Consider the following 69,488-nt stretch of genomic DNA (forward strand, 5'->3'; position numbering starts at 1 on the left):
ATGAGCTGGACTTGGGATTTTCCTGAAGGGAGCCTACAAGAGTGATGGAGAGGGACTATTTACAAGAGCACTCAGTGTAAGGAAAAGTGGGAATGGTTTCAAACTGAAGGAGAGTAGATTTAGATGGGATATTAGGAAAAATCCTTCCCTGTGAGGGTGGGGAGGCCCTGGCACAGGTTGCCCAAAGAAGCTGTGGTTGTCCCTGGATCCCTGGGAGTGTCCAAGGCCAGGTTGGATGGGGCTTGGAGCAACCTGGGCTGGTGGAAGGTGTACCTGCCCATGGCAGGGGCTGCTGGAATGGGATGAGCTTTAAGGTCTTTCCAACCCAAACCATTCTGTGAGTCTGTGGCTTTCCATGGCGTGCCCACTGCTGTTTGCCAGGACCCTGAGGGGACAAGAAAACATGGAAAATGTGTGGGATGCCACAGAACCATCTCATACAGCAGAACTGAAATGGGGAATGATTTAGCTGGACAGGACAAAGAATGGCTGAAACATCTTTCTGCAGCAGCAGGAATCACCAAAGGACACATTAATGCCAGTAAAAACTACAGAGTGTACAGTGGTGTAATCCATTATTATTATTATTGTTATTATTATTATTATCATTATTACAAACACAGCATGGAGCTGGGGACAAGGATTCACTAATCACTAATGGATTGGGCTGGCAAGGCCCTGCAAAGCAATTCCTCCCCAGTCCCTCTCCCCATCACCCCTGGGCAGCTGCACTGACTCCAGCACTGCAGCAGGAAGAGCATCACCACCAATCCATGATCTGTGGAGCACGGAATGTGTTTCCCCAAACATCTTCGAGGCAGCCAAACAACAAATTAACTTGCTGTAATTAAGGCTGATAATGTGATGATTTGAGCACGACCTTTGTAAAAGGGCACAAAGAGTCTCCCATCACTCATTAATGTTAATAAAGCAGGGGAGCTCTTCACTAAACGGGTGTCCATCAAGGCTGCTCTGCCAAATTGCTACACAAGGAGTCTTAATTAGTGTCTAGCAGGGCAGGTCATGCTACATGTGGGATATACAGTGATGAAAAGTTTGGGGTTAGGCATTAAAAATTGTATTGATATCAGAAACAAGATAAGAGTGGTTTCCATCCAGTTTGTCCCTCAAATCCAGATGGAAATGCCTGAGGTAATGCCCAACAAACACCCTCAGAAAAAATCCAGGGGGAAACTGCAGCTCAGAAAGGTGGGAATTAACTGTGGGAGGGAGCAGGGCGAGGTTTTACGGAGGTGGCACCATCCATCCAGTGACCAAACACAGCCAACTCCAACCCTGGGCAAACAGCTGCTCAGATCCTGCAGGAAAAGCCTTTCCAGGAATTCTTTACATGTGCCCTTGAAAAAAAAAACAAAGAGACGGGACTCTGTTTAGATGTGTCACAGAGCATTTTGGAAGAGGACAGAAATCACCTGGACTTCTGCATTTGCCACTCTGGGGAAGGTGCCCTGGCTCTGGTGGAGACCCTTCACTCCGACCAGGGGCTGAGCCACGAGGAGCAGGCAACCAACCATCAACACATTACACCTGTGGGAGTCAGGAGACCACCCAAACATGCTCTGAAACCACTGAAACAATGCCAGCAAAGCAGAACTTCATCCATCACCGGGCTGGGTCCGAGGGCTCCTGCTGCCCTCCTCTGGGCAAGCCCTGGAACACGCTTGTCAGCAGAGCAAGGAGAACAGATGGTGTGAAAAAAGCCCTCTCTGAGGTGCTGTTTCACTGCCCAATTCCTCGGGTTTGGTGCCCAATGGTTTGGCACCACGAGACTGAACTTTCCATTTGCCTGCAGAACCCAACCAAAAACTGTGGATTGCAGAAATCCAGAGCCCACCAAGAGACACTGTGACTGCTTTGATTGATGGCAGGACCTTCTCTCCATTGCTCAGTTCTGTGGGACAAAGAAGTGGCTTCAATGTGTTTCGTGGGTGGATAACTGAGGAGAACTACCAAGTTATTAAAAACCCCTTCTCTGTGCCCAGGAGCCACAGAATTCCAGTCCTGGCCAGCACATCATGCCAGGGAAGCAGGATTGTGTTGTGAGACAGAAAAAAGGAACCCTTTAAATCAGGGCTGTGCTGTGGAGGAGTGCAGAGGGTTCATAAAACCTGATTTCCTCACAGGTAACTTTGGCTGGGTGAGCAGACCCGAGGCAGAGCAGACACTCCCCTGTCAGAGTGATCTAATATTTGTTACTCACCATTGCTCTCGTTTTCCTGTGGCATTTCAGTGCAGGGCCATGGTTATAAACAATAACGGGGCTTTATGGCCAAATGTCAGAGCTCTCTCACCTTCTTACTGCCAACGTTTCTATTTATCCACTGGAGAGGGAAGGAATTGGAGGTGGTGGCATTTCCAGCACAAACACAGCACTAAATTCACCTGAGAACCACCAGGCTGGAGTCAACGAGGGCTTTAAAGTAAGAACGAGGCAACAAGTCTGTTAAAAAAACAAAATGAAATTAATTGTGTTCAGAATGAGAAGAAAGAAGTTCTATGGAAATTAAATAGGTTCATGGCCTGAGGTGGAAAACAAATCCCACTTTTAAAAGAGTGATGCTGCAAGAGATGCTCTGGGAAGGTCTGGAGGCTCCTCTCACCCCAGCCAGGACTTTGTGTGCTCAGAGCTTTTAAAACATGCATCTAAATAATACATTCCTGCAGAAAAGATAGACCTACATAATTATGTGTCCTCTGCACTGCCAGGCAATGTATATTAAACAGTTTGAATGGAGAATTCTGCTGTAAGTCCAGTTTTGAATTATTTTTTACCTCCTGGAAAGCACATAGACCAGAAGTGAATAGAATAACCAATAAAAGATAAAAATTCTCATCTTCTTTCTTTTAAATTGAGGTTTACTTAAGTTACACAAATGCAGCATTTTAGCAGCACCTTTTACACTTCAAAGAGTTTCTATGCTTATATGAAAACCTTGATCAGTGGGATTTATTATTTAACTAGTTCCATTTGCAGGAATGAACCAGAGAGACAGCAGTCTCTATTGGCTGGCTTTTTCTTCATAATATGCTTTGTCTGGAAAGCAGAGGGAGGGAAACCATCAGCCACCAAGCCCTATAGGTCATTTTATCAACCTCAGAGCTTTGACTAAGTGTCAACATCCCACCCTGAGAAATGTAATTGATACAATTATTGATCAATCTACCAATTGTGGAATGGTTTGGGTTGGAAGGGACCTTAAAGCCCATCCAGTGCCACCCCTGCCATGGGCAGGGACACCTTCCACCAGCCCAGGTTGCTCCAAGCCCTGTCCAACCTGGCCTTGGACACTCCCAGGGATGGGGCAGCCACAGTCTGTGCTCTACATTCCCCACTTAGGGAAGCAAGTCCAGCTCACCTGGTTCATGCCCAGCAATCCCACTGCAGGGTTGGGGTTGCAGATGTCACTGGTGGTGCCACAGCCTCCAGCATCCATGGCCAGCACTGGACAGTTTTGCTGTAATTATATATCTGAGACAGTAAACCAAAGTCATAGAGTTGTTCATTATTTATACTAAGCTGTCTTTTGTTTGTTTGTTTGTTTTGTTGGGTTTTTTTTGGTTTTTTGGTATAATGATATAAATCTCTAAAAAAACTAAATCAAAACCTACATAAGCCAGAACTTAACAGGGGTAGGTCAACGAAGCTCAGCTTAGTGCAATGGATCTTACTGCACTTGTCAAGACTTTTATTAACTTTAAAATGGCCTGTTGACCACAACATGACCTGCTAACTCACTTTCTGAAGCAGGTTGTCAAAAATGTCCCAGGGAATGAAGTGCTGAAGTTCCCTGAGTCTCAAGTCACCCCTTTGCTCCCTGTACACAGTGAGGCTCCCCCTGTTCTGGATCCCCCAAGAGTCACTTCTGATGAAACACCAACATTTAGTTGCCCCTGGGTCAGATCTTTCCTCTTGGGAAAGTGTCTCCAGGCAGGATTTGCCCTTGGGAAGGTGGTGCACGTGCAGAAGTCCTTCCCAACACTCCTCAGGAGGTAGCTGGTGCTCATTCCCTTAGTCATGAACAAATGTTTCCCCTGTCCTTGAGATCTTCCCATTGAATACACCCCTGTCTCTTGTAGAAAGCAAGCTTGACCTTTCCCATGGAATTAAGAGCCAATTTATTACATATTTTAAATTTATAATGAGATCAGAAGGGATAATGCTGAGATGACCTGGAGATCAGCCCAAGACACGGGAGATAATTGTTTCCTTAATTGCGACGCCTGAATTAAATTACTTTTGCACTCTGTGTACTCAGATGAGATGTAAAATGGGGTGTCAGAGCCCGTGGTCATTAATACTCCCCTGGCAGCTCCTGCAGGAGCAGGGGAGCTCCCCTGGGGCTGTGGTCAGGTGGTCACATCCCTGTCTGTGCTGCACCTTCTGCTCCCAACGCCTGCTCACGGCACAGCCACGTGTGCCAGGGCCACCAAACCCCAGCCTGGGGCAGCTGCATTCCACACTCCGTTCCTAGGAATGAAATTTTATCCAGACTTTGCTCAGGTGAGGGAAAAAACCTCACACAGGTACAGTGAGAGGTGTTGGGAGAAGGACCAGAGGCTTCACCCATCGCCCACCCTTGCTTAGGAAAGACAAATTTTAATTTAATTTGAGAGTGACACCTGGAGTCATTCATTTTTTCTTGGAAAACACATGGACTTCTTAAAAGCAGCCAACTGTTCTGCATCAGGGAAAACAAGCCCCATTGATTGTGGGGCAAGTTCTTTTCAGCAGCACAAATATCTCCCAGAGAAACCCCTAAATTATTTGGCACCCACGGGCACTCACCTGGCGGAAACCACGTTTGCTTTGTGAAGTCTTGATGAATCCTTGTCTGAGGTTTCAAGGAGTGGGAAATCCAAGGAAACAGGCTGGCTGGGTGGTCATGAATGATGCCAAGGGTCCTGTTGGGGCTCTCCCCACCCTCTGCAGCACGTGGGGCACTTGGTGATGTGTTTATAACACCCATGGACTGTTTATTAAACACATGCACTTCTGTTTTGCAACTCTCCTGTTTACCCAGGGAGAGTTTAATAAACAAGGAGGGAGTAATTTACCACTGGAGAGCAGACAGATCCCGCTGCTGAAACTCCTTCCTGGAAAACAGGACTCCGGGGGTCACAGCCACTGGTTTTCAATTCATCCTTTGAAAGCTGGATCTTGATCTTTGCAGGGATCCTCTTTCCAAACCGTGGTGAAAAACCAGAATTATCACACAGACTTGCAGGTACAAGCAAAGTGGTGTTTTGAACCCATCCCTACCAGGTGATTTGCTGATATTTGTTGGGCCAGCAGTGTCAAAATGAGAGGATTTGGCTCCACGTGGAAATCAACCTCCAATCAATGTGCTTTAGTTCGTGCAATTCTTAACAAGTTCATAAGCACAAGAGTAACTGGTGAGGATTATGGACCTGTACCTGACACCTCACAGCAGTGCTACAGTCACAGAGGTTGAATAACCTTTTAACACCAGCCCACTGCCACTGTCCTGGAAGAGGGAAGGACCTGCAAAGTCCTTACTTTTAACCTGTTATTCCTATGGATCATTTGCACAAGGAACTGTTTGTCCTGGAAGGAACATCCTCTCCTCACCAGGGGCACCAGGACCACAGTCACCCTGGCAGCACTTCCATCACACCACGTGCTCCCCAGAGATTTCTCGTAAATCCCTGGGGATAGGAATTACTTGGCTTCTTCCAAAAACTTGGCTTTCATTGACCAAACATCCTGAAGGTCAAACATCCATCTCTGAGACCTTTGGTTTCTGCTTTGCCTGCAGAGAAACAGCTGGACTGAGCTTCAAACCTGATGAGAACATTTTGGATCTGAGAATCCCAGAATGGTTTGGGTTGGAAGGGACCTGACAGGCAGGAGCTTCACCTTTGCCCACAGCCCCCAGCACATGTTGCCATGAAAAGGTGGGAAACACACTGATATTGCTTGTTACACTGCTTTTTATACATTATTTATCAGTGGCTAAGGAATTGGGACTGTTAGAAACATCAGCAAATGTGGATGACATTAATTTTAAATAGCCCCTAATAGCTATCAGGTGGTTACAGAATTTATTATAAATAACTTACAGATTTGCTGAGTCCTCAGAGCTGCACAAACAATTGATCATTGAATAAAAACATTAATTTGAAGTGCAACTGCAAGTTATTAACCTGCATATGAAAACCTCTTTAAACCTTATAAGAAGGCCCAATTAAAGATAGAGAAGACATAACAGCCTGTCCCTGTAGCTCCAGTGTAGGTGATTCAAGGAATAAAGAATGAGAAGATAACGCTAAAATGAATAATATATTAGCAACCTCTTGCATATGCCAGGTCCCAAGCTCACAGCCAAATTAAATCCACGGAATTGCATCAGTTTACACCTTTGTGAGGGGGTTGGCCCCAGACAGAGGCAAAGAACTTCACACCCGGGCTCCCGAGGCAGTGGGAGTGCTGGGGGGAAGGATAAGGTCAGGCACAGCCTCAGGTGGGAGCTGAAATGCAACTTCCAGGTGGGAAGAGCTCCAGGGGGGTGACAGTTATGGGGGTGACAGTTATGGGGGTGACAGTTATGGGGGTGACAGTTATGGGGGTGACAGCCAGGGGGGTGTAAGTGGCTGTGAGAGGAAGACAAGGACAGTAATGAGGTAAAAGGACCAGTTCATCTTTCCTTATGCAACAGCACCTGGGCAAAGGAATAGGTAGGAAAAGAGCCCTGGAAATACAGCCCTGGAGGCTGCTCTGGAGCAGCACAGTGTCCCCCTCCATGGGCACAGCCTGGGCAGCTGTGGCACCAGGGGGCACAGGGACCCCCCAGCCTGGGCTACACGAGACACACATGGGTTCCCTCCCTCCCTGCTGGGTTCATCCAGCTCAGCTCCTCTTTGGGAGGCAGCTGCAGCCCCCCATGGTCTCTGTTTCCTTGGCAGTGCCACCCAACGACCAGGAATGGGGTGGATCCAGTGGCACAGGAGCAGCCAGCAGGAGCAGGGCTGGAGGAGGAGTGAGACCCGAGGCTGGCATCACTCAGCACCTTTCTGTGGGATCCTACAGGCCAATCCCTGTCACCTCCTGGGTTTCCAGGGCTCCGAAGGTGCCCGTGGCACTGTGTGCACCCACAGCTCCCTCCCACACCTCACACTTCACAGATCCATTGAGCACACACCAAACCACAACCAAAGATCACCTGAACCGCCCTTTTGCAACTCAGAATTGCATTTTTGTTCATCTGCTGTAGGCAAAAGGTTTATTTTTATACACACAGTGGTGGGAGCACCCACAGACCTGCGTGTTCCACACTCCCACCCACGGGAGCTGATGAGAAACCACCCAGATGGAAACAAGATCACATCTTACAGCTAACTGGGTAAATGGTGTGCAAAACATGGAATAACTAACCTGCAAGCTGGCTACAAAGAAGGATTAACAGCAGGTAAATTAAAGGGTTTGTGGGAGGCTGATCAGGGAAAAAAGCACTTGGACAACTACCATCAAAACATCCCCAAAGCCTCGACCTGGAAGTTCAGCTTCAGTAGAGGAAGGGAAATCACAGCAGAAAATAAGGTTGGTGTTGTAAAGAGTGGAGAAATCTGTTATAAATCAGATAAAGATGCTGAGGTCCCCAGGAGATTACTATTTCCTCACTGACCACAGAGAAGAAATAATTGCTTTGGAGGAGGCCAGGGTAGAGCTCTTAAAAACCCACTGAGCAACATAAACCAGATTAAAATGGGCAGGGACACCTTCCACTAGCCCAGGTCGCTCCAAGCCCCATCCAACCTGGCCTTGGACACTTCCAGGGATGGAGCAGCCACAGCTTCTCTGGGCACCCTGTGCCAGGGCCTCACCACCCTCACAGGGGAAAATTCCTTCCCAATATCCCACCTAACCCTGCCCTCTGGCAGCATGAGGCCATTCCCCCTTGTCCTGTCACCCCATCCCTTGTAAAGATGTGAGACTCCAAGTTCTCTCAGGGAGCAGCTTTAGGCACCCACATTTATTGTAACATCATCTAATTTTGGCCCACCTGTATTTGCAATGTCAAGAGAAAAAAATTATCTTTTTTCTAGAGATTTGAGCACTTTTTACCTCAGATATTCCCTTCACCATCAGCTGCTGTCCCTGGGCATTCCCTTTAAACAAGTCTTGTGACTCCATGGAGGAGCAACTCCTGCCAAATCTCCCAAGACACCAACTCCTTCATTGATCTCACTGCATTATAAATAATTTCCATAGAAACTGGAAATATTCCCTAAACCAACAGAGGCTCCCTTATTTCCAGCAATTATCTTAAGGTCTGATTTGCATTTTAAATGTCACCTGTATAAATTAAAACTGTTTACTGCTCACATTGTCATTATTTTGAGTCATCTGGCAACAGCCAGCTACAGACAGTCTTTGTTTCCTCCCGAAAGCTCCACGACAAGAACAGCCCCTGAAACACTCACTGGGGCTGCCTCCTCTGACACAGGTGCCTGGCTCCTTCTCCAGGCAGTTAAACATCCCATTGTCCCCTGAACTCACTAATTCTGCCAAGGAAACTATTCCAGAGCAGCACTCAGGGTGCATTTTGAAGCTGCTGCTGCAGATCCCGCAGCTGTTCTTCTCTCCTGAAGGGATGCCCAGGTAGCAACAGCCTCACTTATTTTCCAGCACTGCTTTGGATTCTCCTACACTCGTTTTTTTTTGAAAACTTCAAGCCATTTTTAGGTTATAAATAACTTTTTGTTTCCTTATACTAAACTTCAATGACAAACAGAACATCTCCCCATTGTTTCAGTAACAACAAAGTCCCTCAAAGACCAGAGAAGCTGGAACTGCAGGTCCTGACCACCTGCAAAGACCTCCTGCTAATTAGTCATTAATCACATCACCTGAGTCTCGTTATGTCATTGGAACAACTCGCAACAATTTTCTTCAATTCTCACGCTGGTTTTTTCCATCCTTCAGACAAATTCTGGCAGTTGACCCCAGCTACACTCGGGACTAGAAACTGGAGAGGAGCTGCTAAAAATCACAACTCCTTCTGGGAAATTAAAAACTGAGAAGAGAAACCCACTTCCCTTAAATATTCACCAACCAAACCTTTCAATTAAAACAAAGCAAAACAAAAAAAAAAGCAGAAAAATTGAAGCTCCAGGGAACCCTCCCACAAGGTCTGAGCCTCAGCACCCACCCTGAGACAAAACATTCCCGTTCCTGTCTCTCAAAAACAGCAGCTCATTTTCCATCCCTCTTCCCAGATGCAGCACACGTGGGCATGGGAGCCCCACAAGGTTACCAGCTGATGTCCTTCAGTATAATTGTCCAGGAAAATTGTTATTCTAAGGAAGTTTATGAAATTATTATTTTGTCCAACTTTCCAGTTCAGCTTCGAGATCAATCTGGGTGAACTAATTTCATCTCCCTAATGATTAAATGCTTCATATTAGTCTAACCCTGAGAAGGAGAGTTCAAGAAGGCTGGGTTTTTTCATTCCCTGCAATAATTAGATCTCGAGAATAATTCTGTACCTCCTTGCCTTTCTCCAAATTTATTGTTTCTTATAAAAGCTTTCCTGCCCCTCCTGTTGCCATCTGTCCTTATGGGCAAAGGCTGAGTTTAACTGTGCCCAGCAAAACCACGTGTGGATTTACAGACTGAATGCACTGGGAAAGCAGTGGAGAGCCAGGTTGGAGCTGGAGTGATTCACAGCAGTGCCCCAGAGCCAGAAATCCTGGAATTTCAGCTCCATCCAAGCTATAACCACAAACGTTTTGACACGAGAGGGTGAAACACATAAAAAGAGAACCTCTGGATTTTTCCAGCATTAAAACCTACAAACTGCTCCTGCAACAATTCCCTGAACTTTTATCACAGTGAATCCCAGTGAAACCCCTGGCCCTGGGCAGAAGGAAGGAAAGGCTCTGGAAACACTCCAAAACCAAAGTTTTATCCTGGAAAACCAAGCAGGTTTATCCCATCCCTCCCATTACACGGGAGGCAGATTCACTTCATCCAGCACGAACCTGTTCCCAACCTGCTGGGACCAAAGGGACCACAAAACATGGACACAGGGAAGGGTTGGATGCATCCAGACTGTGAAAATTCTTCAAAATTGTGGGGTTTTCCTCAGCCCCTTTGGGATTGAGGCAAGTCTTGCCCCCACTGGAGCCTCCAGCTGCCCCAAGCTGGGCTTCCCAGGGTTCTCAGCCCCAGGACTGGAACCAGTTCTTCATCTCCAGGGAGAATTTTTTCCTATGAAAACAGGTATTTGGTGTCTCAGGCTGGACTTTTTTAACAACAATAATACAAAATGCCTGGAACAAATTGATTTTGCTGCTTCTGTATTTATTATGCAGGAAGAGTTGTCCCTAATTAGATAATATTAGATTTCTTGGCTCACATAAAGCAATTCAAAAGAAAGAGATTCATTATTGATGGGACAAACCATACAAAGAAACAGAGCAGGGTTTAATAACGTGGAAAAATATCAAAGGCAGAAAGGGTTTAATTCTTAATAAGTAGATCCATAGGTTTCATTAACCAGCATTCAAGGGGTTTTTTTTTAGGGTCGCCTTTATTACCTAATTAATTAAAGCCTGACCAATAAGATAGATTAATCTAATGGAATCACATCCTGTATTAATAGCAATACTAATTAGTCACTGAGTGAAGCATTCCTCGTGTGCTGAGGAGAAATTTTTTTCCAGTGCAAAGCTGGAGAGAACACTGGGAAAAGGGAGGGAAAGGGTGTTCCATCTCCACATTCCCAGGACGAGGGAGGCTATGGATAAACCAGGACTGCACTGAGACACAGGGCATCCTGGATTATTTTAAAATCTCCAGTCACACACAAACTGCCTGAATTCCAATGAATCCCAGATGTGACATCACACCTCCTCTCCTCCTCCCTACCACACATTCCCAGCTGGGCCAGATGCTGGGACTCCAGGAGGTTTTTAAGGAGAATCACTGGGAGCTGAGCCATTGCCCTCATCAGAGCATCAGGAGCTGCTTCAGAGTCTCTCTGGGCAACCTGGGCCAGGGCTTGAGAAGGAGGAGGAAGGTGGAAAAAGGAGGAGAAAAAAACAGAAGGGGAAGAAGGGGGAGAAAAGAAAAGGGGAAAAAAGAAGGGAGAAAAGGAGGGGGGAAAAGAGGGCGGAATAGGGGAAAAAAGAAGAGGAAAGAGAAGGCAGAGAGAAGGCAAAGAGAGGGCAGGGGAATAAAAGAAGGAAAGAAGGGAGAAAATTAAAAAAAAATAAAAAAAAAAGGAAAAAAAAAGAAAAAACCAACCCCAACTCTTTAGATCTGATGTTCTGTTTTTTCTGTCACCAAATTAAGGGTGAATTATCCTTCCTGCTTCTCAGCAGGTGCCCCCCTGTGCATGGCAGCACCTGGCACTGCCCAAAAGCCCTTTGGTGTGCAGAAAGCTCTGCCATGGTGCATCCACGCACTCAACTGCAGGGATGGAAGCAAAAGGGAAGGTGATGGAACCGTTTGTAAATAAAAATTCAAAAAAGAAAATCTACTGCTGCCACATAATTTGTTTTCTCATTAAGCAGCGTCAGGAGCACGGGGGTATTTGATCTATTAAAAATGCTTATTTAAATACTCCTGCTAGAGTTAATTTTTCCTCCTGAAGGCTGCTTTCAAAAAAAAATCCATCTCCTCTGCAACAGAGGAGGGAAAAGGCAATATTTTTGCAAACCGGAGCTTTGTATTCCAACTGAAGTTAAGGAAAGGCAGCTCTGTGACAAAACCACATTGCTGGCACTGCACCACACCATGGTGATGATGATTCATGGTGCCCTCCAAGAGCTATTAACGTTAGGAATTACTTACTCCACCAAATGAACATCATCAATAATTAATAGTATGCAGATTGCCATTATTGGAAAGCCTCTGGGCCTCACACAGAGAGTCATTTCAATTATTCAAAAGTATTAATAACGTAAAATAGTCTCTTTTTTTTTCTTTTTAATTTTTTAATCTGTTTTTTACATTTTTAAAGCACCTGCCTTGAGTGTGCAAATGCCAAGGGAGTGCTGCCCACGATGCCCAAATGCCAAGGGAGTGCTCCCTGTGATCTCCACTCTCCCCAGGGCAGTGGGGCACTGGAGCTCTCCCAGTCACACCAATTGCTCTTCCCTCGCCCCAGTAAATCCACACCTGATCACTGAGCCTGGCCTGGCTGGTCCCAGCTCTCCCAGTTCACCCAGTCACCACAGCAGCTCCAACACCCAGTGCCACTGGGAGTGTTCCCCACTTCTGCAGGAGGTTGGAGCATCTTCACCAGCTCCAAGCTGGGACATACAGGTGCCTTTTCCCCCTTCTCAGCACTACCTAAATAAAAAAATAACTGTCCAGAAAGCCACAGAGTGACTGTTTTAGAACCAGCCCTGCCACCCCCTCCTGGAAAACGGGGAGCAACTGTCCCTGGGATGCCAAGTTGTGCTGGTGAGGGTGGAGCAGCTCCCCCAAGCTGTCCTACTCCATGGCCATGCCAAATGTAAGGCAACAGAAATCACATTCTCTTGGGGGTAAAAAAAAAAAAAAAAAAAATGCTTTTCAGCAAAATTGCTCCAATCCAATGTTTTTATCATCAGTGTGAGGGACGTGGGGACAAAGGGGGACAAATAAGGCAGAAGGAGAAAAAAGCAGCTCCTAGCAAACACTTGCCTATCTCTTTATGTGTGTGATACAAGTGGTGATTAGTGAAACAAAATTTCTAAGAGCAGCTTTGACCAAGGATGAAGGCAAATAATCTCTAGGAATTAGAAGAGGTGATTTTTCCATGCTGGCAGGAGCACAGCGGGGACCACCCAGCTTTGCCTTCCCCACTCCTGCAGTGACACTTTGTAGCTCCCCCAGGGAATTATAACACTGCATTTTCTCCACGAAGCCGTAACTCTGCGTTTCCCAGCGCTCCACCTTCAAGGTGCTGCAGTTTTCCTGCTGCTGTGCCACAGGCAAAGCTCCAAACCGTGGCACAAGAGTGGTCTCTGGTGGAAGGACATTGGATCTACAGCACTGATCCCAGCTCAAAGCCCTCAGCCCGAGCCACCACAAGGCTCTTCTGCTGGAACACCAGGTCAGCCCCACGCATCATACCCTAAAAAGAGGGTTTTCAGGAACACTTTTGGACTTTAAAACCAAAAATGGAAGAGTGGCTTTTTTTGGGATAATTTTTTAAACGTGGAGAAACTTGGAGAAGCTGTCATCAAAGCACTCAGTCCCACTTCAGAGCTGGAACACACCAACCAGCCCTCTGAGAGCAGATAAGGCAGCAAGAAAAGATCAGGAGTAACAGCAAATAGTAGCTCAGGGCAGTGACACCACTGCAAATGTGCAACCCCTGTGAAAACATGAGAGCTGTGGTTCTTCCCCCAAAGTCAGGGTATCAGAATTGGCACTTGGAAGTCTGAATGCAGCAGAAGTAGCACGAGATGATGGGCAAAAATCTCACCTTCCAAAAATCCAGAGAAACTTTAAAAACACTACAAAAATCCGACCACCAACGTTCCACAGACCTGTCCTTGGAACTCAGAGTTTGATCAAGACAGACACAGCAAAAGTCCTGTCAGCTTCAAGAACCTTTGGACCAGGACTATAAACCAGGAAACAACACAAGAGATAAAGTCAAACAAACAGAGAACAAATGCAGGAGGGAAAAAGAGCCAAAGAAAAGCAGTAAAGTGATGTCAGACAGCTGTTTCCATGGTTCTGTTTGCAAGCACAACGACCTGTGTTCCAGCTGTGTTTATCCATCAACTGGAAAGAGCCCAGCAAAGGTTCTCAGAATTCCCACCTGCAGCAGGTTGTTCATGGACTGGACAAAGCAGCATCAGGAACCACAGGTAGGTCAGGACCTGCTCAGCCTCGATGCTTCCAGAGTTCAGTGCATCCCACAGCAATCCCTGCTCTCAGCTGCCCCTCCAATCCTAATGCAGAGAAAGTGGAAGGGGGCAGGGGGAGAAGGAAGAGGCCTGTTGGAGCCATTCCTTGACCTAACCACATGAAAATCCAGCACACAGAAGGTACAGGGGAATCCCCTGCAAGCACCATGATGGCCTTACAAGAACTACCCTATAAAGACAAACACACATGAAAGTGGTCAAACACACTATTTTTTTAATGCAGATTTGTAAAACCTAGGCCAAGTTTTGAAAATTCAGGACATTTCATGAAAGCATATTTGGTCCTCTCAAAAATCTCCTGTCCTCCATTAAATACTTCATGGATAAACAACAGTTAAGCATACATGGCACTTTTAATTAGGAAAACTTGATATTGCACATGATACCACCAAATACAAAAGCCTGTCTCAGCAAGTCACTCCAGCAGTGTTATCAATTTTGTTTGGATATCATTGACTTACACAAAAGTTTTCATTTTAGTGCATAACATGTGCCCTGCTACAGAGTAAAAACGGACCCAAGCATTTTTAAAACAAAGAGGAAGAAGTGGCTCCTGAAGGAACACAGAGTCTTTTACCACTTAGTCAGCACCAGCCTCGAGGATAAAGACCATTCCTACTGAAAGATGACTGTCACATCACCTGGCAACACGAATTCCAAAGCAATTCCTAATGGGAAGCTGATCATACTTGGCTGAAAGGCTGAAACATCTGCCTGTGCTGCTCCCATTCCACAGCCTCCTTTCACTCTTTCTGGCAATCAAACAAGGGAAAACACGATGGCAGAACAGTTGTGCAACTTTATCACAGTAGTGGAATTCTCTGAGGAAAACTCTGGAACAGATTCTGTGCATAACACTGGGCTGGACCCCTCCCCTGGGTCCTTCAGAAGGCACAAAACACTGAGAGGTGATGGGAAGATGTAACACAGACAGAGCTGAACTGGGAGTCAGGGACAAACCAAGACCTGAAAATGCCACCACCACACCCAGGGCACGTCCATCCTGGCATCTGCTACTCCATGATTTTAGCTGGCTGCTGTGAGATGCTGTGCTGGGCTTCCACACTACCAACACTTCTCATTCCAGAGCTGGATTACAAGTCCTGGTCCTGGAGAGGATTTCAGAGCCCAGACATCTCTGCCTCCTGCCTCCCTAGGTGGGTAGAAGTCCTTCCCTCCCTTTATCCATCCTCTGCACTCCCTTAGCCCTGCACAGACCTGAGCACACAGTGAGCACGGGGCAGGAACCAACACCCTGAGCCTCCCCCAGCACCTCTTGGGATCACAACACCTTCAGTTCATGTGTTCCTTTGAAACAGGCAACTCAGACATTCCAGTGATATGTTTGCAAGTCCAATTCTCCAGGAGCTGGAATTGCCAGCTGCTCAAACATCGAGGTAACCCATTCTACTGCAACGTTTTGGGAAATTTTAACATATTTCCCTCTCCCCCCTCCAACCCTTCACCCCTTAAAACAACACAATAAGACTGAGAAGACTTGATTATTCAATTTTTTTTGCCTGAATGAAAGATTCAATTCTCATGGAATAGAAGATTCAACTCTCATGGAATAGAAGATCCTACAACCAAGTCCCTGAGATATGTCTGTATATTAAAAGATTCCAATAACCTCTCCAGCACAAACTTCATATTTATTAGAAATGTTTTGAATTGCAACACGTGGTTTATGAAAACCAATGCTGTTGTAAGAAGGTGAAAATACAGACCAAGTTTGTCCTTGTATTTAAGCTTCAATTTAAAAAATAATTAACCCAAAAGTAACATTCTGCTACTTCAACTGTAGTCAAAAGTTAAAAACATGTAAGCAACGGGGAACCACTGGAAAAAAACCTCTTATATTCAGAACAAGTTGTTTTGGCCTCAGTTTTTTGCCATCCCTCAATCCCTTAACTGCCTCCTTCCTGAAGGTTCACAGATGATATTTTTCCAGTATCTTGTAATAAAAAAAAGAAAAAGGGGGGGGGAAATCATCTCTTTTTAAGTGGCTTTGGGTTCCTTTGTATCTTGCAACCAGCTCATTAGAAATACTGTATCCATCTTCCTGAGGAAGCTCAGTTTCCCCTGCTAGTGAAGAGAACGTAAGGCACTAACACATCAATGCTGTCAGGAATGTGAAATAGTTTGTTCTTCATGTACTGTTACAGCAGTTCTTAGCAGCAGTCTCCTGAAAAGGCACTAAAACATGGCAAACAAGGAAACTTTGGGAACTTCTGCTCAGCTGAGTGCTCAGCTGCCTGAAAAGCTGAGTGGCTCTGCAATTTCCCCTTCCCTCCCCCCATTCCCTTACAAAAAGGCACCTGGATTTGTTTTCTCACTGGTTTCTATAGCTACAGGCTCTTGCAACACTGCAAGTTCCACACAGCTGTATGAGGGATATCAGACTATACCAAGAGCTTTTTACACCACCACGAGTTATCTTTTCAAGACTAAATGGAGCATTTTTGTTTCAGCAAAACCCAGTGGGCTCCTACCTGAGTAGTACTTAAGGTTGTGTATTGCTAGTCAGAATAATTCTATAATTCAACTTGGTGTAAGAAATTGCACTTTCCCATTCCTTCCCCAACCCCGAGATCACTTCAAATTAAATAGCAGACCCTTCTCCAGAGGGACATTTGTAATACAGCTACAAAGAGGTAGCTAAGTGGCACGTGCCAATTTGCTTTCCTTTTCTTTTAAAACTTATTCAGCCTTCATTTGCAACAACATTTTTCATAGGAAGTCTTATAACAAGAGATCTCTGTTCAGGTGGCCTGTGAGGTTACCACAGTTCAGAAGGTTGAACTCGATCTCCCTTCATGTCTAGAACTGACAACAAGCACAGGGGATACCCAGGAGACTCAGTGGATGCAGGTGAGTAGCTGAAGGGGGAGGAAAGTCTGCAGATAAATCCCACACTCCTCCTGATCAAGGTTTCTCTGGAGAGCCCCTCAGATCAGTCCCACCATCTGATCGATCTGTCTCATGTAGTTGCTCTTCAGTGGCAGCAGGTACCTCCTCTCGTCAGGAACTCTGTTACACTGTTAACAAAACCAGAGTATTCTTAAAAACTCCAATCCAAAACCAGGCAAGCCTGTCCCCTGCTGCAATCCTCTCAGCAGATTTCCTCCCAGTACAGAAAATTGTAGCTCTTTTTGTCCCACCTTCCCCTCACTCTTCTCAAACTTCCATCGCAAACCCCATAAATGAGCAGCAAGTGTCTCCTCAGTGCAGGCTGCAGCTCCCAAACACACAGCACAGCTTGTTGTTCAACTGAGACCTCCTTCACTATGACAACTGTGAATGTTTAAAATAATGCTCTTTTTCTGGAGGACTGGGGGGAGGAGGAAAGGAACTCTCCCAGAACCTACCAGCAGGGATTTAAAAACATTGTTCTGTAACCTGGGCTAGTGGAGGGTGTCCCTGCCCACGGCAAGGGGTTGGACTGGATGATCTTTAAGGTCCCTTCCATCCCAAAACATTCTGTCATTCTACAGTTAAAAACAGATCTGTTTTGGCTGGTGATTGGCACTGGGGCCATAGCTCTGTGCTCAGTTGAGGCCTGGCTAAGAAAGGTCACCTTTACAGGCCTCAAAACCACTCTGAGGAAATAAAAACTTCATTTAAATGACCTTCTGCTTTTCTCCCCAACAGCAACAGTGGAAAATTTTAAGGGCAAAGAAAAGGGGAAGGGAAAAATAACTGGAAATAAATTAACAAAGAAGAAAAAATTGCTGCAAAATATTCCAAAGGGAAAAGGTTTCATCTTCAATATAATCACACACATGATCCCAACCCATTCACTCAGCTGCTGAAAGTGCTTTCCACAAGGGAGTTTCTTAGATATCTAACATTTATAAAGGAAACACTGCAGAGCTCTACACTAAGACTTCCAAATGGCTCTTTTTCTACTGCCTCACCCTTCCCCAGCCCCCCAACAGGACCAGCCTGTGCATTGCTTACATTGGAGCTGAAGTTGGCTGCCTTCAACTCATTGGGCTTGGTTTTCTCTGCGCTGTCCTCTTCCCCAGGGAGGATGTCTTCCCACAGGGAGCTCCGAAAACGTTCATCCACAGACACAATGTGCCCCTCAGTAGTAAACATAAACTTATTTCCAGATTTATGCACTGGATTCTCTTCATCAAACAACTAAACAAGAGATGGGAGAGACAGGTATAGCATGTGTGCAACATCCTTCACATCCCAGAAACAAGTTAAAAACGCACACAAAAATAGGTTTTATTGCTAAATAACATTAGGGCAAATGGAAATAAATAAGTCTCAATGCAAGGGAATGATTTTAGCAGTGAAAAATCAAAGGGGAGCAGAAGAAAAACTTCTCATGCAACTTAAACTGCCCTTATTTTTCTAAGCTGCTCTGTGCAGGCAGTTCTAGGCTGGCATCCACTGTTCCTGCTCAGTCACAGATTTATTTGGTTTTCTGCACTAAAGGAGATTCAGAACAGCTCAGGCAACGTCAGCCCAAATGCTTCCTCCTGTGACTGCCAAAGCCCAGTGGGCAGAAACCAGAGGCTGCTGTGAGGCAGGACAGCTACAAGCAGCCATTTGGCTCAGAGCTGAGCAGCACCTTCCTTCCCTTTGCTCCCTCCTTCCAGCTGCCTCCCACACAACCTGCAGCTTCTCCAGGTTCAGGACACCACACCTGGGCAGCTGCCAACCCTCAGAGACTGGGGTGAGATCAGAGCTAGAGGAGCACACTGATACCCCCCAACAGCTAAACCCCTTCCTTCCCCAGAGCCTAGCAGCTTCTCATTAATGATGCCCTGCCTTGAGCCCAACTGTTTCTAATTAATAGTCAACAACCTCCTTCCTCCTCCCTCTGCCATGATGGTGCACAGCAGCCTGGAAATGAAGAACATACACGTACCAGGTACAGATATTTACAGGTTTCACTGAGAAAAAAGCTCTCCATTCGATCTTCCTTCGTCTTCTCTACCACGTGGTGCAACGTGGCATAGCCACACCTGCAAGATTTAACATTAGGCTGGGTTTAGTTCCCACCTATTCTGGTCTCAAAGTGCTCCCCAGATATTGCTTTACTTCAGACCACTCCAGCTGTCAGGGGTGAAGTTCAAATGAAACAAGTCTCTTGCACTCCCTGATTATTGGTTCTGGTGTTCTGATGGGTCTGTAATCATGTGAACCCCACTTAATTGCAAGGTTTTAATAGTCCAACAGTTAGTACATGTTTGTCTACAAAGTGAGTAAATTAATAATATTGAATTAAAAAAAAAAAATCACTGTCTTCCCTCTGAGTCTAAGCTCAGAAATGGAAGCTGCCTTAGAGGTCATCCCTCCAGTTTTGCTAAATACCATGGGGCCATGAGGTTAGAAATATTCCTGAAGGATCCATGGGAAAAATCCCAGCTACTATTTTCACCAGTTTTTAGCAACTGGTCATCAATAATACATTTTCAAAGGCACTTATAAAATTCTGAATGTAAAAGTTGCCACTGGACCATAATTGCACTTTCAGATGGGAAAGAAATAGTTGCCCAATAAATAAATCATCAGTTGTGGCTTTCATGGAGGGTTGGGTTTTCTGGTTTACCTACATGTGGCAGACTGGATTCTATATAATATTTGTATAATAAAATGTATATATATATATATAGCAGTGAGAGAAGACAAGGAACATTGAAGACTGACTTTGCTTTTGTATATTTTTCCAAACTCTGCAGAATATCCATTCCCACATGAAGGTAAAACGGGTTCTTTGTGGCCTAAATAAGGAAGACAGACAAGAGTTAGAGTCAGCAGTTTTGAAATCTTGTAAAAATAACACTTACAACAAAGGCCTCGTGGTACCAGAGTCTCGTGTATCACTGCAAACTTATCTTTACAGGAACATGACTTGGATTAGTCTGTGCAAGCTTCTCACATTTGCTCTAGTACAAATCCTAGTAAAACCTGTAGTAAATCCAAACTCTTTGATAACTTTCTGGTAGCCAGTTATTGTAGTTTACTGCATCTTCTGCCAGCTGGAGACTGTGCCTGGACAGTATTGCAAGGAATGCTATTACATTTACTCTCACAATTTTGATAAAGAAGTCACAAGTCTCTGCCTTGTAAAACTCTGCCAGCAGCTTTTTGAAAAAGTTGTTTAGTCTCATTTTTGCCTGTCTTATAAAAAAGGCAATTTTTGAGGCAAACAGCACAGCAACTACATTGCTCAACAACCTGGTGCCTGAACAGAGACCTCCACTAACAGGTGGATCCAGAGGCACCAAATTTCATCTGGCTGGAGGTTAAGGGCGGAAAAAGTGCCTTCTAAACAAAACCATTTTTGCCAAAATGTGATCTGTAATGTCAGAGGAGTCAAGTACCTGATAGAGAAGATATGTGGACTCCACCAGCTCGGGCCTCAGAGGGTAGAAGGGGACGTCGGGCGCCTGCAGTTGCCAGTTGTACCTTTCTGGGAGAGCTCCATAACGTTTCCAGATGGCATAATAAAAAGCATGGAGACAAATAGCATCTTCCACATCTCCTATCAACACCTGGGTACAACAACAGCCATAAACATGCCTGTTAAAGCTGCAAGCCAGCAAATCGCTCTCTGCTCTGTATGAGAACGCGGCACAGAATTAAACACTCCCCTCATAAGAGACAAAAAAACCCCAACCCCAAAAAAAAGCACTAATGTATTAATTCCTTTGCAGCAAAAGCTTTAGCAGAGCTCAGCCTCACAGCACAGCATACAAATGCTGAGGTTAAATGAGAGAAGTGTAAAGTATTTCCAATCTAGCAGAGAACAGGCCAGGGCTGCCCACATTGTTATGCTGATGCAAAGGTTGAGCTCAGACTTATCACAGGAGCCAGATGCAAACCCACAGCTGGAAGCTCAGCTCAGAGCTGCTCTTTTCTGACATCCCTCTACCTGGTGTTGAACAGAATGGAAGCTTACCTGCAGCCCAGGAAAAAAGGCTTGCAGAGAGTCAATCCAGGTGTTCATGAGCTGGCCCGTGTACATGTTCACGTTCACGTACAGGGGAGGGTCACCCTCACCTTCATTGCAGGCCTCTCGACTGCCAGGAACAGGAAGGACATGTAAATACTCTCTATTCTAGAAGAACACAGTGCATGTTCCACTTCACAGCTCTGCCACCAGCAAAGACAGAGCTTTGCTGGTGGCAAAGGAGCCAGGGATTTACAGTGCTGGGCTCAAAGTAATTTTAAAAAGAATCAAAACATCAGCCATGCCCTCAGAAAAATTAATTCATAAGGTACGTATATCAAATCCTAAAGTTTTGTCCGAAGAATCTCTATCAGAAAGAGCCAAACCAGCCAATTTAACACATCTCCTTTGCAGTGCCACAGCCTTCTCTCAGCCCAACAGTTAAAACTGGGACAGGAACCAGTTTAACTTCCCTGCACCCACAATGCTGCACAGATCAGCTGAGTAAGGAGTAAAAAGAGCATTAAAATTTATTTCCACTCTGACTACCATGGAAATAAGGTTTTCTTTTTTAAAGAAAAAAAAGAGAACACAGATTTTCTAGGGCATGACACAAAGCATTATATCCAGTCTCTCACATCTTGCTGGAGTATTCACTGCTTAAGGAATGGATGCTGAAATGAAATAACATACCCTCTCCTTAAGTGGTTCTGGATGTTCCGATAGGCATTGTTGAACATCTCCAAGTCTTCCTTTTCTCCAAAGAGGATGTAGGACTTCAGCAGGTACTCATAGAATGAATCTGACCCTGCTCCCAATCCACTTTGCTTTCCAACCCAATGGCCAGTTTGGATATTCACAACATTTCCTTTCAGAAGAGACAAAAAAGTTTAGCCTGCAGTTGCCCAGTACACCAGAGAAAGATCATCATGAGTCAAGACTTGGAAATATTACGTGTTCAGAAAGTATCGAGGAGGAAGGATCAAAGATTAACATCAAATAAAGTGTTACAGTGGATTCAACCAAGGAACATCCACAAGTGCAGTTGTTTTAAGTACTTTTAGTCATCTGCCAATCTAAATTGTATGAATGGGGATACAAATCAGGACCTTCAGTTTCACTACAAATCTATCTTTGAAAACCTGTGCCCTAGGGAGTCATTCAGAGACTACTTTTCTCACTAAGTGCCACTTGATCAACACAAACCACAAATACACAAGGAGAACATGACTGAAAAGCTACAGAGGAAGCAGATGGACAAAGCTGATGATATAGAAGAAACCTGTAGCCTGATGGTACGAGACTGAGGCAGGTTAAACATGGAGCCAGTCAATACAGCATCACCTCAGGGATTACCTAACAGTCCAGTGTTATTGCTCCTGAGGCTCCAGAGGGCCTTGACAGCTCTCCTGGCCACCCATTCAAATGTGGAGTCACCAAGCAGCCTGCTGAGGATCCCAAACTCCACCAGCAAGGACCCAGCTCCTGCTGTGCACGTCTCGTTGTGGCTGTCTGCAGGAACCCCCTTCTTCAGGTTCACCTGTGGGCAGGTACAGAGTGCTGAAGGGAGAAGGCTGGACCTCCTGCAGCTGTGCTCACATCTGCACTCTCAGATTTATTAGAAAGCCTTCTCACTAGTTTCTGCATAATATATAGCATGCAATGTGTACAGAGATAGGAAGGCAACATATTGGTGCTTGTTCAAAAAGGTTTCCTGTAGAATTCCTGAAATCCATCTTCCCACCTTATAACATCATGCTCAAAATGGGAAATCCTAATCTTCCTACTCTTAGACTTGCTAATTCTTCCAGATTTCAGTCCATTTTTTCATCCTTTCCACTAAATATTCAGGTTTTTCAAGGGTGGTGCAAGCACTGCTCCCCCTCAGTTCGTGCTCTTGAAACCAAGGGCTTCCTCACTGAATGCTCCTCCACTTCCCCACAGAACACAGCGTTGAAGGGAAGTTACACTACCCTCAGCTGCTTTACCAGACTTAGAACAGAAGTGAAAATTCATGTTTCTACAGCCTGACAGGTCAGGAGGAAAAGCAGTACTGCTGTCCCCAGGAATTAAAAGCAGTCAGGTAAGTGCTAATTGTAGTTTTACTGTTTAGGGTTGTTCCAGTAGAACTGACATCCCTCTCCTTGCCAACTGCCTCTGCTTAAAACAGGAGGATGCAGCATCCAAGAATACCACAGTGTTGAGTATTCACTGAGCATATTAAATAAAATTACAAATTCCAAGGCCCATATGACAAATATTTATTTATGAGTTTTATTGTAACACAATTGTCTCAGTAGCAAGTCACCAATAAAGTCACATTCCTCCACTCTTTGTCTTTACAGTGTTTCTTTTTAACTTTCTTAATGACAGTATTGTTTGTTGCTGTGTGACACAGGGAATGCTCCAGCCAAACAGCACAGAAACAAATGGTTCCTGACCCAGAGGGAACAATAAACACAGAGTGAAAAATCAGCCTAAAGAAAACATGTACTACACATAAGGGGTAGCTGAAGTATTGCCAGTGTCACCAAAACTTAGGGCAGGTTCCCCTCATCACTTTGAAGTAACTCTGAAAAGGTTCAATACCCCAAGTGCACAAAAAGGGGCACAAATTGCAGTTGTTGGACAGGTGAATCACTCCCCTGAGCTCATTTCCTCGGGGGGGTGTGCTCACTTACCCGAGGGTAGGGGATCCCAGTTTTGGTGTTCTCAAAGGCTGGGAGCAGCCTCACAGCCAGGTCATGAGCCAAGTGCAGCAGCTCATTGTCGTAGTCCTTGATGGTCATATCACCAAAAGGCTGCTTGCTGTCTGTAATTATGATATGTGCAGACAGCAGGCTTCCCAAAACCCTACGGGAAAAGGAAAATGCACTTTTTTTAGTCTGATCTGAACCTAGTTGCTCAGCTAAACCCTTACAGGTGTCATGTTAAATAGAATTATTACTTTGTGCACCTTACAGGCACTACAGAAAATGATCTGGTTTTCCCCCCACCACTAGTGAAAACATGTAGATTCATGCTGCTTGTCAGCCACACTATCCCAAAACCTGGTCCTGCAAAATTTACCTAACCCAGCAGTTCTTTGTAACAATATGCCAAGTGTATTTAGGAGTAAAGACCTCCCTGGTCCTGCAAATGGCAAGAAGGTTACTATATAAAGTGAGTATTCAGAAAAAAGAAATCCTAGCAGAAATAAAAACTGTTTAAGACACTCAGAAAATGAAACCATTTAAAATCAGACAGTATCTAAACCCATTTCCAAGGCAGACAGGCCGTTTTTTCATGTGAAACGAAAGTGAAAGTGAGAAGTCCAAAAAAGGAAACAAAGCCAGGGAAAACCCGTGGCAGGGTTGTTTGCTGTGCACAGATCTGAGTCTCTGCTACAAGAGCAACAAGAAAAAAGCAGAGTCTGCAAGCCAAGCACAGGTGAGACAACCACTGTCTCACTGCTTCAAGTCACACTGACTCAGTAGAATTAATTATGGAAGGATGGAATATTTTCTTAGAAGGTTAAGGAACGACTTACTGGATGAATAATTATGGAATGAAGTCCACCAAAGACATCCTTATCAATGATTTTACTTTGAATTACACACACCAAGTCTTTAACCTTGTTACTGTTTTAAAACTGAAACTTAGCACAATGTACCTGATTGTTGCCTCAAAAACTTGGACTGTTGAGTCTTTATCAAATGAAACTGTGTCAATCACCAACTTCACTGCCTTCTGGAATTCTGAGGAGTTTCCCATTACCTTTAACAGAAAAACAAAGCTGTTTTGTCTAATTGTTGCTTCAGAAGAGGGTTGGGGAAGAGAATAGCAAGTTCACATCTTAGACCAACAGTCAGATTTAGCACAGGAGTGTTCAAACTGCCTGAACTATTAATTTAAGACTTAAGTTCAGCTGAAAACATAACACAACCTTCAGAACAATGAAGTCTGATTTGATGTTTATTTGATCAAAGGTGAGTCCAACTTTTCAGGCTTCTGACCCAGCACTGCTCATCCAGGAGCTCCCTCGGGCCAGTTTTCTACAGCAATTCATTTCCACTGCACCCAGAGACAGATGTAAATTCAGCCTGAGCTTCAAGGAAGCAGGAATGTGGAAAGAAAACACAGGTCCCTGCTTGGGTAAGTTCATGAAAAGGCTGGGTGTACAGGGACCAAAAGCATGTGCTAGCTCTCCCCATTACCCACCCCCAGTGGGAAAGCATCATGGGTTTGATCTGAGCAGATGAGGAGCAAAACAGGCTTCCCCCATGCAGAAGTTCCTGAAACACAAAAAACTCCAGGAACCATAAGGTTTAGATTTGAGAAAAAAAGGTTTTCAGTGCCCCAAAAGGCCACTGGTGACTGAGGACAGGAAGGCACTGTTCAGCCACGCACCATCAGCCACGGAGCACAGACCCCAAAATATTGTTTCAGTTAAATATTCCCTCACTTCTGCTTTCAGTTCTGCTCAGCACTGCCACATTCAAGCAACTGAGAGCTTCTCACCACTGCTGCCATCCCAGAGTAGGAATGGGCAGGGTTTAATAACTCAAAGCCACCCCCTGCACCACAGGAGAGACACACAAACCACATGGATCCAGCACATCAGTGAGCCCTGACACTCCAGAAGGCCCAAAACCTGCCCTGGCTGCAAAACTGAGACTAATGAAACCTAATGGGGTCTTCTAAATATGTATAAGGAGTTCAAGGAGGGGGCTCTTCCTCATGACACCACACCACTGGTACTCCTGACGTAAAACTGAGTTCAGGCTCTCTCTGCCAAGCAAAACAACCAGAGCTCTTCCACTCACCTTGAACAAGACAAACTCTCCTCCTGACGGATCTCTCAGCAATGCACACCTGACCCAGTTCAAATCCACCTTTCCTGAGCACCAGAGTGATGGCAGTATCCCTAAAGAGCTCTCACCTGAGCCTTGAGGAAGAGCTCCAAAATTTCCTCTGTCTCTTTTGGAAATCCCTACTGACTCATCTCCAACTACTCTTTATTATCCATGTGTGACACTGCTGGCTCACAATCCAGCTGTTTGCTGCCACACACCCAGCACCCCCTGGCCAAGCCTTGGGGAGCACCCACAGCCCAGGTAGGTCCCAGGGGTGTCCCTGGCAGTCCCCCCGGCCCAAGGACTCACCGCCAGCGTGTCCAGCGCGTCGATCAGCGTCAGCGAGTAGTTCCCCAGCACATCGTTGATGTTGAGGTTGGAGCTGGAAGGGCAGAATCACAGAATCGTTAGGGTTGGAAAGGACTTCTAGAGATCATTCAGCCCAACCCCCCTCCCAAGGCAGGTCACCTGGAGCAGGTGACACCGGAATGTGTCCAGGTGGGTTTGGGATGTCTCCAGTGAAGGAGACTCCACACCCTCCCTGGGCAGCTGTTCCAGGGCTCTGACACCCTCCATGGAGAGAACTTCATTCCAGTACCTGAAGGGAGCCGACAAGAAAGATATAGAGGGACTTTTTACAAGAGCCTGGAGTGCCAGGACAACGGGAAATGGCTCCACACTGACAGAGAATAGGCTTAGATTAGATACTAGCCTGAAGTTCTTGGCTGGGAGGGTGGGGAGGCCCTGGCACAGGTTGCCCAGAGAAGCTGTGGCTGCCCCATCCCTGGAAACGTCCAAGGCCAGGTTGGACGGGGCTTGGAGCAGCCTGGGCTAGTGGAAGGTATCCCTGCCCATGGCAGGGGGTGGCTCTGGATGGGCTTCGAGGTCCCTCCCAACCCAAACCGCTCCGTGGTTCCCGCTGAGATGGAACTTCCCGTGTTCCCGTTAAACGTCCGACACTGATCGCCCAGCGCTGGGAAGAGCCCGGCGCCGCCCCGACAGCCCTCGGGGGCATTCCTATGGATAAAGGGATGTCCCAGCGCCCCGTCCCCCCCGGCAGCCATTCCTATGGATACGCGGGCGCCCCAGCCCCGTCCCGGTCACTCACGGGTCCCCGCGGTCGGGCCCGCGGCCGCGGCAGTGCAGCGGGTCGAGCTCGTCCCTCGGGAAGGCGTGCTCCATGTAGCTGTCGTAGCCGAACACGAACATGCCGCGGGCCGCGTCCCGCAGGCGCGCCCGCAGCTGCGGGGGGAAGGCGCGGCTGTAGCGCCGCTCGTACTCATCGCCCCGCGCCGGCCCCCACAGCGGCGCCGCGCGGCCCGCGGGCAGGGCGGGCGCTGCGGGGCCGGGCCCGGGGCAGGGCGGGCGGGGGTGCAGGCCCAGCCCGCGGGCCAGCGCGGGGAGCAGCGCCAGCAGCGCCTGCAGCCCGAGCCGCGCCAGCAGCAGCCCCAGCACCACCGACCGCCATCGCATGGCCGCCCGCGCATGGCGCAACGGCACCGCCCGCGCGCCGCCGCGGCCCCTTTAAGAGCGGAAGGGAAACGCGGGCGGTGAGCCGTGAGAGGCCCGCCCCCACCGCGCCGCTATTGGTGGAGACAGAGCGAAGGTGGGAGGGGCCGCCGGCGATTGGGCGAGAGGCGCGTCAATCAAGGGCGGTGCCGGGCGCGGTAAAGGGGCGGGGCGGGCGCAGGGCTGTCGTGGCACGGCCCGGGTCGGTGGTGGTTCCGCCTGGGAGCAGGGACAGGGCGGGGGCACCACGGGGGAGCAGGGCCGGCACGGCTGCCCAGACAAGTATCCCCAAACGAGTGTCCCCAGACAAGCACAGCGTCCCAGGCCCAAGTGCCGGGTCCTGCCCCGGGGTCACCCGAAGCCCCGGGAGGTCCAGGCCGGGGCAGGGGGCTGGGAAGGCCCTGTGGGTGCCGAGGCAGCCGCTGGACACGAGCCCAGGCGCGCCCAGGGGGCACGAGGCCGACGGCCCCGGGGCTGTCCCGGCCAGGGTGTGGCACAGCCCCCGGGCCCTGTGCTGGGCACGGCTGAGGCACCTCCAGGGCTGGGCCCTCAGACAAGACACGCTGAGGGGCTGCAGCCTGTCCAGGGAAGGGGCTGGAGCACCTCTGATGAAGCTGCTCTTCCAGCTCCTTTCCTCAATCCGTGGAATTCATGGATCTTTCACATGTTATTCACATCCATTATTAACTCTAAAAATCAAGGAAAATCCTCATCCTTGCCAAGTGTCCACACTCCAAGTTAATACACACAAGCAACTTATCAGTTTACTCCACTGAGACTCTTGTGAAAACCAAGCTTATCTTTTAAGTTTCACACACCACAACTTTTATCTTTCTCTACTCACATATTTGCTTTGTTTGTTAAATGATAGTTCAGGAACTTCAACCCTGTGGGTCTTTTCAGAGAGAAACACAAACGAGACCAACAAATGCTTCCAGCACTTAAAGCAAAAATAATCAGAAATGGGAATTTCACAGACTGACCTCTCCAAGTTGCCCCCACAGAGCAGGAGGCTTATGGTCACTCTCTCAAGATGAAGTTCTGCAGTTAAAGCCACCAAATGCTTCCCACAGTTAGATAATGAGGCTTCACATATATTTCTAATAAAAGCAGCTGTCCTACTACAGATGAATATGCAAAAAAAATGGTTTTCAACAACACTTTTTATTGAAGCACTTCAAAATTATCACAATGATAGATGTTGCCTTTAACAGAATAAAACTTGTCATGTCGTAATTAAAAGGCACTAATCCTGGCACAAAGGTCTACTTACCCACCTTCCACTGTGAGGGAAATAAAAACATCAAGTATTTCACTTCTCCTTTTAAAGAGTATGTGCAAACCTGCTCCGAGTGCCATTCTGTGTTTGTCACTTGAGTGACATGCAAGAGAAAACCCCAATGTTTCACCAAGACACTTTAACATCCAGCATCTGCAGCCTTAAAGCAACAGAGCCCTCACTGAAGGTTCATGATCTAGTGAGACAAGTTCTGCACTCACTTTTGGGGAATAAAAGCCCTGAAGCACATGAGTGTCAGGCACTCACACATCTCTTCTCCTTTAACACGACTGACTGCTTTGCTGGCCATGTCATCTTAGAAATCTAGATAAAATAACCTGATTTACACTCCCTTTTTGAATTCACACTCGAGTCAGGGTCAGTGCAAGGGCAGGGCAGTGGGGAGCAGTGCTGAGCATGCTGCTGGAGGAAGCACAAAGCAAACCATGACATGCCATTGCACAGCCACAGCAATGACAAAATGAAACCTCAGGAAAGCTAAAAGCTTGATAATCCAGCTAAGCCATACTTCAGGTTATTAGAGATCCCTGCACAACATTCCTCTAATAAACAGAGAGACTGTTTAAGGCATTTTCTTTGGCCTTTCTTCTAGCAGAAAGTGAAGATTATGCAGTTTGATATGTCAGCATCCCAAAAGGACCATCTTTCCAACCTGTTTCCATCAAGATGCAAAGAGAAAACATAAAGCAATGAGAAACTAGACTATTCCACGGATCACGAAACAGCTCCACCTTTGGGCATCATTCCTGTTGCCAAGTGGTGGGACTGAATTGCTCTGTGCAGCTGCTCAGACCCTCAGCTGTACTCGGTGACAAGGAGAATTACCCTGCACTGTAATTGCACTTAGAGAAACCACCATCCACACAAAGCTGAGAGGACATGAACACTCCAAGGAAACGTTTCACACAGCCTGGAGCTGTGAGTGCCAACACAAACATTCCTAATCCAATCATTGCTGCTCCATGATCACTTGTACTGAATAAACCCAACACCAAGGACTGAGAGTTGATGGCTGGTGTAAATCACCAGGACACCAGACAATGCCAACACACCAGGGGCTCACAAAGGTAGGACTGCTGCCTAACTTCATGTATATTCACCACCAAAAGTTCTCTCTGGCTCAACATTTGCCTTTTCACAAGATGTGCATTTCTTATTATGCCAACAGCCAAGGCCTCCATCAGAGGAGAGTCTCAGGATTATGGCTATTGATGTTAAGTACAGTAGTTCATGTCACCAAAATTCATCCCCCCAAAAGCAACTTTTGTTAGGAGAATGGGACATTTAATCAGCCTCTTTTTACTGTCCAGACTCACTACAGAGCCCAAGACATGTAATCATCATGAGATTTGATGACTAGAACAGAGCTCTAGCATCCAAACTCAGCAAACAGCACGGCTAATGCTCTACACCTCTGCTAGAACACACAAGATTTGACCTTGGCCATAACTGTGCCAGACGAGGGAGCAGTTTTTCCAGTCCAAGGCTGAAGGTGCTGAGAACAGCCTCCCTTCCCTGGAAAGACTCACCACACTTCCTGTGTCAAAGGGAAGGCAGTTGGGGAGTTAATCAAGCCCTGAAACAGGACCAGTGCAATCCTCTGCGCTGGAATCCAACAGCCACTCCGAGCTCTCCTTCCTGCCACGTGAGGAACCAAGGACATCTGGGAGAACAGTACAAGAATTAGCTGTGAAACCCAGGTGGGATTATTCTGTGAAGTAATTTTAGAGCACACACATCACAGCTGGCCCCTGTGGTTCTCCCTATTTACACATAGAAGTAGAAACTATTACTGAAATACCACTGAAATCAAGCAAAGGGCTGTTGGCCAGTTCATACCACAGCTGATTTACTGAAGTGACTGGTTCTGGTATCAGACCAAGGTCAAAACCAGGGTGACAAAGCTTAGTGCACTAATCCTGTTCTCAGATTTGTGTCTAGAGGCATTTTGCTTTGACTGTGAACTCCAGGGGGCTGGTTTTGCATGCAGGAAACTCCCAAAGAAACACACACATGTTCTTTTAACCAACAGTTCACCAGTCCTTCCCACCAGCCAAGTTACACTGAAGGATGCTAAAAGACCTGCTCTCAGTACTAAAAACTAACCTGTTACAGTTCAGCAAGTTTGGAAGCTTACGTGGAGGCAAGCCCTGAAACAAGACATCCAATTTGTTACCATTAATTGGAAGATGATGACATACAGTCCTATAAATTATCAGTGACCTAAGAGACATTAATGCAACAAAAGCCTTTGGGAAGAACAGTCAATGAAACTCCAGATTACAATCACAGCAAAGATTTTGTTCCAGACCTCAGTCAACAAAAGCCTCACTTCCCACTGAGATAAGAATCTTTCTGCTTTAATTGGCAGTGAATGATCAGGCACTGCAAGATTTGACACTTGTGCTAGAAAAACAAAGGTTTTACTCTAGGCTTGACAAGAAAGAAGCTTGCAGACACATGCATGTCTCTCCTGAAGGCTGCCCCTACTTCTGACCCCTCAGCTGCCCAGTGCTTTTTATAAACATAAAAGAGCACTGACTTCTGCTGAGACTGACTAGCTGAGCTTGCTCAGGTAAGCTGAGCAAACCCCAGGCCTCAAAGGCAGCTTTATGAGCATTTCAGTGGAACAGTTGAGCCACAGAACCTAAATCAGCTCAGGTATTTACCAGTCCTTCTTCCCCCACTGTCATCTCTGGGAGAGGAGACACACATCCCATCATGTATTTCCATGAGTTCGGCCACATCAACTCAAGTCAGTCAGTTAAGTGTCAATACAACCCTCAAAACATAAGTTTATTGAATAAAGCTGAAGAGCAGTAAACCAACATATGCATCCACCTAAATAAAAAAATTCACGTATTTACAAAGTTCAGTAATTGTATAAGTTGTTCACATGCAGAGAGTAATGCACAGGTTAACAATTGGTAGTGTTTGGATGCCATAAACGCTGAAAGCAGTGAAGTATATAAACACCAAACACATCAAGTTTAGCTATAGGCCAGTTAACTAAACAGTGACCTGGTCCCCCACAAAGATTCACACATTCTAGTTTAGGTTCCTTATTTTAGGCACAAGCAAGTTTGCTAAATAAAGGTAACTGTAGCAGTTCCTGGTGAACTCGGGACTACAGTAGCAAGATAATTTACCCTCTCCTCTACAGCACCAGAGTATGAATTAATTGAAATCATGCTTCAGAGAACTGAAAGGGGACAAAAAGTTAAAATGCAACTTCAGACTGAACGCAGGCAGCTTGTAGTGTCTGTGCAACAGTGCCAGAGGTGGTACAGAACAGTAAGGCCATGGCAGTCTGCATTAAAACTGGCTTGTCACAGCTGACAGGGACTAAGCAGGTTCCCAACCAAAGACTCCCACGGGATGCAAACCACATTGAGGTGAGGAATCACACACAGTGTGAGGCAACACAGGCAGGTGTACCATGGATCTGCACACACGAGTAAAGCTATGCTGACACTGCTGGGTGAGCAAACCAGTCTTAACAAGTCTGTCCCTTTAAAAAGGCTGAAGTCATTGAGAAAGTAAAGCTGCAAAAACATTGCGATCTTGAGTTTATACACACTTCCCTAAGCTGCAGGAGCTAGTCAAGAGACAGGATCATTGGCTCTCTTGTGCTTTGACACAGTAGAACGTTTCATCTGGCATCTTACAGGCTTTGCACATGGTTACATCGAAAAGCAGGCAGGTCTAGAGTTGTCACAATAGCCCAGGTATTCCATAGCACCAGGTGAAACTGTGCCCAGCCATTCCATGAGCAGGAGAGACACTAGACAATTACACAGATAGTGTGCTACAGGGCAACAACCGCCTGGATACAAGAACATCAGTAACTGGGGTCATGCAGCTGCTCACAATGCATGTTCTGGTTTCAGACAGAGACCACGAGTATCTGGAGATAGAAGAATGTATTTGAACAAAGCCTGATGTTCCTAGTAATTTGTTTTCATGCTGGAATACTCCAATTTTCGAAGGTTTACAGAACAGTCCATTCCCATCCCCCAGACAAATGTTAAACAAAAGCAACAGAACGATTTTAAAAGATGACTCTTTCCTAATTCATCATGAGAGTTTTCTTTTTCAAGTGACAGGATCTCAGCTGTAGATTAGTGATGCTGATCTATGCCTTGTGCTCCCCTCTGCAAACAGTTTCCATTTCTCTGCTTACATACACACATCACATGCATTTGTGAGATAAATCAGTATCCCACAACTCACGCTTAAATGTTTTCTAACTACTGTATGTGGCATCTTACAGAATCTTAATGCTGTCAAGCATCAGCATCTTCAAGCCACTAAACACTAGAAATAAAACACTTGCTGAAAATCATATAAAAACCTGGCCCTGAAAAACCAGAACAGAGTGTACCATCGTAGTTAACATGGTAGAGATAATTTTTTTAAAAAGCCCCCCCCACAACCCTCCCACCACAGATGGTTGTAAAATAAATATTTGTGCTGACTTTATCATGACAACTCTAGTTGTTTTGTGACAGAATAGGAATACAAGTCTTCAGCAGTGCACATGAGAAATGAACCGTGAAAAGGCAGATTCTTGATACAGGATTTTTGGGTAGTATCTCATTATGGAGGGAAGTGGACAATTGAGATTATGGCCAACTGGGACTGGAGATTCCAGGAAGACTTCAGCTTCTTCTAGATTTTGAATGCTGAATAAGCCACTGAAGCGTGATATCTACAGAGAGAGAAGAGACATGTTCAAGTGTCTGTGTTTGTATAACTGGCATGGCTTTGGTACAGGAATATCCAAGCCCTTCTCTAGAGGATGGTCCAAGGCAGATCAACAGGATAATTTTTTGGAATGCTTGCTGTCTGTGCTTTGGTCCTGTAGCTGCCCAGCATCCTTCAAGTAACAAACAAAGTCAATGCTCCAGACAAAGTCACTGCTCCAGAAATCCTAGTTCCTCAGTCACCTACACCACTAGGAAAAGGACATCCCTTAATGTGATATTTCCCTATGGCTCCAATAATTTGCCTTTGAACTCCACAAGTTTTAAAGCATTTGCTGTCAGTGCCAGACAGATGAACTGTTTGGCTGCAGTGATTAGCAGATTCCACAGCACAAACAGCAAGGAAAGGTGATTATTTCAAGGAAATGGCTTGAGGAAAAACTTGCTGCAAGTACTTGCCATCCTCCCCAAGTGAGAAAGAGGTGAGAGCACCTGATAAAGTATAAAATCATTTAGGCCAAGCTAATGGTGAGACTGGTCAGCTATTTCCTGCAACCTAACTAAAGAAAGGAGCACATTTCACAGGGATTGACTTATGTTTCAGTAACTACAACCCTACACCTTTAATACCAGTCAAGCTTCCTCACTGCCATCAGGAGTTATGCTGAATTCACCCACTGCACTCACACATTTGATTCTCTGATTTCCTGAAGTCAGGAAACGTGTGTATCAGAAGTTGCAAACCCCCAGCCCATCCTCTGACAGCTCTTCATAAAGCTCAGCATTTTGGGTTAATAGTTACCTATATTATCTTTCTCTTTGCAAGAAATTGAGTAGCAGCAGATTTCTCTGTCCTGAATAGCAGCGAGGTTCCTAGGAAAGAGAGAACATTTCAGCATGAATTTCTCTTACACAGGGACTCTTACTGAGAACCTAAATGCTCCCCTTCACCTTCTCCACATAACTTGTTTCTGTACAATGTTGTTACCTCCTGTTGCTGGGTTTTCTGCTTTTAAATGCAAGCTTCCTGATTTAATAACAACCTTATGTACGTGAAATTACTGAGTTAAAAAAATGTTTCTTAGGAAGGGTTAGACTTACATCTTTTCAATTAGCTGTTTCTCATCCAAAGCATTAGGAAGGTCTCTCTTATTTCCAAGTACTAGAACCTGAAATCCAGAGAAGGAAATGGTTGCAGCTTTGCTTCAGAAAAACAACAAAAAGACAAAACCTACGAACTCCACTTTAAAGGAGTCTCACAAACAGTCTGCACTTGCCTATTAAATCTAATGGAATGAGATATTCACTATTAAACCAGATCAAAAAGGCAGCCTGACCTAGTCACAGGGAAAGAAGGGGTTCGAATAAACTGTTCTGTGCAAAGAGCAAACACAGAAACACATCAGCTGACAAAACTGAGAATAATCCCAGCAGATTTTCATCTGAGATTCCCCAAACTTACTTTACACTTCTGTATTACACTCTGGTTAACCTTTAGACAAGAGCATCAACTCATACTGTGGAAACCTCTAAACTACTGTTTTAATTTTATTTCTTTTTTTTTGTGGGCACTGAACAAAATAAGATCACTGAAAGATGGACTGAGGTCAACAGTTAGAGTTAAGGCACTGGGGGCAGGTGTGGTTCATGCCTACACTGACCAGTAAGGTCAGGCCCTACAATTAAGAGTTCAAGGCAGACTTCAGAGTTGCTCAAGTTATGACATTCCTCAAGCATTTAATACTGTTTAAGGTGATATTACTTACAGGGATTCCTTGTAACTGTGGCTTATCTAGAAGGTTGTGCAGCTCATTTCGAGAGGCTTCTATTTTTTCACGATCTGCAGCATCTACCATGTAGCTTTAGAGAGAATTTCAGGTTAGGTCAGTGAGACTGAGCTCTCTCAGAAACATCAGTCTTTCCTTTACACTGTCAGGTTTGAGCACATTCAACAGGGCTTTAAACAAAGCCAGGGCTTCTGAGCAAAGAATGTGGTTCTTTAAAAGAAAAAATTCTCTAAGACCAGAGTAGAAGGAAGATGCTTTGAGTTAGACAGCACTGCCACCCAGTTCAGACAGGAAGGAGTTAGTACTCCAGATCAGAAAGATAAAAGAACAACCCATCCTGAGCCCTGAACTCAGGGGTAGAACAGGTCAATCTGGCTGCAGTACAGTCTCAGAATTACAAGGAGAACTAGGGAGTGAGGCATGCTCTGTTAGGAGGCTCACAGAGAAGAGCAGCACACGGGAGGTGAGTAGGAGCTGAGGGAAGGCACTTACACAATAGCATTAACTCCTCTGCAATATCGCTCCCACATGCTCCGGAACCGCGGCTGCCCTCCTATATCCCAGATCTTGAGGCGAGGGAAAAAGACAATTTAGCCATGCACTATTTTAAACGTGTCAGGCACAGATAAGACAAGAAATCAAAACACAGTTTCTCCTTTCTCCTTAACCAGCTGCTGGACCCCTCCCATGTTAAACCAGAACTAATCCCTTGTACAGCTGCTCGGATCTCACAGCCCACAGCAGGGGATGCAAACTAGAGCACCTTGCAGCAGCTGCAGGAACACACCTGGGGACTGAGGTCACACACTGAGGTACACAGGAAACTGTGATACATTGACTTAAAACTCTGCATCTGATGTAAGCAACCCCGATGAGTAGAAAAGCAGCATCTCTGGGCCCTAAACACTCAGATTAAAGCCAGACAGCCTTATCACAAGATTGCTTTAACTAGTCCATGAACCTGGAAATCACACACAGATTCTCATTTAAGAAACTCCATAAATAAACATAAATGTCTTCTTAAGCTACTTGACAGATTTAGCTGAGCCTCTTCAGTTTTCTATATTTGTCCCAAGGCTGGAAGCAAAACAGAGCAAGCACGTACATTTTAAACTAGAAGCTGAAGACAACAGTCAACAAAGGCAACATACCTTTATTGTAACATTACCCTTTGTAACTTTCCTCATGTTGAAGCCCACGGTAGGAATCATATCTTCACTGAACTGACCTGACTGGAAAAAAAAGAAAGTTAAATTTAGTGCTTATCTGACGCAGCTGGTTTACATAGTAAAATATCACAAGCTTTTTCTAACCATTTGCCTTCCAACTGAAGGCTTCACGGCCAAGAAGTCCTAGATATTATATCCATGGGTACTGAAGTCAGTCAAGTCATTTCTTACAAGCACTGAAATAATTGTTCAAGCCTTGAGGCAGTCAGGGTGCAAAGTTACCTGGGAGAAGTGCTTTGCACAGCTTAACAGATGGACAGCCAGGACAAGGACAGGAAAAGAACAATTCACCTACTTCTGCTGGAGCCAACTCAGGATCTCCCAGTTACCTGGGAGCTAGAAATATCCAGAAGCCCTCCCTCTGATGCAAGCTACTCCACAGACAGCATTCACAGTAATAAATCACCCACTGGAGGAAGCCTCCAACCCACAGGTATGGGGTAACTCCCTGAGGAGTGTTAGAAGGCTGCAAAGTGGAAGGACCTGCCGGGTCAGCTTCCTGCCAGCCTGCAGTGTCCAGCTTGTTCAGCACTGGGAAAGGCAATGAAATGCAGCTGGACAGTATTTGAGCCTGCTTCCACCAGACATTCAGCATCACTCCAAGCTCTGGCAGAACTGCTGCAAACAGCATTGCATTAGAGAGGTTCCCCAGTGGCAGATGTTTTACTGTCTGTTACCCTTTTATCTGTAGCAGCTGGAGAGCCAAATTCCCAGGTTCCCAGCGATCTCCTGCAGCCAACCCAGGAGTCATAACAAGTGTTATCAACACCAGATTTCTGCCCTGCTCCCTCGGCTGTTTGGCACAAGGTGAATCACCACAGTGGCCATTATGAAGCTCACTACATCCATTATGTGTAATAGAACCAGACAGTCAACGAGATTGGAGAAAATTAAGGTTGATCCAAAAGCATTCAGTTGTTTAATTAGGGTGTGATATCACAGCAAAGTCTGCATCTCTCTCTCCCTGATGTTGCAGAGAGAGGCCACCCTGGGTTTAAAGCCCTTTGGGATCTCTGGAGCAAACATCACACACCCCAGTTAGGGCCCAGCTGCCACCAGCTGCAAGTACCAACTAAGTGTGGCCAGGTGGCCAAGAAGGCCAGTAGCTCCTGGTTTGTATCAGGAGCAGGGTGGCCAGCAGGGCCAGGGCTGCACAGAGGAGTTTGGATCAGGCTCCTGCAGCACTGCTCCTGAACACAGTCTAACCTTTCTAACTCAGCAAGGTGCCTGGCTGGATGCCTGTCCATCAGCTCCCCATTCCTGAAATCGCCGTGTCCGAGCTGTCCATTCCATCACGTGCAGCTCAGCAGCTGGTGGTTGGCTGTGCTTCCACAGCTGATGCAGCTCAGTTTGGCTCCTGGAGCCAGTGTTGCCTCTGAAGGGTCACTTGCCAGGCTGCTCAAGCACCACTGCATTCCTGCCTCCACATTCCTGCCTCCACAGTCACACCCCACACCCACAACTCTTCTCCAAGCTCTCCCTGAACCTCCATCTCTGTGCTACTGCACATTACCCCATATGCTGCCAGCTATTCCCACTCAGATACTTCCAGATCCTTCACTCGAGAGCTGTTCCTATCAATAGGAACTCCAGGAATCTCCCAGACTCTGTTCCCTCTGCTGTGTTGTATTTCCAGCAGATATCTGGGAAGTTGAAGTGTCCTATGACAACAAGGCCTAGTGATTGTGAGACTTCTCCCAGCTGCTTAAGGAGTATTTTGGTGCCTTTTCTTCCTGGGTGGGGTGGTTTAGAACAGATTCCCACCAGGACATCTGCCTTGTTGGCCTTCTCCCCGATTCTTACCCATAAACAACCTTATCATGACCATCATCAAGCTCTACACAGTGCAAACACTCCTGACACACAAGCCTATCCCAAAGCCTCTCCTTTCCTGCCCATCCCTCTGCAGGGTTTATAGCCCTCCACTGCCATCCCATTAATTACAGCATGTTCAGTATCAAGTTCTCTCACTGCTCTTTTAGGATACAAATTCCTTCAGAGTGGATCAGCACCTCATTTACCACGTGTTTAATGTAACATTGCAGAAATTACTGTGACCCACCGCAAGAAAGCTTTTACAGAATATTCTGGAAAGCTGCTGCACCTTATATTCCTTCCCAAGTACTCCCTACCCACGCTGCACATCCCAAAACTTGTTCTGACTTGCTTAAAACCTCCACTGCAGAGTCCTCAGTTACACTTGAGTTTCACTGTCTGTTCTCTGCTTTGCAGAGGGACAATCCAGCACTGCCATGAGCACACTGATCAACTTGGCCCTTCTCTTCGAAGGCCTCCCTCTGATGGGTGGGTGTTCCTCTGCTCACAGGCACTGTACCCAAAGAAAGCTACTGGCAGTCACCTTCTCTTTTCAGACAGGTCAAAAATTGGTTAAAATGATTGTAGAGGATTTAGCAAGCAGGCAGTGATCTCCTTTGATGGATTCTGCTACTGCATTCAGCTGGCTTGGCCCAGAAACAGTTCTCTAAACCCAGAATTTAGGGAGCTTTTGTTTACTACCTCTACAGAAGAAAAAAGCCAGGAATTCAGCTGCAACTTAGAGTATTCATATGCAAAAAGCTACTCACACAGCATAACCAAAGGAATATGCCTTTATTGGTAGGCAGTTTTGCTTGAATCACTTCCCTCCTAGAGCAGATTACTCAGCCCTATCACCGTGTGCTCACAATATGATGCTTTCTCCTTCTAAAACAGGCACCAGCTTTAAAACACATTTGATATGCACAGCAGTACTTTCAATTCCTATCACAAAGCCTTTGGCTGCTGTCACACACAGCAGCACTGCCCAAGAGTGGTGCTGAGGAACCCAGAGGTGCCTTGTTTTCAGCACTTGTGCCCGTCCCACCAGGCAGACACTGCACTCCCTGCAGGGCTCCTGGCAGAGCAGCCCCGTGTCCCACCAGTGATTATGAATGAAGCCCAAGCTCCGAGGTCACACGGACCATACAGAGCTAACACAAACTGAAGGTCAGCAAACAAACTTAACTCCAGCCCCTGTGTGGGAGATAAGGAACAGGGAGACTAAACAGACTGAATTTCAGAGGCCTCATGCAGAAGGAACCCATGGGACTGATCCTTGAGCCTCCTGGTTTAAGAGATGCTCCCTTTTGGATACTCAAAGCTCCTGGAGAACCTAAACGTGATTTTAGTGCAACATGAACCCATTTATGTGGATGAGTACTTCTGTTGGATAAGGATTATTCAGAGCAGCAAAACTGCTTCCAGACTGAACTAAGTCCCTGCACTGTACTCCATAAAACAGTTTGGATTCAGCTCACCTTGTATCCAGTACCAGCACTAATCCCCACAGACACCACAGCAGTACCAGCTACAGGGACAGTTCATTTCCCAGAGGAAAACTTGGGACAAGAGTTTAACTCGCCATCACCTGACATTTCAGCAGTGTAAAAGGGTGCAAGTTTAGTCTCTTTTGATACTTTGTTCATATTACAACATGCTGCTTACTAAACCTACTATTTCCAGTTGTCTTGAGTCAAAAAAAACCAAAACAAACAAAACCAAGCTCTGGCTACTTCATCTGCCTCCCCACAGCCATAAGACTCAATTTCCAGGGAGCTACAGAATGACAGAGTGGTTTGGGTCGGAAGGAACCTTTAAAACCATCCTCTTCCACTCCCTGCCATGAGCAGGGACACCTTCCACTAGACCAGGATGCTCCGAGCCCTGTCCAGCCTGGCCTTGTCACCCAGACTGTCAGCACCAAGCCCCCTAAGCAGCTTGATTTTGATTCCACAGCCTGCACAAGGACATTCTTTCTATCATCAGAAAAGGTCAGGGCAGCCTTTAGTTTGCATCTCATAAAGCTGATGTGATTCATGACTGTTATAGGACCAATTTCTTCATATAGGCCTTGTTACTACACAGCAGAGATTGTTCTGTCTTTACTCATATTACTTTTCATCCAGCTAGAAGAGATCACAAACAAGCTTAACCAACTAGGAGATAACATCAGTGGAGTATGGATTCCAGCCAGGACACTCCCAATCCACCTGAACCAGCATATTACATTAAACCCTGCTGTTCATCCCTAAATTTCTCTTTTTTTCACACTAAGAAAAAAACGCCACATCTCTCAGAAATCTCCTCTTTAAAAAATAATTTTTAAAACAGTGTAATTTTAGCATATCAAGCTACCCCTACACTAAGCCTCCTCTGCAACACTCATAGCCTCCACCAAGCAGTGCATCATAGATGGACAAATCAACTGTCTGTAGTCCAGTTTCCTTCTGGAAATACTTCAGTGTTCCAGCTACTTGTGACCAGTTCAGAAGCCTGACCTCTAGTTTAGAAGTTTCAATCCCTGTGATCTCACAGTCCCTTGAAAAGCTTCACAACAGCACCTCCATGAATGATTGCTGCAGAAAGCAAAACAACAGTACATGACAGGAAAAGGCATTTTTAATTCCCCGACCCTATTCCATGGAATATTTAAAAGGACATGGACCTTTTAGTTACCTATCATGTAACTACCATAAAAAAGGCATATTTCTCTCTAGAAGTCATTCATGTAAGAGCTCATTTCATGCCTCTGACAGTCCCAAAAACATCTTTATCGAGGTGTTACTACTTAGAGCTCTTCCATTTCTCACAGAATGCTCTGCAGAAACTCAGGACCACGATGGGAAAAGTAGATTCCAATTTCAGTCACCTGTTTCAGCCCACCTGGGGGTACAGCAAGCAGGACCTCAAAGACAGAGCATGAGTCATCTCCTGGTAGCTTTATTAGCTAATGAAGTGATGCAATGCATTTCAAGAGACTTCTGCCATTAAGAAACACAACACTTCAAAGTGTATCACCCTTCTCCCCTAGCTACTCTGTGTATGAAGTGACAACACATGGGATTTATGGCCTACCTGAGTGTTCCAGAAGGCACTAAAACAGCAGTGGAATTCTCTAGAACAACCTTTTTCCATACTTTGCCTTGCCAATGTGGCTTCTTTAAGTCAAAGTTACTTATAATACTCATGAGGCCAGAGGGAAGTCACAGCTCCCAGCTGGCCAAAGGAACCTTTTGTTGAGAGGTGCTTCAGGAATTGCCTCTCTCTAGAAACCAAGGCCTCAGTCCAAGGTGTGTTGGATATTCCAAAGCTAAAAAAGAAACCACACTAATTCAGGCTCTGACACAAATCCTACAAAGGGACCTTATTTACCCTGTCACCACAAACAGGCTGAGTTTGGCTCTTAAGCCTAACAACTGTATGGGAGGATCAGACTAATGAGCTTCAGTCTTCCCGTGCCAAACACCTGGATCGAGGAACAACCTACCAGGCTTCAAGCAAAACTTCTAAAAAAAGCCAGGAGATGCCACTCTTCCATGAAATACCCCTTTGAAAGGGAACAAGTGCCCCATTCTCCAGCAGCACATGCTGCCCAGGCCGGGAGCAGAGTCAGTTTACTTGAGTCATGTTTCAGTTGCGTCACGGGCCGAGGAGGAGCTGGGGCCCCTCCGTGCCTCCCCACACCAGCATGGCCAGCACTCCCAGCTCCACAGCCAGGCTGCAGAAAGGCTGGAACACCCACGAGCTGCAGACATGCAAACAGCACCAGAGACTGCAGCCTCTGTAAATAATGGGCATTTCCAGCGCTCGGATAAGGAGCCGACAATTCCAGAGGCGATCCCGGGATGACAGGCAGTTTCTCCAAATAAGAGCCACAGGCCTTCCACATTAGGGAAATTAGGACCAGGAAGAAATGATATCCTCCCTTGTGAGCAAGTTTACTCACGCACATGGAAAACTTAGGCTTAATATCTAATTAGAGACAGTGACTAATGTGGAGCCTCAGCAAAGCAGAAACTGCATTAGCCACATCCAGCTATAATGAGATTGCACTGCTAAGGCTGGGTTTTAAACCTTCCTGTCAAACTGATCCCAGAATGGTTTGGGTTGGAAGGGACCTTCAAGCCCATCTACTTCAAGCCCCCTGCCATGGGCAGAAGCACCTTCACTAGACCAGGTCTAAGCTCCAACCTGGCCTTGGACACTTCCAGGGATGGGGCAGCCACAGCTTCTCTGGGCAACTGTGCCAGGGCCTCACCACCCTCACAGGGAAGGATTTATCCTTAATATCTAATCCAACTTCCCCATCTCTCAGTTCAAAGCCATTCCCCCTTGTCCTATCACTCCACGCCCTTGTTTGGTCTGATTACAAACCAAGTGCTTGTTTACACTGAAGGAATAAATATGGTCCAAACCCAGTACCAATCTAGAAGATTATTCTAGAACTGGACTGTCTGCCTCTCATGCAGCAGTCAGGCCTCCCACTTGAGCAGCAGTCAGGCCTTGCATCAAGCTTCCTTGGTTGAGTTTCCCTCTAGTTCCATATGCCTCACTTGATGGACAGAGATTACATTAGAGATTTATATAGGATTAAACTCACTATTGTCGAGACTGGTAACAGCCCTATTAGACAGAACACAACCTTCTAAGCCATACCAAGTTCCTGATGTGCAATCCAGCTTTTAGAGGTATCCTACAGGACATCTTGCTGTGTCATTCCTTTCATTTTAGTTTTAAGGAATCCCAACAGCCTCATCCATCCAGACCATTAACAGGCCTGCAGAGAGCACTTATTCTTTTCGCGCGCTCGTTCCCAAATGCAGAGTCTGAACTAAAGTCAGTCAGGGAAGCAACTACCAAGTTATCTCTGCATGCCATGGGCAGCAGTACTTCTCTAAAAAGCAACATTGCACTGATGACTGAAGCTTATGCTATTATTTTTTTTTAAATCAGTAATAAAACCCTGAGCAAGTCCCCTCTCTCTGTTTTTTGTAAAGAGTTCATAGATGTCCTAATTAAAAGCTTCAGAAACGCAAGTTGCTGCTTCCAAACCAAGCCAGCCAACGAGGCTGTGTCAGCACACACAACAGCTTCCCTATTTCACTGGGTTTTGCAAGGCTCTTTGAATGACAGTCAGATAAATGTCTGGGTGTGATCCTAACACATGGCTGAAACCTTGCAAAATTCAACCCCCGGCAAAGGAAGCTGGAAACTGATGTCAGCTTTACTTAGGAAAACTTCTACCACTTGAGACAACTCAGATGGACTAAACTGATGTGCAGCACTGCTGCAATTCTGAACTGCTCCACATATCTGCATAGCTTCACATGTAACTCCCTGAACGTGTGCTGCTGGCACTACAGAGAGGCAAAGCAGTTCTTTGTCAAGTACCATCACCATGAGGACTCCAGCAGACAAAAAACCTGCAGGGTAACCTCAGAGCCCCAAGCTGCAGGAACACTCCGAGCAGTATCAGCTCAGCAGCCAAAGACCGAGGTTGTTCAACAATTTCAGAGCTCCATGTTTAGAAATCAAAGCCCAGAAGTAGTGGCAGTGTGTGAAAGAACAGGCTTCTGGCACTCTTGGGTTAGTTCAGCAACTTTCACATAAAAACTAGTCAGAGAAAAGTGACCTTTGATGGGGGCAGACCCATTTCCCATGATTATCAAGGAGCCCACTGAGTGCTCACACCTGAGCTACACAAGACCTTGGTTACGTTTTGCCAGGGTATCCATCGGTGTACAAGGATGAATTTATTCAAGAGAATAGAAGTCCTTTTCCTATCCAGCAACTCACTCACCTGACACTTAAGTAAATACATTCATACAAATATTCCATAGTGTTATGGAGACAGCCTCAAAAAACCCCGAAAGACAAGCTGAAGGTCTGCTCCCTGGAAGGCTGGAGACATCAGCTCTCATTCCAGGGGCTCGGGACTCAGATCCCTCATGCTCCCTGCAAACCCAAAAGGCACCTCAGCTTCCCATTCCAGTCTCCCTACAAGGGCTCCCAAACTTGTCTCCTGGAATGTTCTCCATCACATATATCCACAGAGCAGGACGCTGGTGGAGCCAACTAAGCCATTTAGGTAAAGCTACTCTTTATCTCATTCAACAATGGAAAGCTTCGTGTAGGAGGAGTTCCACACCCTTCCTTCACTTGCTCCAGGCACACCACCAGATCAGCAGGCCCCAGTGCAGCACTTTGCTGCTCTCAGGTTTGTTAGTTGTACTTCTGAAGCAAGATGTACCTTGAGAGAAAGGAGATTATTTGATACAGGCTACAGCAATCGGAATAAGCAAACAACTGAGAGGAGAACCGTGAGTGGGTGACACCTCCAACCATTCCGGCCCACTGACACAGTCGAAGGGAGGAAGCAGCTGAGGACACACAATGTTATCTCCACATTCGCTAAGCCCAGCCACACCGACACACGGCTGTAGGGCCGTGCCCTGGTGTGGGATCCGTGTCCCATCAGCACGCGAAGGTTCCCGGAGGCACAGCGGCTCCCGGGGCTCCCATCCCACCCAGCGGGGCACGCCCGCTGCCCCCCGCTCCATCCCGGGGCTCCGGGCCGGGATCAGCCCCTCCCGCCGCCCGCTCACCGCGATGACGTTCACGAAGGTGGTCTTGCCCGAGTACTGCAGCCCCACCAGCGTCAGCTCCATCTCCTCCTTCCAGAAGAGGGAGCGGAACCAGTCCAGCAGCCGGGACAGCAGCGCCAGCATCGTGGCGGCGGGCGGGCGGGCCGGGGGCGCTGCGGGCCGGGCCGGGGCGCTGCGGGCTGGGCCGGGCGCTGGCTGCGGCGGTCCGGGCTGTGCCGTGCGGAGCTGTGCGGTGCCGGTCCGGGCTGTGCCGTGCGGGGCTGTGCGGTGCCGGTCCGTGCCGTGCCGTGCCGCGCCGGGCCGGTCCGGGACACCCGCGCTCGCCGCCCGGCTCCCCCCGCCGTCACGTGACCGCGCGGTCACCGGCACGGGCCGCGCGCCGCCGGCCCCGCCCCGCCCCGCAGCGCCCCCTGGCGGCCCCGCGCCACGGGAGGACCGCGGGGGCGGGGCCGCCATGGCGGCCGTGAGGGAGGCGGTACTGCGGCCGCCTCAGCACCGCATCGGGCGGGCGTGCCAGGGTGCCTGTCCGCACCCCGCGGAATCACAGCATCACTGAGGTCGGAAAAGACCTCTGAGATTACCAGTGACCGAACACCACCTTGTCAACCAGACCATGGCACTAAGTGCCATGTCCACTCTTTCCCTGAACACCTCTAGGGGTGGTGATTCCACCACCTCCCAGTCCATTCCAGTGTCTAATCACCCTTTGTGTGAGGAAATTCTTCTTGAGGTCCAACCTGAACCTCCCGTGTGCAACTTAAGACAATGATCTCTCGTCCTCAGCCCACCATCATGGACAGGTGTGGGTGAAGGGGTGTGAACTCACACCCCACACCATCACAGCATCATTAATGTTGGAAAAGACTTCCAAGACCATCGAGTCCACCCTGTGCCGGATCCCCACCTTGTCCCCCAGCCCAGAGCACGGAGTGCCACGTCCAGTCCTTCCTTGGGCACCTCCAGGGACGGTGACTCCACCACCTCCCTGCGCAGACCCTTCCAGTGTCTAATCACCCTTTCTGTGAAGAAATTCCTCCTGATGTCCGCCCCAAACCTGCCCAGACTGTGTCCTCCACGGTGGGTGGGTGAAGGGTGTGTCTGATGACACCCTCAGCCCCACCATCACGGCGGGTGCTGTGAGGGGGAGTCTCGTCCCCTCAGGGCTGCTCCAATTCAGAGCCGCCCGCAAGCCCAATCCTGTCTTGCAGAGGACTAGGGATTAAAAAACATCAACCATAATATTTCCAGTTATTTGCTGAGTGTTTTTAAAGCAAGTACAATACAAAACTTTTTGTGTGCTCATAGAACTGCCAGAACTGAAGGGAAAGCCCATTTAACCTCGTTATTCCCAGTTATTCTCACGTAACTAGATGTTCTCTAGAAGTTCCTACCAGGAATCCGTGCATTTTGCATGGACCTTTTTGGGTGATTTTCCAAGGATCCTGCTGCTGCACTGGTCAGGTCACTGTAACTGGTTAATTCCCAGCCACATTATGCCCAAATTTACAAATCATGCTGCTCCAGCTCTCTGGGGAGTTACACAGTGGTTTCTGCAGTGAGGGGCCAGGCAGGAGGGACACAAGCTGAGCAAATGGAGGTGGAGCTGAAAAAACATCATGAGAAGTCTACAGGATACCCAAAGAATATTTTCCATTCACTTGAAGCACAGTCTTTTTCTTCGGGATTTCTTATCATGTTGCAGTAAAACTTTCATTACTCAAATTAAGAGCTATGAATGGATATTAAACAGGATTTTTTTATTGCCAGTGGGTTGGAAAATAGCTATTGTTTTGCACTGGTTCTCAAATTATTTTACAAATATTAAAGAGCTAAGATAATGCATGAAGAATGGAGTGGGCTACCTGGATATGGACATCCCAACTCCAAGGGGGGTGGGAAAAGAAAGTTAAATAGTTTTATGGAGGCTGAATAATGAAGAGAGAGGGGCCAAGCAGCTCAGATGGTGCCGAAAAACACCCAGGGAGGCAGTAGCATCAGCACCTGGGAATTTTGGGTTGTTTAGTATTACTTACATTTGCAAAAACCAGCAAATACAGCACCAGGTATAACCCAGAGCCAGCTGATGCTAATAGGCCTTTCCCTGTCTTTTTTCCAGAGGAATGCTACAACTTTGCTATCCTCGCCCCTGGCTAACAAAAATCACATGCAGGAACTGCTTTTAAAGACAGGCAGACTTTAAAATATATATTTTGAAGATATTATGATATTATTTATTTATATGAGAAATTATATATTTATTTATCTGATAATATTATTTATTTTATCTTTAGAGTATAAATTTTAAAGGTATTATGTATGCAGCTGGTAGACACCTTTCTACTCCAGGATGGAGGGAGAGCAGCAGCACCTGCAGCTGATGAATTTGGGGAAGCCAAGCACAGTGTGCACACCTCTCCCGAGGTTCCATGCTGTTTCTGGGACACTTGCAAAGGCTTCTCCTTCTCCATCGCTGCCAGAAGGAAATCGTCTAAATGACACAGAAAAAAAGGTTATTTCTCTGAGCCAGAAAAATGGGTGATATAAATTTCCTCTTCAGTGAAACAGGCGTAAAAAAGCAACTAGAGTGGGATGGGTATAAGAACACCAGGACTGCACACTGGGGCATGACAGTCTGGAGGATGTGGATCCGCATCCCGAGGATCCCCAGTGCCCAGACTGGCCCTGGATCCCCCTGGCAGCTCCCTGGCCTTGGGAGAGCTGCACTAATTGGTTCTCCCTGCAGGGCCTTAGGCGGGAGGAATGGCAAGTGCTGCACACAGAAAATAAAGCCCATTCCCACCCCTCTCCGGCTGACAGCATGCGGGGAAGGCGCTGCCTTCAAATGCCATGGCTCTGCCCCGCTGAAATTAGAAATTCCCAGCTTCCCAGTGGCAGGGAAGGCGGCTGTGCATGTGCTTTTCCACCCCAAAGCATGGCTTTCCTTTGTATCCATAAAAAGCCAACTAATATACTCCTTCCAATTAAGCTGTGATATGAACTGCACTTTGAAAGTTCTTAATCCATTCTCTGGTTCATTAACTCGGAAAAATTCATCCCCATGGTTAGCCCTATCAGAGAGGATGGAATGCCTGGCACCAATTAGTTCTAATAACGAGCTAAATTGTGCACAGATTTCGGAGTCTGTCATTAGTATGAGAAAATGGGACAGCTCCTCTCAGAATAGAGGATCTTACTGGACGTTCCTTTAATTTGTCTTTGGCGAACAACTCCTCCTGCAGACAAAGGAACTAATTGATTTGATGAGTTACAGATGCCTGCTGGGTGGCACCTCCCCTGCTGCCGAGCGAGGAGCCGCAGCCAAAAAATAGTGTCAACATTACTCTGAGATGTTGCTCTCCTGCTTGCTCACGTTCCGCTGCTTTAAGGAGTGTCCTGTTTGTGCCGCCAGTTTGCTCAGACACTGATTTTCTTTCAGGGGTTGAACTGGAAATTTGTAAAATAAAGAGACTGTGGGTGCCTCCCAGGCCAGGAGGCTCCCTTGTCGAGCGAGGGAGAAGCTCTTGGATTTGGGAAAGCTGAGGAGCTGTGAGGACAAACCGGAGCCTTGCTGGGGGCTGTTTCTAGCTCCTCTTTTTCAAGGCCCACTTAAAATATTCTCAAAAGAAACAAAGGTAGATGATAGTGGTTGTGAGATACGTGTCATCCTTCTCTTACAAACACATAAAGGAAAGGGTAAAAGATTAGTGGTCACTTCTGAAGAGATGGACATTAAATAACTGATGGTTCCTAAACCTACCACAGCCTGTAGCACAGTGTCTTCACGTCATTTTACTCAGGATTTTTGGTACTGCCACAGTTTAATACTCACTAAATAACCTGAAGAAGCAAAGGAAGGATTTCACCATGTCTTCTTCATTGCTCTCCTGAAAAAAATAAAAGTGTCTGTTGTGCTGTTAGTGCTTGAGCTAAACCAGAAATATCCCTTTGCCACTAAGAAGGAGACATGCCATGAAAACTAAAAGATAACTTATTTCCTCAGAGATGTTTGCATGCTGCCAGCATGCCCTAAAGTCCTGCCTCTTTTCTGCAGCCCAGGACAGCACCAAGTCTTTACCACAGTGGAGAGCAGAGGCAGAGAAGGGGAGAGAGGTGTCAGTGAGGGCAGCCCAGCCCTGCTTCCCCAGGGATGTGAGGCGGGCAGCAGCGTGACTCCTGACGTGAGCACACGGATCTCATTTCCCGGTGTCATGGGATCACGGGGTGACAGAACGGTTTGGGTGTAAGTCAGAGGGGTGCCTGCTTGAACCTTGGGTTTCCATATCTCTAAGAGTGCTGCCTGCAGGTGAACCCAGGTGAAAATCCTCATCTCGTGCCACTGAGGCGACCTGGTGTCAGGTTCCTCGGGAGGCATCGCCTTTCATGCACCTCCTTTACCTTCGAGCAGTGTAGCAGCCTGGAAACGTGGCAGCTCCTCAGTTGGCAAGCTGTGGATTGTCTGTCACTGCCAGGGAAAATATAAATGATCGCAGGCACTTTAGCATTTCGATTTCCTAGATGCTGGCAGACACTCCGCAGCGTGAGCTGCTGCATGCAAGTGATGACCTTCAGGAATGCTGGCGTCTCCCAGTGGCGAAGCAGCAGGAGCATGAATCAGCAGAAGGGAGCAGGGAAAAAAAAAAAAAGATGGTTAAAAAGGAGCCTGCTGTTTGCAGTAAGTTTAAAAAAATTTCCTCCTGGTCCTCCAGTCAGATTTATTAGCAGCGACCTTGGCACTTGCAGAGCCCCCTGCGCAAAAGCCAGGCCCATGCTTGCAGATTTATTGCACAGTCGGGGCCTTCGCCAGCCCAGTCACCGCATTTCACCCCTGCTGTAATTTAGATTTTAAATCCAAAAGGAAACAAACCCATTCTTCCAGCCTAAGCACAAACAGCCTCCAAGTGAGGCTCTGAAAGACGAGCACAGAGCCCGAGGCTGTGCGCAGGCACCTGTAGGACCAGAGGAAGCAGCACCCCAGGGGAATCCAGAGCAGGGACTTCTCAGGAGTCCTTGGTTAGGCTGAGCCATGAGCCACCCACCCAGGGAGCAGGTGAGGGGCGAGGAGAGGCATTTTCTCCAGCCTCTGGTTTGAAGCAGAGCTCCCTACGAGCTGTTTGGCAAGAACCAGACAGCACTGCAACCCCTTCCTGGCAAATGCCACTGCCCATGGTTGCCGTAAGTATTTCAGTCTCTCCAGTGTGTTTTGCATCTCATGCCCGTCAGCTGTGGCCCCTGGGCACCACCTGGGCTACAAAGCCTCTCTGAACCCAGTGTCAAAGCACTGCCTTTGTCTGTGCAATTCTGTTTAGTAACAGTCACGATTCTCTGCCAGCTGTGAGATCCTGCCACATCATCAGGACCTGCCTGACCACACTGTCAGGTGCTGCCCCTGCCCCACTCACCCATTCCCGTGATGGGGAGTGGGATTGTGCCTGGCACAAATGCGACATGGTCCCAATTTCTGCTCGGGGTCTGGCTGTCCCCAGCAAGAGCCCTCTCAGCACAGCCAGCAGCAGATGAACCCCCAGTACAGCCCAGGCTGGCTGCCGCGATGTCCCTTCTGGGCCCTGGGGACCCTCGGGCCTCACGTGTGTTCTTTGCACATTTATTCCCGCTTTTTCTCCCCGGCCAGCGGGTGCTCTGCTGCCTTTGCTTGGATTTTCCAGCAGAGGGGGATGCAGCCTCACCGAAACCGTCCTCCTTGCCCAAAGCCTTCGAAGATGCCTTCACCTTCATCCTCAGTCAGGACCTCCCCTGACCTGGCAGTGCCCGCACCCACAGCCCAACCCTCCCTGGGCACATGGGCACCGCGGGGTCCAGTAAATCTTGCTTTGAATTGCACAGAATAAATCCAAATCAAGGGATTTGATCAGTGCTGAGCTGTTCAAGAGACACGAACGAACACGAGGAGCAACGCCATGTCCCACATCAGCCCCAGCCTGCCCGGTGGGACCATCTTTGGGGCTTTGTCCCCAGTGTTGTCACAGACAAGGGAGAGAACTGCGTGGCCCTTTGAAATGAGGGGGGGGAGAGAGAGGGCTGCAGACCAGGTGCTGTGAAGTGAAGCACAGGGAGGTGAGAGTTTTCGCTCAGGTATCACTGATGCCCACGCTCCTGCCTTGTGGGGAGGGAGCATCCAACTTGCTCCAGGTGTGAGGGGCAAGTCCCAGGTGATGCTTTTGTCTTTAGTGGAGGAAGAAGCAACACATCTACAGGTACAAACAGCCTCCCATGAACCCAGTCAGTTGAGCTGCACTGATTTACCAGCCAAATACTCGACTTGTTGTCTCAGCACTTGGTAGGAGTCCTGAACCGAGCAGGGGGAACTTCATGTATGTTGATGCTGAAACCACTTCTTGCTCAGGAGCAGCAGGGAGCACCCAGCCCACTCTGCACTCTCTCTTGCACTGGATTTTGGGTGCTCTGGTGTCTGTATTTTCCTTTGTCATCTCCTCTGGAAGTCATGTTCCATTTCCCAGAGCAGGGCTGTCTCAGGGATCTGGGCACCTCGCGCGCTGTCATGTCAGAGAGCTGCACTTCAAGGCTATTTCCTATCAAAAGCTCCTTCTTCCAGCCACCCAGTTATTTTCTCCTTGGCTAAATCATCTGAAAATAGTCTGCAGCCATCCTAGTTCTTCCTGCTTTGTATGCATGAGCAGGAAAGAGAATTTAGGATTTTGCTGTAATGCCATACACAAAAGCCTGCTGGAGTGCATCACTTTGATTAGCTCTTATTCTACAACCAAGAAAACAGAAAAGAATAAAAATAAGGGAGAGCCCAGCATGTGGCTGCTGTGTCTTGCTGCTTCAAGGCTGCTCGGAAAATCTGCCTGGTTGCTCAGGGCCCTCATCAGTGGCATATTTGTGCATATTCCAATAATTGGTTGGTTTTTATCCTCTTAATAATGAGAGAAAGAAGGGCAGGAACACTGTCATGATTTGCTCGCTAGCGCATCCCAAAACTTTGACTCTGGCAATAAACCAGCCCCGTGCCTGACCCCGAGGCCTCCCCTTTGCTCCGTCACTTACTGCAGGCAGGTGACCCCTCTGACACCTCAGCACTCCACAGAGGGCACAGCAAAGCTTCCCAACCGCAAACAAGGCATCCCAGCTTGTGGAAGTCCAGGATGGAAAAATGTGATTTAGATCTGGGAATTAAATTAGCAAAAGGGATGAAAAAGAAGAAAAATACCTCACATCCAAGCACACATCTCTGGCAGAATTCATGGCTGGAAAAAAGTGTTGGGCTGTGAATTTTGCAGACAGCTCTGATGTATGATGGAATGGACCGAACTCCTCGTTCTAAACTGCCTGAACTTTGAGGATTTGATGCAGATCCAGATTTTATATTTCCATTGGGGCCTTTCTCATTAAAACCAGAAGTAGAAGGATCTCGTTTCCCTGCAGAGGCTGTACCAGATATTAACCTGTCCCCTCTTCCTCTGTGCACTGGCCCCCTCCTCTTTATCCTCTCAGTTTTTGTTGAGTCTTTGTCACAAGGCACTGACAAACCAAGTGGTCCTGGTTCTCAGACACAGAGCACTGCAGTTCTGAAAAACTGGGCTACAGAATTCAGTGCAAGTCTCTGCATATGGATTTTTTAAATAAACCTAATCCAAATAAAGCTCATCCGAAGCTGTGGGCATTCAAATCATGTCTAAAAACACAAGAACAGAGCAGAGACAGAATGTGACCGATGCTTCCCTGCTTCCCACCCAGCCAGGCGAGCACCAGTCATGAGACTCACACAGCTTAAATCCCACTGTTACACTTTCCCACCAGACAAATCCTACTTTATTAAACCAAAGTGCAAGGGAATTAGCAAAACCGCCTGTTTCCTTCACACTATAGTATATATAAGCAACCTAATCCATACGCCAAAGCTCCCACCGCTCTTAAAACCCCTCAGCTGGGAATTCCCGTCAGCAGCTCGCAGTCTCCCTCCTGTCAGCTCGGGATTACCTTTCCCTAACAGGGCACGGGAAGGAGAAAAACACGTGGGCACCTGCCAAATTCATCCCTGCGGCTCTGCTTCCACGGTGACCCCCGGCTGAGGGAGAACTGCGGGGATGGGCGCTGGGGCAAGGGGCGCACACCAGACTAATTAGTGCTCGGCTTTGCTCATTAAAGAGGCTCCTTTGGCTGACCTGACCAAATGCTTCCCGTTGTTTCGGTCTGTCCCACGGCTGCTGGGTCTGCTCAGCGGGCCGGGGAGGAGGGTTATTGATGAGCCAGGGAGGGATCTCCATCCCCTGCCTGCCCTGCCCGTCACCCCGCCTGGCAGGGGCAGCCCAAAACTCTGCGGAGAGAGAAAGGAAGTGCGAGTCAGTGCGAGGCACGATGTTTCATTTACATGAGATAAGCGCCTTCATGTAGCAACTCGAAATCAAGGGTAATTGGCGGGGTTGGGAGGACGGTGTCTTTTGTTACACAAGGCGTAATGGACCTCTTCGGAGGGAGCAGGAACCAGCCCTCCCGCGAGCGAATATTGCAGCCTGGAATAGTGATGTGCTACATCCTATTTCTCAGGAGGGAGGAAGGAAGGAAGGACACGTGAAAAGAAAATAGCAGTAAATGATCCCACTTCATCATTTTTTTTCCTGTAACCCTTCTGGCCTTACAAACAGGAACTTCATTTTAAACTAAAAATAAAGCATGATGCCTCTGTCGCAGTTGCGGTGGGTGTTCCCGAGGGCGCCGCTGGGCTCAGCCCGTTCCATATGCAGCCTGGGCAAGGCACGCTAGGAAAGTGCCTCCCTTTGCATTTGCTATATTTACATATCATCAGTTAGCAGGAGAACAGGATGTCCCAGGGGATCTGAAATAGGATATACCACACTCCAGCTCCTGGTCAGTTCAGCCACGGGCCAGGCCCGTATGACTGATCCTGGTCGCCTGTCAGCCCCTGGCTCCGGGACTGCCGGTGGTGCCCAGCAGGTGTTATCCATCCCCATTCCTGGCTGGCACACGGGCAGAGCGGCTGCGGCATCCCCAGCCTTCCTCAGACACGTGTGGCTGAGGCAGGGCAGAGCTGGGGAGGGGTGGAAAGCTCCTATTTCTCTTTCTGCCACACCTTTTTTTTTTTTTTTTTGCGAGGGCAGGGGAGATTTGTTCTGCTTTCAACAAAATCAGGTCCATATTCTCCTCTACACGTAGTTTTTCATAGTAAACCCCCAGCAGCCATCAGGAGCCTTTCAGTACAAGGTGATGGAGCGCAGCAAGGCATTTCCAGGCAGGAATGCCAGGGCAGGAGCAGAACCCCAGCACAGCTTCTCACAGGCCTTTGGAGGGTCTCACAAGGGTGCAATGAGCAGAGCTGGAGAGGGTGGGTGGGCAGATGAGGGGTGGATACCCCATTCTCTGCTAGAAGGGTGACACCTGGGACTGCAGCCCCTGCAAGGCACGAGCTGTCCTGTCGGAAACACGCTGGGTGCCCTGCCTACCTCACCACCTTGGATTTAAATGCCTTTCTCACACGCTGGGCGTAGCTGCCAAGTATTGTGCCTTCAGTACATCACTCCACCTTGATTTCAAACCACTTCAGCTTGTGTTTGGGAGTGGTTTCCAAGCATTCAGCTCACCCATATCTTATCCACACTGGTTTCCTTTATGAGCTGCACCCACCACAGGTCCAGAGCTTTAAATGCAAACCCAAACAAATATGTGGTAGCGCTTCCCATTCCCACTGGACTGGCCTGGAGTGGGAGTGCAATGAGTCAGGAGTACCATAAAGGAAAGTGAAATAGATCCACCCTGAGCAGATGATAGGATCAGGACAGATTAGTAGCCTTGGATCAGATTCAAGGGTCAGCATAAATCTTTAATCTTTGCAAAGTCCTCGAGCCTCCCTCCCCTCACTGTCTCACATGCACACACACCAGGCATGACTAAACAGCTCTCTGCGGGGATGGCAGACGCTTCAGAAACTCCCGGCTGGTTTGGTTTGCAAAATAAAACAATAAAGCTGCTCTCTGCTCTGTGAACTTGAGAACTTCCCTAGGCAGGCAGGTCACCACTGGATGCTGTGGGTGCTGCCCTGTCACACCATGGCCATGGGGGCTGTGCCCACAGGGTACCTCCAGCCTGCCCTGATCCCACAGTCAGGCTGCAACACACTCAGCTGCTTAATGCATCGGGGAGAGCCAAGTGCAATCCCCACGCTGGGCCTGATTAGGTCCCGACTACATGATCTGCCAGGACGTCATTACTTATTATTCCTCTGTATTTGCTCCCCACTGACGCTGTGCTCAGTGGCCATAATCTGGATAGTTCCCAGGCTTCACGTGGAGCTGCAAGTGTTTCACTCAGGGAAATGCCAGGCTGCCCTGGGGGCTGTCCCATGGGGATGCTCTGTGGGCAGTGGAGGGGCTGGAGGAGTGCTGGGTACCAGCTTTGCACCCAACTGATGCGCTAAGGGAAAAGAAAGGAAAAAAAATATAGCAAAAAACCCTGGCCTAGTTTTTGTTAGTTTTTGTTTCACTGTGCTGGGCTCAGGCTTGAAGGATGTGGTTTGGTGGTCAGCGCATAAGACAGCAAATGAAAAAAAAAATCCTTTGATTAAATCCAGATCAGGTCTATGCAAGCTCCTCCTACAGCCATCGGGAAATCACACGAGGGAAAACCCTGCCCACGGTTGCTGCCTGTGGCTGGGCACCGCAGGATGTGACCCAGGTCCTGTGGACGCCCTGTCCTGCTCCAAGGAGGCCTTTGTCCCGTGGAGCAAGGCGTCCCATCCCAGCACCAGGAGCACTCATTTCCCACGGGGGCTGTAGGACATCTATCTCACTGTGCATTAGGCTCCATCTCAAGCTTTCTTGATAGATTTATAACAATTCAAGTCACTCTCACCACTGCTCTGTGCACAAAGGGCCAGGCGAGTTCTGTATAAGTGAATATTTATATATTCCCATAAACATTTTTAATGGGAAATTGCCTAATATGCCTTATTAGAGGGAAAGCACGAGCAGCTGGCTGGGGGCGCCTGGCAGAGCTGCTGATGGTGAATGTGCTGTTGCTGCTGCACCTCACAGCTCTAATTGTTTCAGGAATCCTTTGACTCATGTTCTGAGCAGCTCCAGGATCTGCACGAAGATCTGTCTTGTCAGTCTCCTTAAAAACACCTTTGCCTTGCTCCTGGGTTCAAAAAGCTCGTGCTGCAAATGCCTCCTGACCTCAAGTGCCCAAGGTGCTTGCCGGAGTCCGGCTGCAGCTGGAAAACCCCTGTGCTGTCCTGCCTCACCCACACACGGCAGCTGGGCCTGGCTCTGCCACAGCAGGTGCCCAGCTGCTGCAGGCCCTGGGGACAAGGACCTGCCATCAGTCACCCCAGGCAAGGTCCTGCCAGGGCCTGGCCAGCCCCACACCTGCCCATTCTGTCCTCCTGGCCGAGCTCTGTGTGCTTTCCCAGGGCTGCACAGACAGTGAGTCCCTGACACACTCTGCAGCACAGGGAAGCTGTCCCTGTGCTCGTGAGCTCCACTGAGGAGCTGGGGCACGGACCACACAGGTTCTCGGCTCCCCCTGGGAACCGGGGATGTCACCGAGCACTGCAGTGCCAGCCTGCTCTGTTACTATGGGGACGAGCACTGCAGGGACAGCAGGAATAAATGTACAAAAATCCCCGGCAGCTTTGCTCCCAGGGTGGCAGTGGGGATCACCAGGGTGCCATGACCTGCCCTCCCTCCCCACCCCTTGCCCTGCTCCATGGCCTCCCACCCCTTTCGACACCGGGCTCCTTCCTATCTCGTCCCGATCTGCGAGGCTGACAACTCAGAGCTTACACACAGCTGTGGTTACGGCCCGGAAACGCCTCACGGCCCAGGCGGCGTGCCCGCTGCCCTGCCCCATGGGATGGGCACCCGGCTGCCCCAGGAGCATCCCTCGGGAGCACCAGGGGCCTTGTGCTGGGGCACAGCACAGAGGCAGTGCAGGGGCTGTGCTCCCCACCAGCTCAGGCTTTGCCATGGCCGTGTCAGCACGGGATGCAAAGCACCCACGGGAGCAGAGCGAGTCAGGCGTCTCACACTCACCCCTTATTCACTGGGTTACGTGAGCCAACGGCAGAGGCTGAATTCCCCTGACCTTTGGACACTCATTTAAACCATGGAAAGGGTGACAGGCAGGCAGGGAAAACAGGCAACGGCCTGGTGAGATGGCAGCAGGTGCTGCTGTTGGAGCCTCCACCCCAGGCTGGTCCCCGAGCTGGGGGTGTCCATCACCCCAGAGCCTTCCAGCACCCAGTGTACTCATGAGACAGCTCGTGAGACAGCTGTGTGCTGGTGGTCCCATACCTGCTCCTCCTGGAGAAAGCCGCAGCTCCGATGGGAATGGGCCTGCGGAGGGATCAGGACCAGCTGTGCTGCCCGGAGGAGCCGCTGCTCGACGAGGCTGGTGACAGCTTTCCCGAGGGCATCGTCTTAGAAAGCGGCTCTTGGGAGGCCTGGTGATTCAAGGGGAAAGCTCTGCAACACTCATTCTGGGAAGTTTCCATTTGAATTGCTGCAAAGAGCAGTTTTTCCATGATAAACAGATTGCTTCAGTTCCCCAGTAGCACTGGGGGGGTCACCACCACCCCCTCCCTCCACGGCCCTTCCCGCACGGGGCCCTGAGTCATCCTCCAGCCCCAGGCTGGGCCGAGGGCCGGCGCAGTGGGGCTGGGGCAGCAGGGCCCGGCAGGGTGGCGATGCCATGTGCTCCCAGCAGCCTCCCACACCACAGGGGAATTCAGCCCCAGAGCAGCCGGCACCACTTTGAGGTCAAATGTTTGTCTGAAATCAAGAACCAGAGAAAACCCCTCCCCAGCCACCTCCTGATCAGCGTGTGCAGAGCCAGGGCCCCTCTGAGGGTCCTGGGCTGGGACTGGGCTTCTTCATTCCTGAATGGGACTCTGACACTGGTGGGTCAAACACTTTGTGCACGCAATGCTTATGGGACTCCTGCCAGCCACATCCTCATGCCACCAGGTGCTCTGGATCAAGAGGGGCTGCCCAGCACCCCACATTTCACTGCACCCCCAGAGCAGCACCCCAGCCTTGGCCGACCTGTGGGAGCAAACGCCACCCATCTCCTCCCTGGATTGACACCAAAACTAGGTCGGGGGCTTTGCATCCCTGCCAGCTCCAAGGCAAACATCTAAGCAGTAGAGATCAGCGAGGGAGAGGAATCCCACTCCCTGTGCCTCTCTAATCCTGGAATAATGCATCCCGTGAAGTGCAGGCTGGATCCGGTCCAGCAGTCACGGAAGGCAGTGACAGACCTCCCACTGCTTTCAATGGGAGCAGAGCGAGCTGGGGTTTAATCAGCGTGGTACCAGCAGCAATAGCTCGTCAGCCTGAGCGCTCCTGAATACATTAGAATGCGTTGCCTATGCCCATAGGTCACATTTCATCTCAAATCACACCAATTTCACAACACACGCACTAATTCCGTGTGATAATCATCAGCAACTGCTTCCATTGGGGATGAAGCGTTGCCCTGCTGTGCCCCGATCGATAGCTGGAGTCAAAGCCTGCCAGCAGATCCCATGGCAGTGGGAGGAGGGCACTGGGAAAGGCCCCCAACATGGCCATAACCTTATTAATGATTCGGCATCCAGAATAGAAATAAGAGTTAAATCTTCCCTAAGCTGCTCAGCCCCACACTGGCGTTGGATACATCCTCAGGCAGCAACACAAACATGAGCTCCGTGCACACCCCGTGACAGGGATAAGCAATATTTCAGCCCTAATAGTTTGCATATTCATCAGGACTTTCAAAGCAGAATAGATCTCGGCCTTTCCTTCAGCTGCCACTGCAAGGAGGTGACTGGGGAGCAGCACCAGAGGAGGGAATGCCACTGTACTTCCAGCAGCACCAGGGGCTGAAGGAAGGATAGAGCTGTACAGCAGAGAAAAGCTAATTATTCCTCTTGTGTGACAGCTCAGGCAACCACAGACTGCAGCCACCATTCCTCGGCCGGAGCTGTTGTTAAGGAAACAATAAACTGGGATCCTGTCCTGGGTACTGGAATAAAAAGCAGAGGTCAGGAGAGCAGGTAAAATGGACCTCTGGAGACAAGCCCAAGGCTCAGCGGCCAACACAGCTCTGCCTCCTCAGCATTTTCACCCTCACAGATGGACACGGGCAGTGCTGAGATGGCCGAGGGTCCGGCAACCCCAGCAAACACCCACCTGCCTGAGCCAGACCCGGCCTGAGCACTGGGCAGGGCTGCAGCCCCACAAGGGGGGAGAGTTGGGTGCCAGGAACAACCAGCCCAGGACAAACCTTTTCCAGGTCCCACCATCCCATAGGCAGCAGCACACACAAGAGGAGATGGGGATCTGCCTTTTATCTCCAGGCATTCCCTCAGCTGTGTGGTGTTACCCAGCCTGCCCCCTTTGCAGTTTTTAACTTGACACATGTGGTGAAAAACCCTTCCCTGGCAGAGCTTTCCCATTTGGCCATTTCCAAAGGCACTGGATGCAATGGCAATAACTGACTCCATGGCGTGATGTGCCCAGGGCAAAAACACACCTGGGGGAAAGAGAAATGTCTAAGAAATAAATTATTCCAAAATAGGTAGAAATGTCAGCCTTCATTTCCAACCCCAGCACAGCACATGGTGCCCTGGGAGCGTGGGCATGAGAGCTCCATTGTTCCCAGTATTCCCAGTGGTGCAGAGGTGCTGCTTGCCCAGGGCCAGTAACGGAGTAGTCAATGAAGGGGCCAATTAGCAGCTCTCACCTGGCACCGAGAGGCATTTGGGTAGTTCTCAAAGTTCTCGAGTGCCGTGAACTGCCAGGAGAAGGGCAGTGGGAAAGGTCTGGAACGCAGGGGAGCTGTGAGAGCCACGTCTCCTGGCTCGGGCAGCACGCCGGGAGTCAGGGTTACAAACATGGACACCCCGTGTCACATACTGGGGTCAGTGTCACCGGCCCCGCGGGTAGGGTTACACCAGCTCAGCCCCGCAGAGGAACTGTGCCTGCAGCCCTGTGGAGATCATCCCACCCCTGCCCCCACTGCCCGGGCATTCCCGACCCTCCTCTTCCATCCCGAGCATCGCACCCAATGTCTAAAGGAAAAAAAAAAAAAAAGACTTGCTCAAGACCTGCTGCTTTTTCCACGGTGAAGCAGAAACAGCAATTATCTGGTTCAGTCTGGTGCTGCTGGCCTGGAACATGCCATGACAACGTGTTTCTCGTTTCAAAGCCTCTTTTGTACTAGGACACAGTTCAAGGGATCTTGCAATGCCTGCATTTGTAAACACGCCGCACTTGCAGCTACACGCTCTGCAGATGAAAGCCAAGGCGGAGCACCAGGGCCCTCTCCCTGTGTCACGGCCGGGCACCCGGAGCTCCCCCTGCTCCCCCGCCGCAGCAGGACGTGCTGAATCAGGGCCTCGGCAGCCCCGGGGCTGGGCAACCATGCGTGGTCCTCAAAAGTCATGGCACGTTCAGAAAAATGGAGTCCTGGAAGAGGGAGGGGGAAAAAAAATCACAGCAAAAAATGTGCGTCACTGCAGATTATTTTAGGCCTTGGTCCATGCATAATGCAAATAAGCAGCTCCCGGGGTACATGCCTGTAAAAACCATCCAGTCCCACAGCACTCGGTTATAGGAGCTTTCCAAACAGGTGGTGAAAAGCTAAAATTATGTGTCTGTGTGTCCTCACCGGGGTTAGGAAAGGCCCTGGCTCCCGGGAAGGCTCTTCCCCTGCCTCCACAGGGCTGGTATGAAACGGGACCGAGACATTAAAAAATTCAGGAGCGTTTCTTTCCTTTTGAGGCAATCCTGGGCTCCCTCTCACCAAACCACGCTCAGCACCCCCACAGCACCCTTTGATCTGCCTGAACCCGCTGCCCCCTCGCACCCGCTCTTCACACACCCTGACTTTATATTTTTGCTTTTTCTAAAAATCGTTGTATCCTCCTCGCCTGACTTCAAGGAGTCGCTCGGGAAGCCCTATTTATGGGTTGAAATGCTGCTGAAAGAGTTATTGCCGTGTTATTCAGCTGTTGTGCCAAGCCTGCATGGGGATCGGGTTTCTGCTGAAAGGGTGCCAGGCACGTCTTTTTCCAGGAACCAGCAGCCGTATTTAGCCTCCGGCTGCACATGAAAGACTGCAGTCGGAAACGTGACATTGTGTCAACATTTGAGGCAGGTCAGAGCTGGGTGAGACCATGAAAACAAGTCCAGGGAACTCTGCACACCCCGCCGGGGCTGCCCGGCGCTGGCGCCGTGCCGGGGGTCGCCCCTCCATCGCCCTCCTCCCTGGATGCCCCCTTGGCTCCGGGATGCGGCGCCGGGCTCTGCCCGCGGGGAGTGCGCAGGGCAGGGGCTGTTCGGGGTCCCCGCCCGGTGCCACCACAGGGGCAGCCCCTGCCCCACGACGTGGCCGGTGCCTGCTCTGCCCCACAGAACTCACCTGTCCCGCTGGCACCCCGCCAGGGCAGCAGAGAAAATCCCTGGCCCGTAATTATCCTTTGCTTCCTAGATAAATGTTCTCTCTTCCACTCTTTTTTTACAATTCTCTCTCCCCCCCCCCCCATAGCTGAAGATCTGGGGTTGCTGTGAGTCCTCCCACCATGGGACAAAGTGGGTCAGGAGATGGAGACCGAAAGGGAGTAAGAGCTGTGAAAAGGAGCCAGAAATCCAGCGGGTCCTGAGGCTGGAGGTGCCCTGTGCTGAGCACCAAATGGGGGTTACTACAGTTGCCTTCAGTGAGATCAATATTTAGGCCTAATTAAAACAAACACAGCATGAACGCCAGGAAGTGTGAAGGCCCCAAACACATTAAGCAGCCCTGCACTTTTTTCTAGTATTACTTAAGCTAACATTTCTTTGAGCTAATTCTAACCACAGTCTAACAGCAGCCCCTGGGCGCCTGCCTCTCTCTGCAGGGTCCCAGAGGTGCTGCAGCCCAGGACTGAGCAAAGCTGGACCAGTTGGGCCCTTAAACTCTCCCCACGTTTTGTGCTTCATCTGTGAAAATCCAAAATCTCCCCCTGAAGTGCCTGTGCCCCATCCCCACAGAGGCAGCACCGCCAGGAAACCGAGTCCTCCCACCCATCCCTTCGCTTCTCCCATCTTGTGCCTTCGGGAGAGGTTTGGGATCAACAACATCTTGTGCAGAGGCCATATGTGGCTCATACCCCCAGCCCTTGCAGCAGCAGTGAGTGAAGGCACGGGGCTGCTCCACCACCTGCTGAAAGTCCCAAACCAGGGACACCCAGGACATGTGGAGGCAGCAGGGATTGCTCCCAGCCAAGGCAGGACCTGGCCCTTGCACCCCTCAGCCTCAAGGGGCTGGTGGGCACCATCCTGGCAGTCCCGTGGCAGCTCTGACACAGGCTGAGGGCACTGGTAAAGCAAAACCAGTTTGCAACAAGCCCATTTTCCACCAGGTACCAGGCAAAGCCTGTGGAGACGCTGCATCCTCCATGGCAAGGGGCTGCCTCCTCCCCATGGAGCTTGGGGCCCAGGAGCCAAATGCCAGACACAGGGAGCACAACGTGACATCAGGAGAGAGCAGGAAAGCCAGCCAGGCTCTCCTGGCACCTCCTGCGGGTTGGGAGCGAAAAAAATCCCTGGAGGTGCCAAGGGAGTTAAAATAAATAAATATCTCTGGTGACAGGGGTAATGGGACCCTGAGCTCCTTCGGGCACCCATGGCAGAGAAGACATGGGAGCAGCGAGGAGAGTCCTGCTCCCCCCTGCACCCCGAAATCCCCACTTCTGCCTGCACCCCGAGATCCTGCTCCCCTCTGCACCATCCCATTGCCATCCACTGCTGGACCAGACCACACAGAATGACCCTGCTCAAACATTTCAAAGCACAGGAGGCAAACCCTTATCTTCCACAGGAAAAGAATTATTTTATTAAGCATTTTTAAACAACTACTTAACATTTACTCAAGATAAAAATATGTACAATATCCCACCTTGAAGGCAACTCCAAAATATAAACACTGTACCTCTCCCGAGAGAAAAATGGAATATTCTTCTCTTCAAAAAAAAAAAAAAGACAACCCAGAAACAAGAATACATTCATATTTCTCACTTCTTTATGCTCAAGTAGTTATACAAATAATAAACATCTGAAACGTTTTACCTTTTAATATATTTATATAATATATATATATATATTTATAACAGGATTTTACAAATAAAGGCAACAACTGTTTACCAAAAAAACCAAAAAACCAACAACAAAATAAACGTTAGAACACAATCTGCAATCAAGCATAGTGCATCTCAACAGCTGGTGCAATGGGGGGATGACAGGAGGATCCAGACAACGGGGTTCTGGTCACCAGTTCTCAAAACCAGTCAGAAAAAAACCACCAAAGAGCACTGCCTTTTGCAGTGAAGTTTGGGGGTTTTTCCTTAAAAAAAAGGGTAAATGGGAGATGATGTTCCTCTGCAGAGAAAGCCCCTTGCAGTTTAACAGTGTCACCAGCCAACCCCTCTCTCTCTAACACAGGGATGTGAGCCAGGGTTTGCCAAGGAGACTGAGGAATTCAGATGCTCAAACCCCGCCGGGATCGGACTCCTCTGAAAATCCCAGCCTTTTCATTTTCCAAAGGCACTGACAGGGGCACATTCAGCAGGGATTGTGCTGCCCACTCCAGCTGAACTGCTCCCTCTGGCACAGAGCTCCCCCCTTGGCCCAGCCAGGAGCAGCTGGGCCGGGAAAACCTGGAGATTCCCGACAGCCCCGGTGAGACTGTACAGCAGCAGCGGGAGAGGCCGGAGTCAGGTGCAACAAGCCAAGTGATCCATGGGACATTTCCTCCCCAACCCGGCCCAAAGTAGCAGCTCAAGTTACAGGAAGGGGCGCAGGTTAATTGATTTATTAGATGTATGCCATGGAAAGCTCCAAGCAGCAGCTACCTTTTATTTCTGAAAAACAGATAAATGCATCAGCAAAGGTGTGGAGAGAAACCCATCTTAGGTCTACCTGACCCTGCATGACCAAGCAGTGACCACTGCCCTGCTCCTCCTGGTGCCACTGCCACCACCACAGTGACCACTGCCCTGCTCCTCCTACACTCCTGGTGGCATTGCCACCACCACCACACCACGCCTGGGGTCACTCAGACACTGGTGACCAGTGGAGCACCCACCAGTCCAGCTGGAACTGGACAGGGAGCCGTTGCCTTGGGAGCTGTTCAGGGAAGTACCGTGTTTCACGTCCAGGTATTCTGGATGTGCAGACCCTCAAACCGAGTCTGCCCAATGGAATATTTTTTCACAGCTTTGCAGTACAGTCGCAGCTGACCGAGTCAACTGTTGCTCTGTAGATGTGGAGAGGGAAGAAGGGCAGGGGTAAAGCACAAACCCCTTCTTTTTACTTTTTAATCTTTTGGAAGAAGTTGTGAATCGCGGAGCTGGGCACATCCTTCATCCTTCTCCAAGCTACCTGACAAGTCAGAGAAAAGGGGATTTAGCTTCCTATGTGCAGTGAACCTTATCCCCACACCTCAGTCCAGCCAATATAGAAAAGGGAAACAGTCTCAAACTAAAAAAAAAAAAAAAAGAAAAAAAGAAAAAAAAACCAGTCACATTGTGCTTAGTCTTTGGTTTCCAAGTTCAAAGGAGGAATCTGCTTCAAAGCTTGCAGCAGAGCTGAGGAGTCGATGGGGGAATGGGCCGGGACAGGAGAAGGGAGTCTCTGGGGCATCAGCAGAGGGGGGGAGATTTTGTCGGGGCTCATGAAGCCCGTGAGCGCCGCGGCAGAGGCCGGGAGGCTGGGGTACAGCACGGGCACCGAGGCCGGGTACCAGCACTTCTCCAGCATGGGCAGGTAGGCGGTGGCGGACGGCGGGATCAGGTAGAAAGGCAGGCACAGGGGAGGCTGGTGAGCGTGGGGGCCCAGGAAGCTGCTGGAAGAGCCCATCATGTCACTGCCAAAAGGGCCCTCGTCCTCCGGCGACTCCAGCCTGCTCCTTTTGGCCGGCGGGTCCTCAGTCTCTTGCTTAATAGAGCTTATTCTCTCCTGCACGGCGTACTTGAGGTCGGTATCCTTTTTGAAATAGGGCTGCTCGGGTTTGGAGTCACTTTTCTCCAGCTCCCCCCCGTACCCGCTGTCCGTGTCCGTGTCGCTGCCGCTCTGCTCCCCGCTGGAGTGAGCGAATGTCCGCTGGATCACGGGCACGCAGTTCTTCCCGTGGCCCTCGCCCGCCGTGCTCAAGGGCACGGGCTTCTCCTTCAGGTCCACCATTTTGGGGGGGATGTCCCCGGCCTTGCGGGCGGCCCCGCCCTGCAGCACCTCGCTGGCCATGCGGTGCAGGTGGCTGACCAGCTGCGACGACTTCAGCTCCTTGCCGTTCTCGTGCTTCGCCAGGTATTGCAGCATTTCCTTGGCACACATCTGGAAACCCGATCGAAACATTTCCTGGCTGGAATCAAGGTTTCTCGATGACAGGTCACCTAAGGGAACATTAACAGAAAGAAATTAAAAATTAACAACATGCTAAATAGTTCCACTTCCATTTCTGAGGAGGACCGGAGATGATATTGAACCTGGGGTACAGCACAGCCAGAGGGGACTGCGATGGTCAACCTGGACTCTAGCAACAGAAATCCTGGGATTTCTGCAAAAATGAACATTTTCACTGAAACATCCACTTGTCCACTTTTACATAACAACTTTAAGCTTATTTTTCATTCTGTATTTACTGTAAAATCCACCTTCAACAGGTGCTGGAGTACAGAGCACAGGAGTGAGTCAAGCTGTGCCTTCCCCAGGAACCACCCCTGGGACCGCAGGGTGCACCTCACCCTGCACCTCCGGGCAGGGAGCTCCGGGGGCTGCTCCACCAGCAGCTCCACCAGCCCCGGGCAGCTCCACCACCCTCCCTGTGGCTGCCGGGGCAGGGACGGCTCCCCCAAAAACTCAGTTTTACTTTATCAGATTCACGTGAGTGCCACATGTGAAAACAGGAGGAGGAAGTATATCTAAAGCTGATAAGCTGAAACACCGAGTCCCTTCTGTGTGCAGAGCACAGGCCAGCTCAGTTATTTAGAAACTTAAAAAAGGTGTGTACAAAAAGCAGATTTGTTTTCAGAAAAAAACACCCAAACAAACCCAACTGGGTTATGTAAAGCTCATGAACGCAAACGGGAAGGTTTAGGTAGCTTTGGAGAGAACCTCACAGCAAACCTGGGCTTTAACTACAACTACTTAAAACCCAATTTGATTGCAAACAACCCCACAGGGCACTGACTGCCGTGAGAAATGCATCTTTTTTTGCAACAGCTCGTAAGCAAAGCCAGAGAAAATGACAGCGATGAAAGGCCAGAGCTCCTGCCTCCTCCCTTCCCGGGAACGAGGTGTCACAACCGCGTTTTGCGGCCTCCCCAGAGAGTCCCTCACACACAGGGGCTCACACGGTGCCGCAGGAACACTCACCTGCCTGCAAACCGTTCTGCAGAGCGATGATCTTCTGCTGCTGCTGCTCGATGAGATTGGTCAGTGCCTTCACGTGCTTCAAGGTGAGCTCCAGCACCACAGCCTTCTCCAGGTGACCTAAGGTCTGGGAGCACAGGGACAGGTTGGCGCCTGCTGCGGGGTTGGACATGCAGGCAGCAGCCTGTGGGGCTGCCAGAGCCCTCCAGGAGCCGAGGGAGGACGGGCACGGTGTGATCCTGAGCAGTGCAGGACTATAACCGACAACATTCCAGGAAATAAGTTAAAAAGCGGGCTCCGGGAAAGGCTCTCACAGAACCCTGTGGGTATTTTCGGACCAGCCGCATAGCTCAGGAGAAGGCTTTTATTTATCCGTTCTGCTGCCCCTGCTGGCACCGTGACTTGAGCCCGGGAGAGCCCTGGGGAGCCCGGCCGGGGGCTCCTCTCGCCCGGCAGCGAGGGGGGGTGTCCGGCGGGCAGTTCCCGCAGGGACCCACACTCATAGAGCCACCCGAGAACATCCCTCCCGAGAAAGTTTGGGATGCGCTTACAGCCCGTCCGGGTGTGCAGCACCGCGGAGCGAAAACACAACCCACCCCAAATCCGCGGCGAAACGGCAGCAGAGCCCCGTCCATCCCCCGGCCCATCTCCGCCCGCCGCTCGCACCTACCGTGAGCTTGAGGTGCTCGGGCAGCAGGTCCTTCAGCTGCGCGATGCACTCGTTGATCCTGTCGCGCCTCTTCTTCTCGATCAGCCGATGCGGCAGCTTGTAGGTCTCCTGCGGGGCCGGGGGCAGCGGGTCAGCGGGGGGAGAGCCCGCACGGCCCCGCTCCCGCTGCTCCTCCCGCCCCGTGTGCCCCGGGGAGCGGCCGATTCCCATTCCCGCTGCTCCTCCCGCCCCGTGTGTCCCGGGGAGAGGCAGAGCCCCCGCCCCGGGAGCGCTGTCACTGCCACTGCCGGGGCGCGCACTCCCCGATTTATCCCGCTAACCCACAATTTTACCTTATCATCCCCCAATTTACCCGTCCGCCCTCAACTCACCTTGTTGTCCTCGCTCCTCTTCAGCCCCCTCCGGGGCTTGTACACCTGGTACATGTGCGCGAAGTCCAGCCTGCACGGGGGAAAGCAGAGCAGCGCGTTACCCCCTGCCCGGAGCCGCTCCCCCCGCCCGGCCGGACCCCCCGGACCCCCCGGACCACCCGCTTACCCCGGCAGGTCCGCGCCGTCCAGGGCGGGCAGTTTGCCCAGGCAGGCGGGCGGGGGCTGCGCGCTGGGGATGCGCTCCATGGCGGGGGCGCGGGCGGTGCGGGGCGCGCTCAGGGGCTGCGGGCGATGCCGGCACCGCTGCTGCTGCTCCTGCTCCTGCTGCTGTTGCTGCTGCTGCTGCTGCTGCTGCTGCTGCTCATGCCGCGCCCGCGCCGCGCGGGCTGAGGAGCGGCGGGGCGGCCGCGGGCCGGGTTAAATGCGGGCGAGTGGGTGGACGGGAGCGACGTGCGGAGCCCTGTGACCGCCGGCACGTCTGGCGGCCCCGGCGCCCCCGCCCCGCCGTCACATGAGCCTCACGTGGCGGCGGCGCGGGGGGAGGCGGGGCCGCCCGGACCGGCCCCCCCGCCCGCACGTGTGTCCCGGCGCGGCGGCACCGCCGCTCCCGTCCCGCTGTCCCGGTGTCCCGGTGTCCCCGCCGCTCCCGCTGTCCCGGTGTCCCCGCCGCTCCCGTCCCGCTGTCCCGGCGGCACCGCCGCTCCTGTCCCGCTGTCCCCGCCGCTCCCGCTGTCCCGGCGTCCCCGCTCCCCGCAGGCGGCAGCCGCGGTGCCGGTGCTCCCACCGTGTGCGCTGAGATCGGGATAAAATAAATCACCCCCCAAAGCGACAGAGGCGCAAACACGGACCCGGGGAAACCGGCGGCTGCGGAAGTTTGGAAGTGTGGGAAAAAAAATAACTGAGAGTCACTAAAATGTGGCTCTGGGGAAGTGTCGGTGCTGCGGGGAAGTTTAGGGCTGGTGGGATCTCATCACTGAAGTGTTCAGGGCCAGGTTGGACAGAGCTTGGAGCAACTTGTTCTAGTGGAAGGTGTCCCTGCCTGTGGCACAGGAGTGGAATGAGATGGGCTTTAAGGTCCTTTCTAGCCCAAACCATTCTGTGATTCTATGAGGAATTTTCAGGAGGAAATCCTTCCCTGTGAGGGTGGGGAGGCCCTGGCACAGGCTGCCCAGAGAAGCTGTGCCTGCCCCTGGATCCCTGGAAGTGTCCAAGGCCAGATTGGACGGGGTTTGGAGCAACCTGGGCTAGTGGAAGGTGTCCCTGCCCGTGGCAGGGGGTGGCACTGGATGGGCTTTAAGGTTCCTTCCAACCCAACCCATTCCATGATTTCCCATGCTTGCACCAAGGATCTGCAGCCGGTGGACACTGTTGCAAAACCCTGAGTGATGATAATGGTGTGTGAGTACCTGCCAAGGCAAAGCTCTCCTGAAGGGCCGTGGTCACTTCCCTGCTGAATGCTGAGCAAGTAGAGGCAGGCTCATCTGATAAATGGTGCACTTACCCAGATAAGGAAATAGCAGAACTCCAGCCCAGAGCCACTGCTATCGCCTGGAGAGTCCTGGCCTGCTCCACCTCGGGAGGAATCCGAGGGCAGCAGGTACTATGTGAGAGCACAAAGATTTTATGCAGGCATTAACAGCACAGCACTGTACCAGTGAAAGCAGATGCTTGGGTTGTCCCACTCAGTGTGGTCTTCTCGGTGTTTGGCAGCTGAGCCTGCAAACCTGGTGATTATGGCCAGGATTATGGAATCACAGACTGTTTGTGTTGGAAGGGACCTCAAAGACCATCTAGTTCCAACCCCCTGCTATGGGCAGGACCTGCTCACCAATCTTGAGAGTCGCTGTGGTGCTGCAGCCCCACCACAGAGGAGGGGACGTGGGGACTGAAAATGGAGCACTGAGTACCAAAGGATCACAGCTCTGGGCTGTGAGCCTCTCACAGCAGAGCTCGTCTTTCCTTCAGGCACTGAAAAATTCAGCAGTAAACATCAGAAACATGGGAGTGCTGTGTTTGTCCCTGATGCAGCTCAGGGGACCATAACCAGCCTCAGTAACGAGCCCTGGATCAGACAGTTCGTTCTCTCTCTGCCCTGAAGACCTAAGCTGTTATTTTCCAAACAAAGGGTGAAAAAAACACGAACAATTTTTCATCTGTCCCATCACTGACCCTCTGTCCAAGGCAACAGAAATAATTAGAGCTTGCTGAAGCTGATTGCTAATGAAAAATGAGGTTTGGGGCCAACCTGCTCTTCATCTGAAGTTCGGGCTCTGAGAGTACGTGGACAGCTTCATGCCCGTGGATTGTCTGACTCCTGCATGCTCTTTGAGATATTCGGTACATTCCTGCAGTGGGTGGTGAGCCACAGATCAGGGTCAGAGGTAATCCCCAATTATTTAGCCCTTTTACTGTTCTCGTGCTTGCCAAACAATTCTCCATATCAGGATT

At 49.2% G+C, this 69,488-nt stretch overlaps 3 protein-coding genes and 2 long non-coding RNA genes across 8 annotated transcripts; all 5 read right to left on the reverse strand.

Annotated features, from left to right (window-relative positions):
- Positions 1–2,323: 2,323 nt before the first annotated feature.
- LOC127471627 (uncharacterized) lies at positions 2,324–4,940 on the reverse strand. The gene is made up of 3 exons (XR_007904708.1): positions 4,808–4,940; positions 3,378–3,490; positions 2,324–2,461 (listed from the first exon to the last, which is right to left on the reverse strand). It is a non-coding gene; the product is annotated as an uncharacterized LOC127471627 (long non-coding RNA).
- A 9,308-nt stretch (positions 4,941–14,248) lies between these two features.
- EDEM1 (ER degradation enhancing alpha-mannosidase like protein 1) lies at positions 14,249–27,150 on the reverse strand. Its single transcript, XM_051788690.1, has 12 exons — positions 26,771–27,150; positions 25,972–26,044; positions 24,480–24,583; positions 23,509–23,680; positions 22,184–22,367; positions 21,521–21,695; positions 20,837–20,957; positions 20,259–20,429; positions 19,582–19,655; positions 18,800–18,896; positions 17,875–18,060; positions 14,249–16,952 (listed from the first exon to the last, which is right to left on the reverse strand). The coding sequence occupies exons 1-12, from the start codon at positions 27,133–27,135 to the stop codon at positions 16,863–16,865; spliced, it is 1,812 nt and encodes a 603-aa protein (XP_051644650.1). The 5' UTR covers positions 27,136–27,150; the 3' UTR covers positions 14,249–16,862.
- A 1,166-nt stretch (positions 27,151–28,316) lies between these two features.
- ARL8B (ADP ribosylation factor like GTPase 8B) lies at positions 28,317–44,979 on the reverse strand. Its single transcript, XM_051788718.1, has 7 exons — positions 44,617–44,979; positions 36,116–36,196; positions 35,457–35,530; positions 34,944–35,037; positions 34,279–34,346; positions 33,980–34,050; positions 28,317–33,182 (listed from the first exon to the last, which is right to left on the reverse strand). The coding sequence occupies exons 1-7, from the start codon at positions 44,737–44,739 to the stop codon at positions 33,133–33,135; spliced, it is 561 nt and encodes a 186-aa protein (XP_051644678.1). The 5' UTR covers positions 44,740–44,979; the 3' UTR covers positions 28,317–33,132.
- A 1,929-nt stretch (positions 44,980–46,908) lies between these two features.
- LOC127471616 (uncharacterized) lies at positions 46,909–60,513 on the reverse strand. 4 transcript variants are annotated; one of them, XR_007904696.1, is made up of 5 exons: positions 59,699–60,513; positions 56,904–57,052; positions 49,012–52,912; positions 48,446–48,500; positions 46,909–47,104 (listed from the first exon to the last, which is right to left on the reverse strand). It is a non-coding gene; the product is annotated as an uncharacterized LOC127471616 (long non-coding RNA). The 4 variants fall into 4 exon arrangements; XR_007904697.1 differs by lacking the exon at positions 46,909–47,104 and having other exon boundaries at positions 47,119–48,500; positions 59,699–60,059; positions 60,262–60,513; XR_007904694.1 differs by lacking the exon at positions 46,909–47,104 and having other exon boundaries at positions 47,119–48,500.
- Positions 60,514–62,438: 1,925 nt separating this feature from the next.
- Positions 62,439–67,520, reverse strand: BHLHE40 (basic helix-loop-helix family member e40). The gene is made up of 5 exons (XM_051788703.1): positions 67,207–67,520; positions 67,041–67,110; positions 66,670–66,777; positions 66,003–66,126; positions 62,439–65,020 (listed from the first exon to the last, which is right to left on the reverse strand). Exons 1-5 carry the CDS (start codon positions 67,284–67,286, stop codon positions 64,161–64,163), a joined length of 1,242 nt encoding a protein of 413 aa, XP_051644663.1. The 5' UTR covers positions 67,287–67,520; the 3' UTR covers positions 62,439–64,160.
- Positions 67,521–69,488: the final 1,968 nt, after the last annotated feature.

Source organism: Manacus candei, unplaced genomic scaffold, assembly GCF_025592945.1.
Source record: "Manacus candei isolate 608988 ecotype Guabito, Panama unplaced genomic scaffold, ASM2559294v1 h1tg000025l, whole genome shotgun sequence".
Lineage (NCBI taxonomy): Eukaryota > Metazoa > Chordata > Aves > Passeriformes > Pipridae > Manacus > Manacus candei.

What these genes read in the sequence shown, in the direction of transcription:
- EDEM1 (XM_051788690.1), bottom strand. Translation starts at nt 27,135, where the DNA reads ATGCGATGGCGGTCGGTGGTGCTGGGGCTGCTGCTGGCGCGGCTCGGG. An exon ending in GTTTTTGAGGCAACAATCAG is followed by an intron (nt 23,681 to 24,479) that starts GTACATTGTGCT and finishes CTTTTCCCGTAG; the next exon opens with GGTTTTGGGAAGCCTGCTGT. An exon ending in CCTGTAAATATCTGTACCTG is followed by an intron (nt 18,061 to 18,799) that starts GTACGTGTATGT and finishes TCTCTTGTTTAG; the next exon opens with TTGTTTGATGAAGAGAATCC.
- ARL8B (XM_051788718.1), bottom strand. Translation starts at nt 44,739, where the DNA reads ATGCTGGCGCTGCTGTCCCGGCTGCTGGACTGGTTCCGCTCCCTCTTC. An exon ending in CCTTCGTGAACGTCATCGCG is followed by an intron (nt 36,197 to 44,616) that starts GTGAGCGGGCGG and finishes TTTTTTTTCCAG; the next exon opens with TCAGGTCAGTTCAGTGAAGA. An exon ending in AGAGGAGTTAATGCTATTGT is followed by an intron (nt 35,038 to 35,456) that starts GTAAGTGCCTTC and finishes TTCTCTCTAAAG; the next exon opens with CTACATGGTAGATGCTGCAG.
- BHLHE40 (XM_051788703.1), bottom strand. Translation starts at nt 67,286, where the DNA reads ATGGAGCGCATCCCCAGCGCGCAGCCCCCGCCCGCCTGCCTGGGCAAA. An exon ending in GACGGCGCGGACCTGCCGGG is followed by an intron (nt 67,111 to 67,206) that starts GTAAGCGGGTGG and finishes TCCCCCGTGCAG; the next exon opens with GCTGGACTTCGCGCACATGT. An exon ending in GCAGAACGGTTTGCAGGCAG is followed by an intron (nt 65,021 to 66,002) that starts GTGAGTGTTCCT and finishes ATGTTCCCTTAG; the next exon opens with GTGACCTGTCATCGAGAAAC.